General features: G+C 36.1%; 7 protein-coding genes, 1 long non-coding RNA gene and 1 pseudogene across 18 annotated transcripts; 5 read left to right on the top strand and 4 right to left on the bottom strand.

Annotated features, from left to right (window-relative positions):
* The first annotated feature begins 2,226 nt into the window (after positions 1 to 2,226).
* On the top strand, positions 2,227 to 8,728 carry LOC147499353 (eukaryotic translation initiation factor 3 subunit B-like; annotated as a pseudogene). Its single transcript, XR_015195824.1, has 11 exons — positions 2,227 to 2,488; positions 2,575 to 2,815; positions 3,350 to 3,493; positions 4,488 to 4,612; positions 5,468 to 5,596; positions 5,719 to 5,801; positions 5,883 to 6,000; positions 6,152 to 6,348; positions 6,450 to 6,982; positions 7,083 to 7,191; positions 8,241 to 8,728. The product of XR_015195824.1 is annotated as a eukaryotic translation initiation factor 3 subunit B-like (transcript).
* A 740-nt stretch (positions 8,729 to 9,468) lies between these two features.
* On the top strand, positions 9,469 to 11,740 carry LOC147499354 (GDSL esterase/lipase At1g54790-like). Its single transcript, XM_086561176.1, has 5 exons — positions 9,469 to 9,812; positions 9,918 to 10,118; positions 10,793 to 10,959; positions 11,073 to 11,343; positions 11,437 to 11,740. Exons 1-5 carry the CDS (start codon positions 9,578 to 9,580, stop codon positions 11,703 to 11,705), a joined length of 1,143 nt encoding a protein of 380 aa, XP_086417302.1. The 5' UTR covers positions 9,469 to 9,577; the 3' UTR covers positions 11,706 to 11,740.
* Positions 11,741 to 17,381: 5,641 nt separating this feature from the next.
* On the bottom strand, positions 17,382 to 19,225 carry TLP18.3 (thylakoid lumen 18.3 kDa protein). Its single transcript, XM_086561178.1, has 3 exons — positions 18,713 to 19,225; positions 18,051 to 18,243; positions 17,382 to 17,775 (listed from the first exon to the last, which is right to left on the bottom strand). The coding sequence occupies exons 1-3, from the start codon at positions 19,151 to 19,153 to the stop codon at positions 17,528 to 17,530; spliced, it is 882 nt and encodes a 293-aa protein (XP_086417304.1). The 5' UTR covers positions 19,154 to 19,225; the 3' UTR covers positions 17,382 to 17,527.
* A 139-nt stretch (positions 19,226 to 19,364) lies between these two features.
* LOC147499356 (tagatose-6-phosphate ketose/aldose isomerase, putative (Mog1/PsbP/DUF1795-like photosystem II reaction center PsbP family protein)) lies at positions 19,365 to 24,548 on the top strand. Of its 2 annotated transcripts, none has more exons than XR_015195825.1 (8): positions 19,365 to 19,775; positions 20,858 to 20,937; positions 21,237 to 21,297; positions 22,358 to 22,415; positions 22,598 to 22,659; positions 23,666 to 23,738; positions 23,941 to 24,046; positions 24,213 to 24,548. XR_015195825.1 is itself a non-coding variant. In XM_086561177.1 (8 exons), exons 1-7 carry the CDS (start codon positions 19,461 to 19,463, stop codon positions 24,031 to 24,033), a joined length of 738 nt encoding a protein of 245 aa, XP_086417303.1. In that variant the 5' UTR covers positions 19,397 to 19,460; the 3' UTR covers positions 24,034 to 24,046; positions 24,213 to 24,548. The 2 variants fall into 2 exon arrangements, 1 of the variants encoding a protein (XP_086417303.1); XM_086561177.1 differs by having other exon boundaries at positions 19,397 to 19,775; positions 22,602 to 22,659.
* Positions 24,549 to 28,852: 4,304 nt separating this feature from the next.
* On the top strand, positions 28,853 to 30,837 carry LOC147499357 (1-aminocyclopropane-1-carboxylate oxidase homolog 4-like). The gene is made up of 2 exons (XM_086561180.1): positions 28,853 to 29,703; positions 30,280 to 30,837. The coding sequence occupies exons 1-2, from the start codon at positions 28,885 to 28,887 to the stop codon at positions 30,553 to 30,555; spliced, it is 1,095 nt and encodes a 364-aa protein (XP_086417306.1). The 5' UTR covers positions 28,853 to 28,884; the 3' UTR covers positions 30,556 to 30,837.
* Positions 30,838 to 31,064: 227 nt separating this feature from the next.
* On the top strand, positions 31,065 to 36,042 carry LOC147499358 (uncharacterized). 9 transcript variants are annotated; one of them, XR_015195827.1, is made up of 8 exons: positions 31,227 to 31,365; positions 31,512 to 31,530; positions 32,026 to 32,085; positions 32,231 to 32,341; positions 32,417 to 32,470; positions 32,875 to 32,944; positions 34,712 to 34,989; positions 35,825 to 36,042. It is a non-coding gene; the product is annotated as an uncharacterized LOC147499358 (long non-coding RNA). The 9 variants fall into 9 exon arrangements; XR_015195829.1 differs by having other exon boundaries at positions 31,235 to 31,365; positions 32,017 to 32,085; XR_015195833.1 differs by having other exon boundaries at positions 31,266 to 31,323.
* A 9,426-nt stretch (positions 36,043 to 45,468) lies between these two features.
* LOC147499359 (uncharacterized) lies at positions 45,469 to 45,780 on the bottom strand. Its single transcript, XM_086563465.1, has one exon. It carries the CDS (start codon positions 45,778 to 45,780, stop codon positions 45,469 to 45,471), a length of 312 nt encoding a protein of 103 aa, XP_086419591.1.
* Positions 45,781 to 47,790: 2,010 nt separating this feature from the next.
* Positions 47,791 to 57,706, bottom strand: LOC147499360 (3-phosphoshikimate 1-carboxyvinyltransferase, chloroplastic-like). Its single transcript, XM_086563466.1, has 12 exons — positions 57,057 to 57,706; positions 56,600 to 56,882; positions 56,451 to 56,521; positions 55,802 to 56,071; positions 55,088 to 55,094; positions 53,727 to 54,982; positions 53,172 to 53,221; positions 52,435 to 52,554; positions 51,317 to 51,420; positions 50,651 to 50,879; positions 50,336 to 50,391; positions 47,791 to 50,090 (listed from the first exon to the last, which is right to left on the bottom strand). The coding sequence occupies exons 2-6, from the start codon at positions 56,708 to 56,710 to the stop codon at positions 54,764 to 54,766; spliced, it is 678 nt and encodes a 225-aa protein (XP_086419592.1). The 5' UTR covers positions 56,711 to 56,882; positions 57,057 to 57,706; the 3' UTR covers positions 47,791 to 50,090; positions 50,336 to 50,391; positions 50,651 to 50,879; positions 51,317 to 51,420; positions 52,435 to 52,554; positions 53,172 to 53,221; positions 53,727 to 54,763.
* A 344-nt stretch (positions 57,707 to 58,050) lies between these two features.
* LOC147499361 (P-loop containing nucleoside triphosphate hydrolases superfamily protein) lies at positions 58,051 to 59,471 on the bottom strand. Its single transcript, XM_086559126.1, is given in 1 exon segment — positions 58,051 to 59,471. A coding segment is annotated over 1 exon segment (261 nt). The 5' UTR covers positions 58,750 to 59,471; the 3' UTR covers positions 58,051 to 58,488.
* Between the last annotated feature and the right edge of the window lie 11,106 nt (positions 59,472 to 70,577).

Raw genomic sequence — 70,577 nt, forward strand, 5'->3', positions numbered from 1 at the left:
CTGGGATTAGTAAGTGCCCCAATCCTTTTGCTCTTAGATCATCAGCCTCTCTCTTAGCTTTCTTTGAGTGTTGTAGAGCCAATCTCTCGCTATGTCTGCGCCATCTATCATCATCCATTGTTGCTTTGTTACTCTTAACCCCACTAACTGCCTTCCGTTTTCTTCCTACTTGGAGCTCCTGTGAACCATGTAGCCCCCTTTTTATCCTTCCCTTTCTGGAACTTTTTGAAACCAAAACTTTATGTCCTCTCCCTCGATTTGGTAGCCCAAGAAATCGAAACTTTGGATTTCCCAATTCCACCGAAGCCTTCGCGTGTTCTTCTTCCCCATTTCTAGCCCGATAAACTAGATTTGTAATGATGTTTTGGGGAAGAGGCGCACCAAAATTCGGCGAGGCGTGATACTGTCTCTGACCATCTCGATCTCCAACACACCCACTCTTAGCCTCTATAGTTTCTAGGTCTCCAGATAGCCTACTCCTATCGCCCCAGTCCTTAGCCTTGCCCTCTTCCATTCCTTTTTTAGTATTTGGGTCTAGGTCTGTATCATGGGCTTGCAAGCCTATTTCATGTTCCATGTTTAACTGGTTTTCTGCTGGAGTCCAACTCACAATCATCCAATTATGGGCTTCTATCTCGGGCCCTGGTAACGGCCCACTCATATGCTCCATGATACCACCTCTCTTTTCTAGCCCTGGGCCAGCTTGGGCTCTTTCACTGATGCCTGGGCCTCCATCTACGCTTTTTGAATTTGAGCAATCGTCTGTCAGAGCTTCACCAACGGTCACTGACATCCTTATCACCTCCTCTGATCTTTCCGTTCTGACTTCTGTCTCTCTGACCACCCTATCCTCCGTGTCTCCTCCACTACCATCAGCCACCCTTTTTTCCGGCCATATTTTGGAATGTGAGGCTACCACACCTCTATTCAGCCAAGGCCGCCTCACCTGTGTAGTTCTATTTCGAGCTGGGATTTGATCTGGCCCGGGTTTCTGCGGGGATCCAGAGATCAATATGCTTGTTGGTTCATCATTGGCCACCCCATTGAAGAAAACGTTTGCGCGGAGCATAAAGGAGAAATTATTTTTGATATCTTGAGTTGAACTACCCAGTTTGCGCATCTCCATTCCATATGCTGCTCTCTTGCTGCAAAAATGTATATCATGGCCTATGCAGCCGTAGAAATAGCAGAAGATTTCTAGCTTTTCATATTTGAAAGTAACTTGAAACACTTCCCCCTCCTCAGTGCATAGATCCATGCCTTTCAGCAGTCTTTCCTTTATATCCAAGCAGACTCTCACTCTAGCCACCGGGTGTTTGAATTCAGATCTGCATGTCATATCAACCATTTTCACCTTACCCATGTTTTCTCCCACTAACCTGATATTTTCGTCGTTAATCCGGTCACTTGTTAACCCCGATATCTGGACCCAAAAGTCCACCCAATCAAAGCTCTGTGAAGTGGTGGCAGAATCTGTTGTGACATCTTTCTTAACTGAGAATATAAATCCTTGAACCACCCAAGGACCATTACTCAGGACATGTTCAAACTCTTCCTCTTTGTCAAATTTCAACTTGTAATATCCTTTGGATATCATATCCAACTTTGTAGTTCCCACTGTTTGCCAGCTTTAGTGCAAGTCAGTTGCCATATCTTGAAGTGTGATCGACCGCCCACCTCCATACCACTTTCCTATCAAGATTTTGTTTTCCTGATGGCCTTCCTTTGTATTTTTTCTTGCTATTTTGATCGTCCTCTTTTCTTTGGTGGTCGATAACTAAAAGACTAAGAGGTAATGGGAAAGGATGATAAGAGCAAAATGAAAAGATAAATCAAAGAGATCATGAAAAGAAAGACCAAGAAACCAAACAGCACAACCCGATCTAAAAACCGGACCTGACTCCCTAGGTTTCGACAGCAAACTCGACTATACTTTTGAAAACAAAGGCTGGTAGAGAAGGAGCCAAAGGGGGGAGAAAGAAAGCACTACTTTGAGCCGCAGGAGAGCCGCAGAAAACGTTCATTTTATAACATGGCAAAAGGTTATGGTTTATTAGCGGAATGATTGGGCCCAGGCAAAATAAAATTTTTATGACAGATTACTGAAATAGACTAAATATCGCCACATATCCACGATATGTGTCGTGATTTCAGAGGGTCGATATATTCCCGTAAACTCTACGCAATTGAATCCAGCTCCTATATAACCCGGTTGACGGATCAAACCAGGCCCTATAAAAAGGAAAGAAGTCAAAATTGGCAATTACAAAATCTAACTGCAAAATAAATTCCATACCTCAAAATCTCTCTTTCTCCAATTTTCTGCTTCAGTCAAATTAAGGTTTTGAAAAAAGTGATATACAATGGCAGTAGATGTAATTCCAATGTCAGAAATCGAAACAAAAGCTAATCAACTTGGAATTGATTTGTCTCAAATTGATTTCAATTCCATAACTCTTCCTCCTGATGAGGATATGGGAATATTAAGGTACAAAGTTTTAAACCTTTATAATTTTTGTACCTATTGTTTCTTTTATATTGAATTTTGAATTTTGAATTGATGGTTATGTGTAGTGATGATGAAGAGGAGTTGAGGAAAGAAGAGAGTGTTGGATTTGAAACTGGGTTTGGGAATGGTATTGTTGTTGATCATCTACCTATTGTTGGTTCTGACAAGTTTGGAAGGCTTGAAGAGGTTATACGGCGTATTTTTAGTAAACATGGGGATATTAAAGAAGATGGTGTATGGATGCCTGTTGATCCGTACACGGAGAAAACCCGTGGGTACTGCTTCATTGAGTACAATACAACTCAGGTTGGTATTCATATGTGTTTGTCTTTGAATTAACGTGAATCAGCAACTAATTTCAGTTTTGTTTTTTCAAAAGAATTGGTATTTTTTATAATATACTCTGTGTTTATATTTCTATGGGAAATTTTAGATGGTGAAGATGTTATATCAAGTTTTTAATAGTGATACGATTGATTCATGTTTTTTGAGCAGAATATTTTCTACAAAGGATATATATATATATATATATATATATATATTCTGATGATAAGGATGGTTATGTTATGTTCATCTTTTCTAATTAAAAGATGATCAAACATACCATTATGGTATTTAGTGATGCTGACTTTCCTGTCGTAAACTATCACGTTATGATGTTAGATATGCAACCAAGCATTTGCCTTTGTCTTCCCACCTAATTGACCTGTTTTGAAGATTTATGTAGTTTACTTGTGTGGAATTGATTTAAATTACAATTTTATGGTCTTACAGTATTGATAGTAATCACTTTGTTATAATTGTCCCACTGAATTTTCGTTTTTTAAATATGGGTTTCAGGAGGCTGAGCTTGCGAAAGAAAAGTCACATGGCTACAAACTTGGCAAGGAATATATTGCCGTGAACTTATTGGATGACTTTGACAGGTTCATGAAAGTTCCAGATGAATGGGACCCTCCTGAAACCAAGACATACACACCTGGGGTAATCTTTATAATCTGGCTCATGTGCATTATGTAATAAGCATTTCTCTTTGGGTTGGCCATTTCTCTTTTGGAAGAGAAAATCTTGTATTAGGTCCCGTGTTTGATATGAGCGCATTGATATGAAGATTTACATGTATAGTTATATGGTGCTCAAAGGTTTAATCTCTGGTTCATTTTGGGAACCTCAAAACGTTCCCTTTTCCTCTTTGTTTGATACTAGAGATTACCTGTGCTTGTAAGCGTTGTCACACTGTAGATATAGTTATCTCAATTTATAGACACAGAAGTCTATGGGCTAGAAACTCTGTGTATGCATTATAAATTCTACAATTGATTTTAGTTAAACTTATTCAGTATAACAAAAATAAAAATCCCTGTAGTAGACTCGGTGACTGCTAGGATCATTTCCAAGACGTAGAAATATTGACTATGATCTACATGTTAAGCTAATAACGTCAAAACTCAAAAGTGTAAACACATCTTGAGAAATGAGAATGCATTAAAACTATTGTGTGTCTAAAGCTAATTTTTATGTATATCTTTTAGTGCTATAAGGCTTCACCCTTTTTATATATGTGGGCTAATTATGGGGCGTGTCTTTGATATCTAAATGACTAAATAAGATAATATTCATGATATTTGCGTAGTTGGGCATCCTGTCACCTGTCAGATGGTGTTTATTTAGAATTTTTAAAGAACAATGATAAATGGGCTTACTCTATGTGGATATGAATACATGATTTTTACATGAAGATATTCTTATCTTTTACTTGGAATGCGAGTGACTATTAGCATCAAGATTGGTTTCTTAAATGTTACTTGTGAATTATCACCTTTTTTTGGTGGATTTATAGAGGAGTTGCACTATTTTGTATATAGTTCTTTATCATTTAGGAATAATCATAGACATGGCATATAAAGCTTATTGTTAAATACTCTTTTAATGTTTAAGATACATTTGTTCTGAGTATTGCATGCTATACTTCTTATAGGAAAACTTGCAACAATGGCTTACTGACAAAAACGCGATCATTTTGTTATTCATGCCGTTTCTGACACCAAGGTGCTATGGAATGATCCCAGGCAATTGAAACCTGAGCTTGTATCTCGTCTTTCTGTAAGTCCAGATTCTATCTATCAAATTTTGGTTTGTACTTCCTTATCATATATCATATTTGCTAAGATCGTTATAAGAATGTATATTGTGTTAACTATCTGATTATATGGTATTTCGAGTAATTGAAACAAGATCTTAATTGTAAAGTTGCAAATATATGTCAAATTAAGAATTTTAGATGAAATGAAGCTGCTGATAGAGAAGAAGTTGTATTACTAGGAGATTTGTTCGTGCACCTTCCAGAAGCGTGTGCATGCCCCCTTAGATAAATCTGGTCTGGGAAGATGTTTATGCTCTATGTGAATCAGCTTAGACCTTTTAAGACCTAAGAGAGTCAGGAGAAAAATAATAAACCATATTGAATCTGAACTAGGTTGTTGTTTGTCCCAATAAAGACAGTAGAAAAAAAAAGTTGCATTGATAAAGATACAATGCAGTGAAAGCATCAATGCTTCATGGATGAATGCCTCCTCATCACCCCTTTGGCATCTATCTAGCCATTCATCTCCAGAGCAATCCACAATCTGACCTTACACCAGGCCCTTGGATTATCATTTGGGAGTAAATTTGGTGTTCCCTTGTCCTGAACTCTCCATCTTTGGCATTACCCTGTGTTGGTAGACCGTGTTTGAAATGATCACCCTTTGATGTTAGACGCTAGAAAATAGTTTCGGGATCTCATTGAATGTGATCTCTCGAGGGAAAAACATAATTTTCAATTAGTATTAGCTATACCCCGCCATTTTTTATTGCACTATCATACTGTTATTATAGTACTACAAATTTTGGATTTACGTGAATCACATTTATTTTTCTTAGATGTATAGAGTGATCATTCTTAGCTTTATTTGGCAGTTTTGGACCGATAGTTTGGTACAGTGGTCCCGTCATGGGACATACTTGGCCACAGTTATCAGGCAGGGTGCTGTTGTTTGGGGTGGTGCAACTACCTTTAAACGTCTCATGCGTTATCCCCATCCTCAGGTTAGAAAAATTTGGTATCCCCCCAACACCGCTACTACACACACACACACACACACACACACACCTTCTTTAATTCTTTGAGTTTTCTTTTGCTCACATCAATTCTGATGGGAATAATACAGGTTAAGCTCATTGATTTCTCTCCGGAGAGAAATTCTTGGTCACATATAGCAGTCACAAACCAAGCAATTCTTGCGATTCACATGTGAGCATACACCACTTTCATTCCGTCCTATATTGATTGGCATATCGAGTTCTTTCTCATTTGATATCTTTCTTGATGTAGAGGTTTGTGTTGAACATTTTTGACGTGAGAACTGGAAAAATGATGAGGAAGTTTGAAGGAAGTGCTGATGATATTGCGACTGGAGGCCAGTCTGGGGTTTCATGGCCTGTTATGCGGTAATTGTGTCTCAAGTGTCATATGTTTTGAAGCTGAATACAAATTCACCCATAGCTTTTATATATTTTATTATAGCTTAAATTGTCCCAATGAGTGTCTGTAATGGTGTCATTGTAATTAGTAATTAGACTATTGTTATTATTTTTCAGATGGGACTGGTGGAAACAATGACAAGTATTTTGCCAGAATGGGGAAAAATGTGATATCTGTGTATGAAACAGAGACTTTCACTCTTATTGACAAGAAGTCTTTGAAGGTGCAAAATGTTATAGACTTCAGTTGGTCTCCTACTGATCCAATTATTGCTCTCTTCATCCCAGAGCTTGGTGGTGGAAACCAACCTGCCAAGGTGAGTGGTAGATTTATTTGTTTATTTTTTTTTAATTTCTGAAGCTAGATTTGCTTTTGAAGTAATAGTATATTAATATCAATAGTTCTCCTTGTTTATAGGTGAGCCTTGTTCAAATACCTGGCAAAGAGGAGTTGAGGCAAAAGAATCTATTCAGTGTCAGCGACTGCAGAATGTATTGGCAAAGCAGTGGGGACTACCTTGCTGTTATGGTTGCTAGATACACAAAAACAAAGAAGAGCACACACACTAGTTTTGAGCTTTTCCGTATTAAAGAAAGGGACATTCCTATCGAGGTTTTGGAGCTTGAGAACAAGAATGACAAGATCATTGCCTTTGCTTGGGAGCCAAAAGGTCACAGGTTTGCAGTCATTCATGGGGATAGCCCTAGGCCTGATATCAGTTTCTACTCAATGTGTACATCCAGCAACACTGACCATGTCTCAAAGCTTACAACAATCAAAGGGAAACAAGCAAATGCTTTATTTTGGTCCCCAGCTGGCCGCTTCATTCTCCTTGCAGGGTTGAAGGAGTTTAATGGGCAGTTGGAATTCTTTGATGTTGATGAGCTAGAGACCATGCAAACTGGTGAGCACTTCAGGGCAACAGATGTTGAATGGGATCCCACAGGAAGGTACATGTTAAATCATCTCTCTGCTGCTCTTTGACATGGATATCTAATGAGCTTTTGAATGAAATTTATATGTTTGTGATATTTTTCCTTGCATTTGTAGATATGTTGCAACTTCTGTTACTGCAGTGCATGAGATGGAAAATGGGTTTTACATCTGGTCCTTTACTGGGAAATTACTGTATCGGATCCCTAGGGATCATCTCTATCAGGTAAACATAATTGCAGTTATGTCTGTGTTAATACTTTTTAAGTAGTCCTGTACTTGTGCCATGACAAAAGTGCTTTTTTAACTACAGCTTTCATTGTTATCTTAAGAACTTGGGTAGGTGTCGTAAATTTCCGGTCCTAGGGCTTTGTGGTTGCTATTGCAGGAAAGGAGTTGGGTGGTTGATTCTTGCTTTTGCAAGAGGTCCCAACCTCGGAATGCCCCACCATGCATTTACTTTTCCGAAAGCAAAAAAAAAAAAAAAAATTGCAGGAAAGGAGTTGGGTTTGGTTGGTCCAAATCCCGTATTAGGTTGGTCGAAGCTAAGTGTATAAGACCGAATCCTTTCGATTTCTAAAAAGGATTACCTGTCTCAGCTTACAAACTTTGTAATGGACCCAAATTTGATAATCCAATTTCTATCCGAGTCTGACTATCATGTGACTTTGGAAATTAACCCATGCAACAAAATACAGAAGGAATTATAGCAGTCATGAATGTAACCTATATACATCCCAGTAGCTCTGAAGCTAGCAGTACTCTAGAAACAATCAGACAACAGGGGCAATTTTCAAGGCGATTGAACTCATTTTGAAACTCTATCCACCAAAATTCCATTCTTATCATTCTTCTTTAGTTTTTTTTAGTTCTAACTTCTTAGACTTCACCTTTCATTTCATCTTCTGTCACTAAATTCTATGTGTAGTGTGGAGGGGGGAGAAGGGAAAAACAATCTGAATCATGGTGAATGTATCATTTTCTATCATCAATGCCAACTTTCGAGTGATGCACTTTAGGACTTAAGAAAAGGGTCTCCTCTGCAATTAATTTGCAATGTGTTATTAATTGTCTTGGAAGCAATATCCTTTGACTGTAAAAAATATGCGTGTCCAACCTCTACTTACATACTTGAGTTTACTTGGATATATTCAGCCAATGTCCTTTGATCGTTATGAAATAGTTTGCGTATGTTAGGAAGATGAACAAGTCTACATTTGCCTTTTCTTGTTTTTATGTGGTTCTAATGACGTGGATTCTTGTCAATGATAACAGCTTTTGTGGCGTCCAAGGCCACCTTCCCACTTGACTGCAGAGAAGGAGGAAGAGATTGCAAAGAATCTGAAGAGGTACAGTAAGAAGTATAAGAATGAGGATGAAGATTTTGCGAACTGTTTGGTGAGCTTGATCGTGAGAAACGTAAGAAGTTGCAGGAGGAATGGGAAGGATGGGTCAAGAAGTGGAAGCAGTTGCATGAGGAAGAGGAGTTGGCTAGCCTGATGTTGCAGAACGGGGAAGCGAACGATGAGGAAGAGCAGTATGAGGCCAGGGAAATTGAAGTTGAAGAAGTCTTAGACGTCACTGAAGAAATTGTTAATGATGTGGGAGCAAGGAGATGATTAATTTGAACCATCACATAGTAGCAGATTTGTAATGTGCTTTTTGTTTTAGCAGATTTGTCTTTTGCTTTTGGTTTTAGATCCCTTAGGGGTACGTTGGTTTTGAAATGAAGAACATATACTAAATCGTTTAATGTATTTATATTTCAACATAAATTCAGTGTTGTTCACTTGTTCTGCAACATCAGTTTTTCAGGCAAACTGGCCAACCAGTTCAGGCATCGGTTTTCAGGCAAACAGCTATAACTTGATTAATTGGTAGTCGAAGCTGCAAATTTGTTGAGCTACATAAGGTACGTACTATAAAATTTAAAAATGATCTTAACATGGTGTTGAGCTGTATGTCATTGATTAATTGTTTAGCTTAGAATCGAACTTTGGGGCGGATTCATGGTCAGATCTTCAATAGAGGCCTGTGTTTCCTTTTTTCTTATAAAATGATTTAACATGGAGGACCTTTTTTCAAAAAAAAGCCACTTCAAAAAAAAAGAAGCGCAACAAAAAAATTTTTGCCACACTTAAAAGCAAGATCCATATTTGTACGAAGAAAATAGTTTCAGTCCCCACTTTTACATATATCATAGTCGACCAAAATCTCCTGTTTTGATTACCCGATATCGTTACCTATTTTAAACCAGAATTTATGCCGATCAGTTCAAATTACAATGTATCTTGCCATTTTGAGTGATGACCGATTGCATTGTTACGAGGGGCTGGCTAGGACAATCTTTTCTAGTTTCCAATTTTATGCCACATCTAGAAAACTGAAATTAAATAACAAGTACTCCATTTTCACAAGAGAAATTGAGAGGATTAAAAGGTCATTCCAGGAGATTGGTTATCTTAGGCTTAAAAAAATATACAGCAAACTTACAAGATACACAAAAATCTAACATCACCAAACTCTTTTTGAATTTTTCATAAAGGTGTTGGTAACTAACGTCCAACATAGGACATATCCAACAACAACCTGCCTTTGTAGCAGTATTATCCATGTCTTTCAGGCTATCCCTCCTCCATGTCCTCTCCCTAGTTTTCATGTTTTTCTCCTTATCTGAAACTGTTGAGTTCAATTATCCAGCAGTATTCAACTTTGGAGACTCAAACTCTGATACTGGAGGCCTTGTTGCCGGAACAGCTGAACCTCTAGACCCACCTAATGGACAGATATATTTCCATAAGCCGTCTGGGAGGTTCTGTGACGGTCGCCTCATCATTGATTTTCTCAGTAAGTTTCCTCAAGTTGTATTCATACAGAATATAGAATACTAGAAGTGTAATGATATCTCCACTTACTTATTTTCTTGTATGAGATGTGTGTGTTTTGGTGCAGTGGACGCAATGGATTTACCATTTTTGAATGCCTACTTAGAATCTATTGGTGCACCAACTTTTCAAAGAGGGTGCAACTTTGCTGCAGCAGGGTCTACTATCCTTCCAGCAACTGCATCATCGGTTTGCCCATTTTCTTATGGGATTCAGGTTGCTCAATTTATTCGATTCAAGGCTCGAGTTCTGGATTTGCTATCCAAAGGTATTAGATAGAAACCATGAAGGTATTGGTGAATAGTGAACTGGGAACACAAACATTTAGGACTTGATCTCTCGTCACACTTTCGTTAACACTCACATTTTACAGATGCTTATACTGGGAAATGATTTGTGTTTCTATTTCACTCATTTACAGTTACGTAGGTTGCTCTTAGAGAAGTACAATTTTCTTACACACTCTTCTCTTAATGGATAAATCTTCAACGATATTTATGAAATAGAGAAGTACAATTTTCTTACATGCTCTTCTCTTAATGGATAAATCTTCAACGATATTTATGAAAAAGTAGATGACTCCAATAGTTTGAGAAACCGACGACAGACCTCGCCATCCAAGGTAAACCAAGGCAGGAGCAGATGAAGCCTAGTGGAGGTTCAGATTTTAAAGGATTCAATTCATAATACTGAAACCTCCAGTCTTTAGTATACATAAGCGAACATTTAAGATCTTGAACTTAATAATTGATCCTTTAAATACTTAAAGTGATACTATATATCTTGTTATACACCACATGAACCAACTGGCTGGCTTTAGTTCTGCTTATCCAGTAACTGGATACTTTTATCTTGAAGTATACAGCATTATTGACTTTGGCAAGTGCAAGTTACATACTTGAAACAATTTTATTTCCTCGCGCTTATCAAAATTTCTTGTAGGTAGGAAACTAGATAAATTCATCCCCCAAGAGGAGTATTTCAAGCAGGGACTCTACATGTTTGATATAGGCCAGAACGACCTTGCTGGTGCATTTTATTCCAAGTCAGAAGATCAAGTGGTTGCTTCAATTCCTTACATTTTGTTTGAATTTGAAACTGGCATTAAGGTCAGGCAAACACACCCCCTGCAGTTAGAATCATTTCATGATATTTCTTTTGTATGCTTTCCTGAGTACTTGGATCAACTTCCATAATGTTCCTTTTCATATTAATTCTTCAGAAATTATATGATCAAGGTGCGAGGAGATTTTGGATTCACAATACCGGTCCCCTAGGATGCTTACCACAAAATATAGCCACATTCGGAAAAGACACGTCTAAGCTTGATGAGCTTGGATGTTTGAGTTCACACAATCGAGCGGCAAAGCTTTTCAACCTGCAACTTCATGCTCTTTGTAGAAAATTGCAAGGCCAGTTCTCGGATGCAAATGTTACTTACACTGACATATTCACAGTAAAACTCAACCTCATTTCAAACTACTCCAGATATGGTATGTGACTTCCCCTTCTGGAAAATCTAAATAAACCTTACTGTTACCTCAAGCTAATCATATTCATAATAAGTTTGATTTTGCAATGTTCAGGATTTGAACAACCGAGAATGGCTTGCTGTGGGTATGGAGGACCACCATTAAACTATGACAACCGCATCTCCTGTGGGCGAACTAAGATATTGAATGGGACCTCAGTTACAGCCAAAGGGTGTGACGATAGTACTGAATACATAAGTTGGGATGGAATCCACTATACAGAGGCAGCAAATGAACATGTTTCATCACAAATACTGACCGGAAAATATTCCGATCCACCTTTCGCGGATAAGATGCCATTTCTTTTAAAGCTCAAGTTCTAGAGACTCATTATGTTTAAATATTGTTGACATTCTTTTCTATTGCCTAAAATCTGTAAGTTCTTCTTGAGGAACTAATGCCATTACCTTGGTATAAGAAAGATGATTTCATATTCAAAAAACGACTAAGAAGGGTATCGAATTTTACAAGTTTTTACAATATGGGGACTAATTTTTTTATTTATTTTTCGGTCAAATTGGTGACCACCTTTTAAAATTTTCAAAGTATGTAGCGCTAAGGATAAAAATCAATGGACTACTGTGAAGCCAAAAAGAAACAAGCTGATCGAAGAGCGTGCTTCAGGAGAAGTAGAGCCTACGCTGGCAATGATGAAGAAAGTAAAGTCGTTACTGAAAAACAAAAAGATGAGAAATCTTGAGGACTACAAAAAAAATTTGGATGATACTGTGGGACTCACTTATGTGTATTGTGCTTGCGAATGTTTCTTTTGCAACTATGAGAAAGTGCAGACTCATCTTAGGAAGGATCATCCTAAGATTGTTAAAGAAATCATGACTAGGAAGTAGGACTACTATCTCCACTTTCTTAGATTCGATTGCAGGACAACTAGTATGTTATTATGCATGTTAGGCTTGAAGCTTGTCGGTATAGAATCTTTGTGTTCCTCATTTTAATGATCTAACTCTTAGGGAGGCTTGTAAGGTTTAACATTTTGCAATAATAACAGGTGGGGGTCTGCCTTAATCCCAGCTTAATCTTTAAAAAAAAAAACTTTTTAATTTTTGTAATGTGGGAACATGTGTAATATGACATCTAAATTTCTCACACGGTGTTTCACAATTTGAATTAATTTCTATGGTCATGAGGTTGTAGCATGGATATATATACTTATATAAGAAAGTGTATAACAATGTATGTAACTTGTGAATTATGAAACATTGTGTGAGAAATTTAGACTACATGTGTAACTAGTCTCCACATTGCAAAAATTAAAAAGTTTGGTCCCCAATTTGACTAAAAAAAAGTTTAGTCCCTATATTGTCAAAACTTGTAAAGTTGGATACCCTTTTTAATCTTTTTTCGTTTCATATTTCCTAATTGCAGTATACTTTTACAGCTCTATAAGTCTTTTACACTCCGATCCTTTGTTTCGTTATATTCTATGTTAGGTTTAGTGATCAACGAAACAAAAGATCCAATGGCTCCCAAGTCAGACCATCATATATGTGTATATCTATTTATTGTGCTTACTGTTTGATGAAAACATACTGGATACGATGGCTCTCTTCTGTGATGAAACATGTGCTTGAAGTAATGTTGAAATTGTTTAGAATGCAACTGTTACATGTCTCATTATTATGAAACCTTTTTTGGTAAGATCATTTTGGAGTAGTTTCTGATGTCAAGTTTCTCTTTTAAGCTTAAGCTCTTGGAAGTTTCTAGAAATAAAAGTCTACTACCACTTGCTCCCTATCCCTCTTGCTTGTAAATAGGATCAACCAAAGCATTTGTGAATATTGCAGAAGTTGTCATAAATGATATGAAAAAGAAGTACATATCAACATATATAGTGCAAAAATTTGGTTGTCTCCTTCAGTTATAACAGGTTCTCACTATTTGGGTAAGTACTCACCTGAACACACTAACGATCTTGTTAGGGAGATTGTTGTAGAATTGTTAAGATTGAACCTTCAATGGCTTGTCCAAATCCATCTAGGTTGTGAACGTTTACTTATACTTTATAAGGTACTGATGATATGATCTTCTGTGTGTCACCACACACCATATCATCTACAACATAAAGTATTAGACGCATGCATATAACTATTAACATATATAATATGCATAACATTTGCCCATATGATTCTCATTCAAAATATAAAGAATAAGAGTCATTAAAAAAGTAATGCTTTTAGTATATGACCTTATCAGCGTGGAGTAAGGTGTCGTAAATGCAAACTCCACGACTTTTGATGCGTGGAGTAAGGTGTCACAAACGCAAACTCCATGACTTTTGATTCGTAGAGTAAGGTGTCGCAAACGCAAACTCCATGACTTTTGATGCATGGAGTAAAGTGTCGCAAACATAAACTCCACGACTTTTAATTCGAGCCAACATAAATTTTTTTTGTTTGTGTAGATGGAAAAAGTTTACATAAGAGAGGATCATCTCTATACCAGAGAACTAGCTTGCTTTTAAACTCCATGATATGGTTGTTCGGGTCGCTCCTTACTTCATCAAACTTTGGTAGATCTGAATGTTTGAATCCTTCTTGATACTCTATATTCTGTATCATCAAAGGAAATTGCCCAACGACATCTTCGTTTACAACTAGGTCTTTCGAACGAGTTTTGGCTGCACCAGAGGAACTTCTTGGCATTATGTTTCATTTAGTGGTCGCCTCCAGTTATTACTTAGTTTTAGAGTCCGCTAGTTTCTTGAATTGCGAGACCTGAGTCTATAGTACAGACTATACTGTCGAAGTTGAGAGTAGTTTCTTTGATACGGTCGCATTCTGAGCTAGTAAGTATTTTGTATCAGTTGTTTGTATTCAAACCATTGTGTTTAACTTTGTCGCCCCCAAGTTTTGAGTTGTACATAAAGTAGTGGTGAAACTTGAACTTTATTGTAATACCAACTTCTCGATATGTCTCCAGTTTTATTTAAAAATGACTTTTTGACCATATCTTTTGTTTTGCTAGTCAGTGTAGGTAAGCTGGGGTTCTCTAATGTTTTACACCATATTATACGACCTTGACGTCGATTTCTTGCGGTCGCCCCCAGTTCTGCATTTTGTATCATCAAAGAAAATCGCCCAACGACATCTTCGTTTACTGCAAGATCCTTCTATTGAGTTTCAACCATACCCGCACTGTTCATTATTTTCTTGATAATGTCTTTGATTGTTGTACTGTGAATGTTGCTCCTGCGGCATCTTGATTTTAAACTTAAAGAGTAACTTCACTATGTTGCATCTCACGCGGTGTGGTCGCCCCCAGTTATTGCGTACTTCTAGATTTCATTGGTTCTTTGGATTGCGAGACCTATGCCGATAATAGGGCTAAACTGTCAAATTGGGTAGTAGTTTCTTCGTGTGGCCACATTCTAGGCTGATCTTTGTTAAGCCTTCTATAGCGGTTTGCTGCATTTAAACCATGTCTTAGGTCGTGTTGCAATTCGTGCCTGAGGTCATGACCTTGTCGTCCGGCATCGCCTCTTATGGTTGATATTGTCTATCTTTCTGATCTTTTTGACATGTTGCGATTAACGCGTGATGATTTTGGAATCTCATGGGAGGTATGATGTCTTCTTGACAACGTGTTTTGTTGTTCTTTATGCCTTGTGTTATGACCCTTGCTACGCCCATCGTCCTTGTTATTTTGAGATCTGGATCGCCTCCTCAAATGGGGTGAACGTATGTTTAACTTTGAGTGATTTGGATGATTTTCAGGGATAAGTTCTAATGGACGAAATCTGCCATTATTATCCTGTATTCGGTTGAATACATTTCGATTTTCACTCTATTTGGGGGCTCTTGCCATTGTGGAAGAAGCAGTATCAGTGTCATCCATTTGTATTTGCTTCCCTTTGTCCAGTTGCTTATGCAAATAGTTGTTGTGTTCATTTTCTCTTCTGAACCTTTGACACATCATTTCTAATGTAATGTCTTCATCTTCTGTCTCCATATTTTCTGGATCTACTTCATTTGCATTTGTAGTATCTAGATTTTGAGGATGAGTTGTTGGAGCCTTCGGTCGTGTACATCTAGATCTGGGTTGTCGTGGAACTTGGAGATGTGAAGGTCGAGCTTGTAGAACTATTACAGCTAGTTGATCCATCGCGGCCTGATTAATCGGAACTTCAGGATTTGGTAAGTTATTTTTTTCTTCTTGTCGTGTTCTTGCATTCTAGCTCCTGTAAACCCGTGTAAAAGGGTGTCTTTAGTTAGACCTTGTGTACTTTTGAGATAGTGGGCAAGTCGTGAGCCTGGAGCTCTATGTGAACCCTTAGGGCACAGGAGTTGAGTAGTTGTCTGTGGTTAGACCCTCAGTGCTTCGACAACATAAGTGAACACCATGTTAGCCTAGTGCGTAGATGGTGTCATTGATTTCCCTTCTGATGCTATCCACTAGTGTTTCCCCACTTTTGTTGCTCACTAGTACTGCCCACTTTTGGTGCCCAAAAGTATTGCTCACTATTGCTTCCCACTTTTGGTTAGAACAAGAAGTGTTGCTCGTTGGTGCTGCCCACTTTTAGTGCCTACGAGATGGTGTCGTCTTCCTCCGTTCTTGTTATTTGTTGTCTTGTATTCAGTCCATACGTTATATTTTACATTAAATCTGATTGTGTTGTACAAGTGGCAGCGTTATTGTCGTTGTCTATCTTGTGGTTGTTTTCTTTTGTTTTACGCTAACAATATTGTAGCGTCTCCTCTATAACGATGGTATTGTCTTGTGTGTAGTTATGTTTTCCATTGCTGAAGCCTACGGACAAAAATAAATAGTAACAAAAATTTAAAGGAAGAAAAAGTGAAAAGCAAAAATTAAAACTTTAGACTGTAAAAGTCTGGATCTACATTGTGGTGGCCTTTAATTAAGGTGGTAGAGGATGCAAATTAATATTGAGCCTTTTGGCTTATAGAGTCTCTTAATCCAGCGAGTTGTTATGTTATACTGATGAACTCTTGTTTGCCTGCTTGTCTGATATCGAGTAACAACCGTTGATGGAACTTGAAAGTAGTAGATCTATTTCGGCTGATAGTTGAAATTTGAATGTTTGTTTAACTTCTTCATTCCACTTTCTGCCACGGTTGACTTCGGTGTTCTTTTCTGTAAGGGTATGAGATCTGATAACATCTTGGAGCACTTGTAAAAATTCTCTTGCATTTTCGCCATTGTTGATAGTTGTACTGACCTCCTTTTGTTTAGTTGCTTCTACAAGTTGTTGTTAAGTTTATTTGTTTTTCTGAACTTTTGATGCAACACTTCCAGGGTCAGGCTTTTATCATCTGTCTCCATATTTTTTAAATCTGCATCTCGCGAAATTGTGCCATTATGAGGAGAAGATACTGGCTAGTGAGACCGTAGAAGTTTAGATCTGGGCTTTTGTGGTATTTGAAGCTGCAAAGGTAAAGCCTTTTGGTATGGTGGAACTTGATTGACTGGATCTTCAAGATTTGCTAAGTTGTTTCCATCAGACTGTTGTGTTCTTGCCTGGTTGTTTACTTGAGATCTTGTAGTTGTCGCCATTAATGGAGCTTGAAGAAAAAACGTGGAAGAGAGCCCGTTGATAAGAACTGCAGACGACGCCAATTATGTTTGGGCAATGATTCACCTAAACACACTAATGAAGTTGTAAGGGGTGTTGATTGTGGTAGAGAAAAGACTGAACCAGGTGGTTGCCTACATATCCAGAGTGTTCTCCAGAATCAAGTCTCCATGTGCGTAGTTCTTTGTTGAAATGAAATGAGGTATTTATAGGTAAACAATAAGTGAGGTTTCTTCTTAGATCGAAAACTGCTATATTAAGCTGAGTGGGCCGATTATGCTGGCCACACAAGAGGGCAATATATGTCGGCCAATTTATTGAGTAATAAAAATAGGCCCGCTTAGTGGGCAATAAAAATAGGCCAGTCAGTTTAGTGGGCAATAAAAGTAAGCCAGCTTACTGGGAAAGAAAAGTAGGCCGCACTAGTGGGCAATGCCAGTATGCAATATTTGGTACCCAACGATAGTTGCTTGTGGGGTTACGAATATAGTGGTACATATAGTGGTACACACACTCACCAATAAATTTATCTATGTAAATTTTCACAACAAACTTGCACACTAGATAAATTTTTCACAACAACTTACACACTACTTATTTTTTCGAGACGTAGGCATAGTATTGGGCCATAGGAACCACGAAGGCAATCACTAACAAACCTCCAACCACAAGGGTAAACTGCCCACGCTTCTCCTGAGTCTCTTCCTTGCTTTTGAAGTTAGATTCTCGTTTGTTGTCCTGGAACTTCGGCCCGCCAGGATCAGGCAACCCATCTATGGCTGCAATAAGCCTTTTGGCACTGCTAAGCATTGCCTCATTGTATTTCTCTTCAGTAGCCAAAACTACAAACATGGAACAAGTATTTCAATCATCCTACTGAGAAATCACTCATAGAAATTTACAAAAAAACCAAAGATGAGAACTTGGATTTCCAACATGATGATATGCCTAATGAAAGGAATTATGCTGTTTTTACTGTAGTAAACCTAAAATCCCTGTAAAACCACTGCTGATTTGCATCTGTGGTTACTGCTAAAATTTGTACACTTGAATAACAACTGGCTAGGCTAGTTGCAAGAGCTGATTTAGCCGCGAAAACAAGAAATGTTCTTCTTACCAGGAAGGTTCTCTGAGACAGTTGAATCAAGAACAGTGTCACCAATGGCCTTGACAAAGGCAGGTCCACCAGTGATCGCTCCTTCCTTTTGACTGGTAACAAGGACAACTATCCCTTTGTTGTTGCCTTCTTCAACAGTGGGATACCAGCGTTCTAGAACTTGGTCGGCATACTCAAAAGCATCAGCTTTGCTCTGCATCAAAAGTTCTTCAGCATTTTCTAAATTACAAACAATCCCAAAAGTTTAGATTACCATATGTTCCAAAGTTAGTCCCAAAAACCAAAGATTCTTATATTCCATAGACAACTCCCATTGCTGCATTATAGAACATTATGATTGTTGGTCTCTTTCATTCATATTGTAGAGCGACAATTTTGAGTCATGATAAATTTCCCTTTATTCTGCCACCAGTATTAAACATCCGTCGGCAATTTTGACATTCTTAAAGTCCACATTTCCTATGATCGTATTGAAGTCCAAAAGTCTGTGCACTAAGCAACCATATAAGTAGCACTGCCAAAATTTTCCACAAATTTTCTGTACATATTGCATCACAAATTTTTGTACATCAGGCGTTATCATGGTTTGCATTTCTAAGTTGATAGCAAAATACACTAGAGGCAAAAATATCAATAGGAAAGTCTCAAGTCTATGAACTTACAGTAAGTTTGCGGACGGTAACAGCATTAATGTGGAAGTTCTTTCTTGACTCTAAATCTGAAAACATCTGTTTTAAATCAGATTTTGTCAATTTACTAAGAACACCAGCATCATCAATAACATAGGAGTCAGTTGGTGGGCTTTCATTCAAGATATCAAACTCACTAGCCATTGCTAGATCACTAGGCAAGATTGGACAAAAGTTTATAGCAAGTGACAGTGCTAGTGCAGCTAGTCCATGATGAAGATGAGATACCCAAGTCTTTGGTACTGACAATGGTGCTCGTTCTGAAAGTTGTCCTTTGACGTTTAAACTTACGGGCTTGTTTAAAAAACATGAAGTTGGTTTACGTAGTAGAGATGGTGACAAAAGTGTTCTTGAGGAGCAAGTTTTGGGATTAAAGAGTGGGCAGAAAGAGTGAGGAGAGAAGATGGTTTCCATGGAAGAAAAAATGGTGGATAATGAGAGTGGGAGAAATGTTTTTGTTTAAATTTCTTTGACATTTTTGGATTTTGGATTTTGGATGGTTGAGTGTGAATCAAGTAAGGATAAGGCACAAGATTTTTCAGCCAGGAACATACTCCAAGGGTAAAATTGGCATTTTGGTCATTTTGTTAGTTAAAAACTCTGACGTAACAGAACAAAAACCATATAACAGACAGTTGAAATGACGAAATCTACCCCTCATTCTTTTAGTATTACCACTGTAATATTTCACTATAAAGATGGACACTCTGAAAACTCATTCATGGCATTTTTTCTGTCACTCTCTTCTCACTTAACAAAACCTCTTCAGAACACAAAAACAAGACCCATCCTTAATCCAAACAAACCTATTTGTCTCTCTAACTTATCCAAGAGACATTTTGTTGTTCTCAAAACTGCTGCAATCTCCATTTTAGTATTAAGACTCTTTCCAAATGCAGTTTCTATAGCTGAAGGTAATGCACCTTCTAAGTCATTATTATCTGGCATTGTGAATACTAAAACTTGGTTTCAGTTCTATGGAGATGGGTTTTCGATTCGTGTTCCACCTCAATTTGAAGATATAATGGAGCCTGAGGTATGGTTGTTTTAGTTTAGTTTGTCAAAAGTTTTTAACTTTGAAGTAATTTGATGTGTTGTTATATTGGGAAACTATTTTTTGTTTACACATTAGTTAATTGAAGTTGCGCACAATGACATTGAAGTCTTGTATGAATTTACATTTGCTTGTAATGGAAGAGAAGCCCCAATAATCATCTCAATAGGACAAGTAGTAGTATTTGGTCATGAATACAACAACAACAGCAATGCACTATGTAGACGCTCTGACTAGTGCAAAGGAGTGAGTGTATACCCAATGGACCGTCTATATCAATTTCCATCTACTGGAATGAGATGTCATCCTTTTTAAGGTAGACTATGAATACAATGTGATAAAACGAGCTGTGAGCTAAGGGGAAAATGCCTTTCTGAATTCCTAGGGGATACCCATACCTAAGAAATGGATTGAGAGTATGTCCTTGACTCCTTGTACACTTCACTTTGTACAACCAGGCCATCCAATGAGGTCTGTATGAATCAATTTGTATTGGACTTCTACTCGCTAGGTGGAGCTTAGCTTATTGGAGTAATGCAAGTAGCATGGATCCCTGGAAAACAAAATGGAGAGGTTTTTGGATTCTTCTTTAAGATGTACTCTAGAAAATCCTCCCATCCACTACATGTCTTGTTTCATATCATGGTAGGACAACACTTCAAAACATGAAAATATCAACCCAAGCCTAGCAAAGTTTGATATATCATATATGCTTTCCAAAGAATGATATTTTTTGCCTAAACCTAATAGGGTTAGGCCATTAGTGACTGCTCATACTATAACTCAAACTAGAGACTGAAAGTACTATGTAATTTGATATCTATTTTTGGGTGATTTTCTGAAGCTCATCGTTCTATTGAATGTGCACTACTTTATAACACATCACCCTTAAAAATCTTGCCAGACAAACTCTAGTGAGATGTATATCGAGATCTGTTCTTTAGGTTTTACACTATTTGTCGTGTTTTTTATAAAGATGAATGTTAGCTTTTATAAATTTTTCTACACTTCACTGTTTTGATTTATTATTTGAGTGACAAGTGTTAATTTGGTGAGTTGTGCAGGACTACAATGCTGGATTGTCTCTATATGGAGACAAGGCAAAGACTAAGACTTTTGCAGCCCGTTTTGCTACTCCTGATGGGTATGTGTACTGATTTTAGCTGGTATCCTCCCTTTGCTTCATTAGCATACAATTTGTTTTTCTTTTCCTGTAAAATGCACCCTTAAACATAAGTTCGGCCTTAATGAGAAGATATTTGCAGGTTAGCACCAATTTTTTTTTTCTAGAGATAACGCTCACTTAGTTACTTTCACTTATTTTTTTCTTGTACATCATAATTTGGGATATTTACTTTCTCCTACTCCATAGGCTGAATTGAAGATTGAGTTCTTGTTATTTTATTTTTTGTTTGAAGTAACCCTTTGTTCATGTTCATACAGCTCAGAAGTTCTAAGTGTTGTAACTCGTCCATCTACATCACTCAAGATTACTTTCTTGGAGGTTTGTGGATTCATATGAATATGAATTTTGAAAGTTCATACAAATTTGTATGTATACAGATCTTCCATTGCCTCTTAATGGAGCCCTTTTTTCTTTTGATCCTTTAAGCATTCTTTGTTTTATTTGTTTGTGAAGATGAGTGTCTACTCTTTCCAGTTGCTAACAAGTTTTTATTTTTCGTCTTTCTCTCTCTAGGTTTCTTATTATTAGAATTTATTAACTTATCATAAATCATGCGATAGATTCATTTTTCATGTCTTTCCCTTGGTTAATTAATTTTTTTTATTAGAAATTAGTTTTGCTCTATTCGTAGTTCCATGCTGTATTTTCTGAAGTTTAATGTATCATTTCCAAAAAACTTCTAAGCTCAAAACTGCAGATATTCACAAGAAGTTGAGATTGTTTGGATACAAATAGACATTTCGTTTTAAAAGCTCAATAATAGCCTTATGGAGGTCTGATACCCTGTTTGAATGTGAAACTGAGAATAAAGGTATCTATCACACTTCAATGATGGGGACTTGGAGAATCTCCACTTTGGGTGATACCCTTTGTCAAGCACACACAAGCACAGACACATGGACACACCCTGCCATAATAGCCTTCTTGAGGTCTGAGACTCCGTTTGGGTGTGAAACTGAGAATAGAGGTCTCTATCACTCTTCAGTGATGGGGACTATGATAATCTTAACTTTTGGGCCAATACCGTTTGTCAGGCACAAACAGGGGCACAGTCACATAAACACACCCTGCCATAGTACGATGATGGCGTGGCCATACTTCAAGAATTTCGGAACATGAACAACTTTCATCCCTTGTTTTTGTAAGCAACAGTAGTTTCATACTCAAACACTACTTTTTATTTAGGTGTTTGGTATACACCATAGAAATGAGTTCTTATAGTCTTTGTATATTACTTAACTCATTGTTGAATTCCTTAATTAAGCATTTGAATCAAATATAGATATTATATATTTATCTCACTCTGTTGGAGAAAAGACTTGTTCTTCATCTCCAATAATCGTAATCCCGGTCTTTATATCTGTTTATTCCTTAACAGGCTAATGACATAACCGAGTTAGGTTCGTTGAAAGGAGCTTCAAAATTTTTTGTTCCAGGTATGATAATTTAAAGGCTGTAATTTTGGTGAGATGATCCAATTAATCATTTCTTTTTAAACTGGTTAAAATAGTAATTTCCTGAATAGAAGTGAATTATTTTCGATACCTAGCACAAGTCAAGGTTTTCTGAACTTGTCTTCTCATCTTCTTTGGCTTGCTCATTTGGCATTTCTTTCAAGTAAGGTGGAGCAACTTTGTATTCTGCCCGCACGATAAAAATCAAGGAAGCTGAGAGTCTTAGGTAATTTGTTCTTTCAAGTTAGAGCCCCTTTCTTATTCAGGTTGTTGAATTATCTTTATCCTGCATTAGGTATGTTTTGTTATAAAGTGCATCATAGACTTGCGTTGTTCTCTTACCAAGATTTTACCTAGGTTACATTGACACGGGCATGCGTGTCAGTGTCCGACACGGATACGGGGTGTCGGATACGGCGAGCAGTTGAAGATCGACACGGGGACACGGATATGAATAATTAATTAATTTTTTTAATAATTATAAATTTATTAAATTAGATGGTAAATCAGAAATTCGAGGTAAATTAAATACAATATGTGTCCGACACGGACACGTAGATACGAATCCGACACAGAATTTTTTCAAAATAAGGTGTGTCCATGTAACCTAGGATTTTACAGTTGGCTTTTGGTGCAATATATGCATTGGGTTCAGGACAAAATTCTCATGTAGCTGGTTACATTAAGAAACTTTACCATTTATTTCTTGAAACTGTTGCGGCAACATCTGTGAAGAACAGACCTGCTGCAAATAAGGAACCTACACACTGATGACACGTTTCTTTCAGTGGGATTCCGGGGACTCCACGGAATCTGAATCAATTTTGCACTCACACTTGTTTGACATACCTGCGTATGTCAAACAAGCAGAAGCCAAACTCGAGTTGAATTTTCTCAAGGCTCTGGAACACCTCCTTTCTTTTTTTAGTGTGATAGTTTATCTGCGTTAGATATGAGAGGTGGCTTACTGGCTATACAAGTTTTTTTAAATTTTTTAGTTTTTTTATGATGGAAAACATGTGGTCTTGGTAGAGAATATAAAATATATAGGAAATGGTGCTGACATCCAAAAGACTACAAGGTTCAATTGCTCAGACTTGGAATAACTGGTAACCTTGACTCAATTTGTTCTTCAATAGGACAATTACGTGACCGCGTATTCAGTGAAGCAGTATGTTCACTTGCTATTATGTCATCTGTAATCACTATTTCCAATTTTTGTCTGCTTTCAGGACTTTTTATTACTATGAGTTTGGGATACAGGAACAGCATATTGCAATAGTAGCTGCTGTAAACAGAGGGAAGGTATAACATCTTCATTTGGTCTTGGGTAATTGAACATATAACATACAAACTAACTTGGCTGGGCTTGACTATGGGTTTTATGTCTAGCATATGGAATAGCTTACTTGAAAAGTTCCTTATAAATATTTCGGTCTTTATTCCCAATTCCGTGTCCCTTTTAAGTACTTTCTTGTTAAGTGATTTGAGCAGCTCTCTTTTGTAGGCATATATTGCTGGAGCAACAGCGCCACAGTCCAACTGGGATGAAGATGGCGTGAAGCTTCGCTCTGCTGCCATATCACTATCGATTTTGTAGCCATTATAAGCAGGTTTATTATTCTTTACTATTTAACCATATTAGCTGTGAATTGCCATCGTTATTTACTATGTGGTTAAGTGAGAATGAAATATACTTACTGGGATACATACATCTACTAATGGTCCAGCATAATGTATTCGCCATTTGATTAACAAGATGAATATTGTATATTGCAGTTTCAGTTTCAGTTGAGGAAAACACTATGGGCGCTAGTATGAAAAGTCTGATTGCATGAAGAATTGCAGCAGATTTGAGTACAACGTACAAGTTTGATTTCATCAAGTATGTGGAAATGCTGGAGTCTGACCATAGAGTGGGGAATGATTTTGATTTTAGAGCTTTGGCCGCAGCACTCATATGAAGACTCTAATATGAAGATATGATGCTGAAGACTTGGTGCCCATTCCCTTTCTATAAGCAAATTATGTATCATGATTCAACCATTATTATTAAGTTTACTAATTGAACATATCATCATCAAATCTAATGTTCTTCAAAGCACCACAAACAAATACTAGTTCCAAAGGGTTCTTGCTTATCTTTAAAAATCCTCGTCATATTCCTCTCCAACCAAATCCCAGGATGGCAGCATATGGCATCCGTGAAAGAGAACTCCCCCATATCAAACGATCAACAGATATTGAAAAGTGTAACATTTCCAACCTTTGAGGACATCCACAAAAGTATAATGTATCACTTGTGAGTAGCGATCGATCACTTCATAAATTTATTTAAAAATGGATGGCTCAAATCAGCTACATTAATTTTTTAATGCACTTAGAAAGTTAGAAAACTGTCATTTTTCCTTTATCGTTTTTGAACATTAAAACGAAAATCTTGCCCAGTTGCCCCTATGAGACTAGTAGTCCTAACCTCGTCGAGAATGTAGTCAAGCAAGCCAAAGCAATAATCGATGGGAAGGCTTGTACGCAAATTGTTACTATTAAGTATTAACCACATCAACCATTTTTTCTCTTCTTTTTTGTAAATCAATCTCAGATAGAACTGGACTATATCGTAAAATTAAGGGTCATCTATAAATACGGCTGGTCGTCTACAGTCTACTCCTACAGTCCTACACTTTGTCCATTTGTTCTTTAATATTTTCTCCATCTTATTAGCTGGTTGCTTATGTTATGTTCCTGCTGTAATTGATAGAGCAGTGCAATAATGGAAACGACTAAATGAGTCACGTTCATATGAATGATATGATCTCACAGCAGACCATGCCATACAATCTCAACAACCTATTTCAATATGTTCCAAGATTTACAGTAGTATTATTATTATTATTATTATTATTATTATTATTTTTAAATAAGCTAGAGGTTATGGCTGACCTCAACCTGTATTAGATGAAAAACGGGGATACATAGTGCCTATTCTATCTTCCTCTATTATATGATGTAATTTTGCATTTAGAGGAAGAGAAAATAAAACAACACCTTCTTCTGGCAATCTATACAATTTGAAAGGTAGTCGGCTGCCCGATTTCCTTCTCTAAAGATATGACTGAAAAGCATTTTACAAATGAGCTAGTAAAGACATCTAATATAGGCGACCATATTAGAACAATACCATGGACATCGCTCATTACCATTTAAGATGTTTATGGCCCCCAGAGAGTCATAATTGACTTCCAGATTTTCAATACCTAATTCTTGGGCCTGTTTAAGCGCAACTGCAATGGCTTGAATCTCCTGATATATGGTAGAGTTCTTTGACGAGCAACCTGCATAAGCTCGAACAACAAACCCCAAGCCATCATGTATAGTCCCTCCATATCCATTTCCATTTTGCTGGACCGATCCATCAGTGTTAAGCATGAAAGTTTCCTGTTCCGCTGGCTTCCATTTGCACCAATGTACTTCCTGAGGTTTAAAGTTAATTTGCAGCCCCAGCCTGGTAACAAGAGCTCGAAGGGAGTAAGAATCTTTGACATCTGACAAATTTTTCTGGATGTAAAGCTTCATTGAAGCCATAATCCTTGAGCTTAGCTATTGGGACGTCATTAAGATGTTCTTCTTCTTCCGTCTGTTTCTTTCACACCAGAATTCGTGAACAGTGGCTCCAACAAAGATTTTAAAGATATCGACACATGTGGAGCTTTGTCTGACATATCCTGAAAATGTTATACCATTCCGAAGTAGAATCTTTTACAAGCTCCCCTAGTCCAAGATTGTTTTTTCACACTTGCCCAGACCTATTTAGAGTAGTGACAATCGAAAAATAAATACTCTGAGTGCTCAAAAGATATACCGCAGAGACTGCATTCAAAGAATTGCTAGGTCTTCTTCTGTATCAATCTATCTTGGGTAGGAAGACAATTTGAAAGCAATTATTAATTATGATTCGAATGAACAAATGATTAAGGACGGGTCATTCTGTTTAATAGTTTAATCTAATACGTTAAAAGGGCAACCTCACACATAATAAGGACGCCACATCACGAAAACAAATTAACTCACAAAACCTAGCATGCAGCCATATCCTGTTAATTGAACGGAATAATATATGATACTGAAGTTGGGATAAAGAATTTGGTTGTTAGCACTATACACACCACCAAAGCCTCGAATAACCTTATTAGTTTGACTTATTTTGACCAACATTTTTTCGTGTAGTTAAATTAGTTACTAGTGCACAAGAATACAAGATACCTACTGAAAACTAGATCTGATGCACAATAAACGTAATAGCTACCGTCCGGCTGCTTTGAAACCATGAGCGCAATCTTATAAAACCGCATGTGGAACTAGCTGCAAATTAGCAGAAGATATCAGGTTGTGTCAGCCAATTTGTCTCTACAACTACAATACAGTTTTATTGATTAAGACGAATTGACAAAATTATGATAAAAACATTAAATGTGCATTTTAGCTCTCAGGTGTAAAGTTCGAATTAGTTCCAAACCAACTTTCTCCATCTCCTAAATATTAAATATTCATAATTAAGCGTTTAAGCCAACAAATCATTTTGCATCCTCGGAATATATTGTTTAAAGAAATGAATAGTTGGAGAGAAAAAAAATAATGCAATGTAGCCAACCAGATCTGACCAATTGGTTGGTATGAACTATGAACTATGGATTGTAGAGGAAATTTTTTAAACGGAGGTTGAGAAGAATATCACTAATGAATCTGACATAGCATGTGAATTTATTATTGAATTCTATGTTAGTGGTGATGCTAGGAGAGTTGAGATATAGATGTATTAGATAAACCAAGAATAAGAACTGAGAAGACTAGAAATTGATTAGGGTTGGAATATAGAGTTTCAGAGTTCTCTCCTTAGAATTACATACTTATACTAAACTAAAACATGATAATATAAATTACTAGATATATCGTCCACACTTATAGAAACATGAGACTTTCCATATTAAATATATTTTAATACTGACATATTCTAATACTTATCGTGAACGGGTATGAATAACATAACTTTTCTATACAATAATATGAATTAATTTGAAAAGAAATTGGTGTTTCTTTCCAATAATTCCAAGAACTTTTGTATTATCGGTAGAAGAAAGAGAAAAATAAGAACAATCACACATGCTGGATAAAATATGGGGTTAACTAGTATTACCCCCCACTAGATGAGCCAATTATGATTTTCCCCATATTAGATGGGGAAATTAGGGTCTCCCCCCTAAGTGCACACACAAAAAAAGTCAACTTGGGTTGACCGTGTTTTTTTTGTGTGTATTGGGGATCCTAATTTCCCATTTAGTAGGGTGGAAATCCTCATCTAGGGGAAATGTGTGCAAAAGAAGTGTTTCTATCAATCATTTCAAGTGTATTGATGATGGGTACGGTGGTGGGAAATGAATAGAACTTTTTTTTGCTGGTTAAAAAAGAATTGTATTAATGAAACTAGAAAATAAAGTTAAAAGGAGTTAGGGATAGTTGTATGCCCTAGATCACTCAAATCTATAGTTTGCTGCCAAGTCTTCATTGTCAAGACTCGCACCAAATTTTGCCGCCAAGTCTACTGCAAAATTCCTACCTCTCCAAGTGTGAGAGATCAAGTAGTAATTATTTATTCTAGTTTTGCATTGATGCCATTTTGCAATAAGGTTCCATGGAATGTTGCCCGATGTAAAGGCCTTCACCGCAGGCATTGAGTCCGATTCAATCCATAGAGAGCACCAATTTTGAGCAATAGCCACCTCCACTGATTCAACTATAGCATGACATTTTGCTGTATAGTTCGTTGTTGCCAGGGAAATAAATAGAATACTTGGTTCCTATGCATTTAAGCTAATTAACATCAACTGTGTCGGAAATGATTCACGTCTCAGTAGCTTAATTAGACCCTCCGAAGTCCTGATTGTTACTGCCCCCAATAACATTATCTCTTGATTTAAAATTAGGGTTAACAAGTATTACCAACCCCCCCCCCCCCCCACACACACAAAAAAGATTAGCCAATTAGGATTCCTCCCCCCCTCCCCAAAATGGGAAATTAGGGTCTTTCTTTCCCCAAATACACATAAAAAAAACACGGTCAATCCAAATTGATTTTTTTTATGTGTACTTGGAGAGACCCTAATTTCTCTATATAGTGAGGGAAAAATCTTGATTAGCTCATCTAGTGGGGGTAATACTAGTTAACCCTTAAAATTACTCATTATTATTCCAACAAATATTCATTATTTCTTTATACAGTCTGTCTTTAATGTGGTCCTAATCTAATTTCGTCTTGGTCTAGAGATTGTGATTATGAGTGCACAACAAAACACCCCTGCTGAACATTGTGTGTGTATATATATATACCATTGACCAAGCAAATAAGCTGAACACCTTATTAGAATAGAGCTGTAGTTAATTTGCTATAGGAAAAATGGAAATTGTTAGTGCCATTGAAATGGAACGTGACTGGGTCAAGGAAGTGAAGGAATTTGATGAGTCCAAAATGGGAGTTCAAGGTCTATTAGCCTCTGGTGTCACAACCATCCCTCGTATCTTTATTCACCCACCTGAAAACCTCTCCGATCTCAAACCATCTTCTATGCATTTTGAAATCCCCGTGATCGATCTTTCTATTGCTAACCGCTCCAAAGTCATCGATCAAATTAAAGAGTCATTTTCTACATGGGGATTTTTCCAAGTCATCAATCATGGAATTCCCATGCAAGACATAGAAGATACCATCAAAGCCTTTAAGTCATTCCATGAACAACCAAAGGAGATTAAAAGTGAGTATGTTTGGGACCAAAAGGTCTCATATTATAGTAACTTCAACATAATGTGGTCTAAAGCTGTAAACTGGAAAGATAGTCTAAGGGTGTTCACTTCACCAAATCCACCAAAATTAGAAACCATTCCTAGTGCATGCAGGAAAGAGGTCATGCAATGGGATGAATACATGAAGGGGCTGTGTGGGACATTAATGGAGTTGATGTGTGAAGGCTTAGGCATGAATACAAATAGATTGAAAGAACTAAGCTGTTTGGACATGAGGAAATTTGTGTGTCATTACTATCCATATTGTCCTCAACCCGATCTAACTTTGGGTCTTCCCGCACACACCTATAGAGGTGTGTTAACTTTGTTGCTGCAGAATGAAGTAAGTGGATTGCAGATCAAGTATGGTGATGAATGGGTGGAAGTCAAACCTATTCATGGTGCTATCATTGTTAATGTTGGAGATCTTCTCCAGGTAATTATTCTAGCTAGCTAAGAGCTAGCATATATTTATGGATTTTTGTTGTTTGTTATGATTCGATGCCAAAACAAGTCACTCAACTTCTTTAGTTGATTTAGCAAAAGAAAAGACATCACACATGATAATTTTTGTGTTTTTATAGTAGTTGTTGGTCCGCCGGAACATCTTTCTGTTGATGTGGAGGCTAAGTCGATGCTCAGATGCATGGCAACAACTAATGATATTGATATGTATAGCACTATAGCTTATGGGTCCAGGTTTCACTTGAGCCAATAATGGCATATATCCTGTTTAGGTCGATGATGACATTGCTCAGGCCTAGTTGTATTCTGTGTTAATAGCAGCTTTTCCACATTCTCAAATACAATATCATTCAGTCAACACTACTTAGACACCAGAAAAAAAAAACAAAGGAATAAGAAAAAACACCTACAAATCCTGCAATGTCCGGGATGCTTGCTTCTTATACATGGGCGGAAGTGAGTTTGGGGTTGCAAGACAACTAGACTGATATTTTCGTTGCTGATGTCGAAAATTTCTCTCATTTCATTTGATTGTGCTTGGTGTCAGATATTCACAAACGACCAATTTAAGAGTGTAGAACATCGGGTGTTGGCCAATGCTTGCAAAGAATCACGGGTATCGGCTGCAGTTATCTTTAATCCAGGCAAAAGAGGCGAATCAGATATCTATGGACCATTGACTGAGCTGTTGTCAACAGAAAATCCAACTCTCTACCGCAATTTCACCATTCCAGAAATACTTAAACAAGGACTAACGGATGATTCCAGCAGCAAGGCTATTGTAGATTTATTCAGATTAAACTGTAATGATAATGCAAAATGAACTAGCCAGCATAATTAGTACATTGTTCGATGGACTACTGATGCAATAATATAGGCGGACGCCTAGCTATGGTTTGTGGTCATTTGACTGGCGGTCGCCCTATGAGTTAATTTTGATACATGTTATTTTCTTTCGGTAGTTTTCAGTCTAGTCTTCTGCAATGGGTAGTTTCTATTAGTAGTTAAACTGTAGCCCATAAAAAGCATAGAGAGATAATGAGAGAAGTTAAGTTTTTTTGGTGAATAAAAAATTGATTAGAGAGTTGTGAGCTCTTTTTATTGTGTTATTGTTTGTGAGCTATTTTGAATCTAAACACCGCGCGTTATGTACTACATTAACTACTCTCCTTACTTTTTTTAGTCCATAAACATTGAATCCATCCTTATACCTTTTACTTTTAATATAATTCTTAACTTATCGATGGACTACACCAGAATTGCTGAAAAACGACACTAGCTTAGGACTATCCAGACCGTCCTAAATTTAGGGCTGCAAAAACCGTCGTATATGGTATAAAATCGTCGTGTACTGACCTGAGCTAGAATAGAGGACGGGTATTTGTGTAGTAAATACACGACGGTGGAGATAGTTCTGGAACTCGTCGCTTATGTGGTGGGGCTAGTTTTTAATTGTGGCCCTCACTGCTTTTCCATTCTCGCGCTGATTATCAACACGGACAAATCCATAAACACTAGTGGAGAGAGAGGTAAAAAAAATGGGCCAAAAAAAAACAAGCCGTTCAGTGCTTCTGCAAGGAACACAACGCAAGTAAGATCACTGAACACAAAGCTTGTGAGCTTCTCTGAAATTGTAACCTCTCTCTCTCTCTCAAAACATAATATTTATTTAATGATTTTAAAGCTTCAAGTTTGTGTTTTTTCGTCTGATTTTTGTTTGTAAATTGTTGTGTTGTTCACTAAACTGATATGGGTATTTGAAACTTTGATCAAATCAAGGTCCCTTCTTCAAACTGAGGTAAAGTTCTTTCCTTTTTTCATTCTTTTGCATTCCTTATTGTTTAATTACTATGGATTCAATGGGGTTCGCTGAATCTATCATGGGTATTTGTTATTTCGATTTTTCATTGATGGGTATGAAATATTCGTCTCTTTTTTGGTATTTGGGTTATGTTAACTTGATTGATATTGAATTATTTGGTGCTGGTTGTTTTAGAGTTGCTAGATCTTGGTTGTTACAGGTGACAAATGTTGTTAATCTTGTTAAGTTGTGAGTTGTAAACTAGTTTTGCTGTAAAAATTATTTTCTTTTGTCAAAATTTGGTTTTGTTATTTGCTAAGAAAGCTATCTTTTTGTGATTCTTGTGTTGTTAATGTTTTTGTATATGTTGAAACATACAAGAAGTGGTCATTACATTCCATTTCAATTCATTTGATTTTATTAATTGGGGTTTTAGATTAAGAGGTTAAATATGTATATGATTGTCGCTATGAACATGCTAAGCATTGACAGCTCGCCGTGTCTACCGTCAATGGAGGGAATGGAACTAATGATCTTGAGGCTCTCAAACAGGTATTGTATCTTCTTCAAATCCTATTGTTGTGCTTTAAAACTAAATATGTGGTCTTCTAGTTAATTAGACTTAGCTGAATATTTTCAGCAGTGTCCTTTGTGTTTTTTTCTTTGATTCTAATCTTTGCTTTGTGAATGCTATTAGGTATCTCAGTCATAAGTGATCTTGTACAACAGTTGCAGTTTCATTCAGACGAACCAAAGCATACTCTTCTTGGAGTTAGTCCAGTTTAGTGTGTGGACTAGAGTTGCATAGGTAATGCTTCTGCCATGTTGTTTGCATAGATAATGTGTCTGCCGTATTAAGTATTCTAACTTGCATGCCTTGCAGATCTTTTGCAGGAAGGCCACATTTGTTTCTTCCTCTGGGGTCTTTACATTTCTGGTATGCCTAAATCTCCTTTTTTTTTACTGAAACTATATTAGGGGAATTCATTACCGAAAGTTTTTTTTTAACCGTATACATCTCCTACTTTATGTAATGCCTTGTTCAAGTATACATTTTATTGCCGTAATAAGCTCGACACGGGTTTCAAATAGGTTTTGGTTTTGGGAATCGTCAAATAGGTTTTGGTTTTCTCCGAAATAAATTCTTGACATGTATTCACTCTTTTTTCTCCTAATTAGCTTTTGAAATCAACTACAAACTAATAAGAACTAATAAGTACTAATAAGAATTAATAAGAACTAGCAGACCCTCTTGGGTTTTGCATTTTTTTTGTGTTAAAACAATGGACTAATGTTCCTGACCATAGTACCACTACTTAGAGTTTTTGTATATGAATGTAGGTGCTTTTAACATCCTCAACTTGGATATCATATTCATTTTGCAGCTCAAACTCGACTCTTTATGAAAAAGGTTAGTCTTATTCTTCAGTCTCACTTTCAGATATATTTTAGCGTGATGAATTTGAATGAATGGTACCCCTTTTTGGATAGCATGAAGATATATCTATACACCCTTTGTTACTGTGCATGCATAATTCTTTTTTTCGCTCTCAACTTTACATTTTGTATTCAGGAATGACTATGCAATTGAAATTTGAGGGGAGAAACTCCTTGTTCTTCACCTACCCACACATTAGTTCACATTCCTTTTATTTGTGTTGTGACTTGGGTTGACATGGTATGCTGAAATTCATTATAAGAAGTATGTTACTCAATAATTGACTAGATTGCTAGTACCTGACTCCTTTGTTTTTTCATCTTGACACATTATTTTATTTTTGTTTATATATTGTGTATTATTCAGTGACGTGAATCTTAAATTGTAGCAGCAGAGAGCCAATTTACTAGATCATCGCGTTGCGGGGACTCGGGTAGTGGTTTAGAGGTTAACTTAAGTGAAAAAATGGTACTAAGTTCACGTACTTTATCTTCTCATGGGGGTTCTTCCTTTGAAAAAGCAAGTGATTTTTTTTGTATGTTTAGCTCTTATTATGCTCGTGGGTTTGGGATGTTTCTCTTATTTTTCAAAATTAAACCTCTCATTACCTTACCTTACTGGGTGTCTTGAGCAGTAATGAGGATATTCGCGGGTACGTTTTACTTGGCAGTATGGAGTATGAATTGTTGGTGAAGGCACGTAATCTTTAAAATTCACTTAATCTGTCGAAAACACCAAATGTTTCAATTTTTATTGGTTCCTACTATCTACTTCCTACAATTAGCATACATTCTCTCTATTTTGATTCAAAATGTTTATGTGCCAAATTATTCATTGTTTTTAGTACTTCAATTGGTTTAAATATAGAATACACAAAATCTTGTGTTTAAAACTTTTTTTTCCCTCTCTTTTCGTGGGCAAATGTGCAAACATCTTTTCTGCTTATAATTTCAGAAAACTGTCACATGAATTCCAAAAAAAATTCGTGGCAAGTACGACAAGAGGTGATATAGGGGACCATGTGGGAGGGGAGGGGGTATGTATGGTGCTATGTGTTTCTTGGCCAATCAGATACTGAAATGTGGCAGTTGGCTTGTCTGGTTTATTGAATATTATAATGGTGCTAACAAGATGCTCCATTGAGTTCTTACGCTCATTGGTACGGGTCTCACTTCTGTGTGGCTTAAATCTAATTTCCCTTATTTGAGTGTTGGTAAATCTAACTCTTAAAATTTTGACATCGATGAACTTTAGGTTTTTGATTTCGTGAATTTAAAGAAATCATCATAAGTCCATGATACTGGCGTTTCCTGCCCTTAGTCACACCTATAGGGGTTACCACTCCCACTCATAAACCCCAAACCATCAGAAGTATGAAGTTGTAGGCTCTAAAGGCTTTCTTTGGATGATGGGGGTTCTCAACTTAGGTGTGTAAGTAAGTTCCACCCGACTAATAGTATACTTTAATGGCGTAATATGGTTGCTCTCATTAAAGATGACGTAAACTATTTCTAAGTTTTAACCTGGGAAGAAAGGCATAAACATAAGGCGTTAGGGCCATGCACAAGTGTAGATGGTTATAGTCTGATACTAGTCTACAAACTAGTACCATATGAGCTTGTTTAATTGGTGATCTTTTCTCGGTTTGTGTTTTAATTCACTTCATATGGTAAGGGTTTCTCGTTTCCAAGTTCATATTTGTTTTTTCTTTTTAATTCTCTATATCTCTTAATTACTCAGGTCTGTCTCGCGAAAAATGGAGTGACAATTGATTTTTAATTATGATTCTAATGAAGGAATGGGGGATGATAATAATAAGGTGGGCGAGAATTGTAAGAATGGTAGTGGGAATAATTCAAATGCGATCCAAATAGTACTATAACTGATGGTGGAGATCAGAAAGGGAAGAAAACGGAGCCTCCTCCTAAGAATCTGATGGCTGAAAGACACCGTAGGAAGAAGCTTAATGATAGACTTTACATGATGAGGTCTGTTGTGCCCAAGATCAGGAAGCTAAGGTGACATTTCTTTACGATTTTTACTATTATGGTTGTTAATTTTGGCGTTCGACATATACCAGTATAGCTTACCTTCTGAATTGTATGTTATTTGTATTATGTTTTAAGTTTGATGATTAAAACAGTTTTCGTTTTTCAAAACCAAATGGTTTATTAGCATACCTGATTATAAGTGTATACATTGAGCAAAGATTGTTTAATCAAGCCTATATAGGAAGGAGTAATAGACGAGGTATACTGAGTGTTGTTAAGAGCTCAATTTCTCGAAGTGAGTGATTCAAAATTGTGTCTTCACTCAATTACTATTCGACTTGAATATGATAAAGGCGGACATGTATTTTGTATATTGTCTTAACTCAGTTACTATTCAACAAATCAACAATTGATTTGATTGACAATCTTTTACACAAAATGGAAATTTGAGTTGTTCTTTGAAAGCGGAAGCCCTTTGTTTTGGTTGCTTTGCAAGACCATTTTATTTGTTTTTTGCTTAGACAATATAGTTAAGATGGCTGGTGATACTACTTTAGTTATTCCAAGTAGTATAAAGAAGACCCTTGTTGGGATTATTAGAGAGATTGATGATTATTTTTCGAGAGCTTTGGTGTCGGGGCGGAATATTCTGCTTTTGGATATCAATAGGAATGGTGACTCTCTTCACCAGAATTTCAGGGAAAGCATGAGTAAGAACTGATCTTGCCCACCTTCACTAGTTGCATTTTGTTGTGTAATATGTTTGTTACCTGATTAGTATTGCTAGCGCATTCACTGTTTTTTAATGTAGCTGCGCTGTTGAGGTTAATTATAAAGGTCATGACTATGGTTCGTTTTACAGGGAAGCCATGTCTTCTAAGGTTTTTAGTTCACCTTCTTGGAGTTGGTCTTCTAGAGCGAAAATGCGCAAAGCTGATGAAGATAGGAATTTCAAATAGTTTTTTCATTATGTTTTTGTTCTGTTTTGTATATTTTGAAAGCCTAGTTGTTGGCAATCAAAAACTTGAAAACACTGTAAATTTTGGAAATTATCAATCTATTATATATCAATTTTGGAAATATGTTATTTTAGTATGTTGCTTGTGTAATTGATTTTATGATATGAGAAATCTCAAATCAGGTAGCATTGGAAAAATAGATTGTACCAAAAAAAATATATATTAAAAAAAAATTACTTTAAACTAATGCGACGGGGAATAGTGTTGTTAATTGGCTCCCAAAAATGAAATGGCGACGGAAATGCTTGTCCTAAGCTTAGGACACAGATTTACGACGGTTGGTTGAGTTCTAGTTTTGAAAACATAGAGTAAGAATGTGAAGGAAATATACGACGGTTTTGAGTGTTCTACATTTAACGACGACATAAACCGTCTCACACCCGTCGCAATTCTAATTCAGCTTACCACGTTTTTTTCCGTCGTTAATATTAACGATAGTGCTATTTGCGATGGAGTATGGGACACTATTTTCCGTCGTAAATCTCGATTTAGGACAGATTTAACGGTCGTTTTTGGCCATTTCTGATGTACGTAGTCGAGAAAAAAAAAAAACAAAGTGAGTTGAATTTGAGTAAAGGACCCACAGTTTTTAGTAGGGCAATTGGGTCAGATCACATAACAAGTCGGGGAAGTGTTAAAAGCAGGTGGAAAATTGCATTATCTTTAGAGTCCGGTTCCTCTATAACCGGGTACAGAGATTGATCTCTGTACCACACACACACATCTCGTATCTCGGCGCACACACACACATCTTAGAGCACACACACATCTCGGAGCACACACACATTTCAAATTCGGATCAACGGCGAGATAACAAGGTTACATAGATGATCTCTGTACCTGGTTGTAGAGATCTCGAGTCCTTCTCTTTATTTATGAGTCTGTCAAAATAACGAACCCGAATGATGATGATTCTTTAGCTGTCTATAAGAGCATTCTTTAGCTGTCTTTATTTATGAGTCAGTGGCAATCTCGATAGCAGCTGCTACTCTCATTGTGACTTAGTTACAAGTCACCGTCATTGCCATCTTTGTATTAGGCAAATGTTTCCTGGTTCACAAAAGTGAAAACTCTCAATTTCTCCTCACAGTGATTTGCATTGGGAATGCTCTAACATTCCACGATCTCCCTCCTGCAAATGGTGATTATTTGCTAGCAATGACCAAAATATCAAATTCGGTAAATATCTCGATGTCTCAAAAACCGAAATATATCAGAAATATCGGAAATATCCATTTTTTTGTTGACCAGTCAAAATTTTGTTTTGTATATCGATATATCAAAAATATCATTGATTATATCGAAAATATCATCAATATATTAATAAAAATCGATCAAAGTCAACAATTTATATCGGACATATCGTATATATTGGTCAATATATATCGTTATATTGGAAATTGTGATATATATCAGAAAAAACATATTCAATATTTAGTTGAGATATATAAGATATTTCTATCTTGGTGTACCCAAAAAAACGAGATATATCGGAATTATCTCAGCTATCTAGGCGATATTTTAGGCCTTGTTTGCTAGTAGGAAATAGAGGCCCATGCCCGTGTAGGGTGGGAACTGGGAAGTGGCAAAAAAGATAATAAAAGCGTGGTCGGTGGTTTGACTGGACTTTTTTTTTGGTGAAGATAAAATCACTAGTGGAGACTTGGAAACCGAGTAAAAGACAAAAAAGAGAGTGAGCGAACCATGGTGACACATCCGCTGGCTGAGGTGTGAATTGGCATATTCGAGCATCTGAGTCAGACTGTCGGGACTCTTTGTTCTGTTTTTACTAAATGCACTGCAACTGCACTTAGGCTGTACTTTGAGTCCAATGGCTCCCTATCCCTTTAAAAGTAGTGTTAAAGTCAATAAAATAGAGCTAAAGTCAACAAAATAGAGCTAAAATCAACATATTTTACTCTCTATCATTATTTTTTTATGTATATATACAAAGGATTCTACTCTCTATCTCTATTTTACTCTATATATATATAAAGAGGAAATGAATGATAGAGAGTAAAATCTGTTGACTTTAGCTCTACTTTTAAAGGGATAGAGAGCCATTGGACTCAGTCTTAGAAAAACCCAAATGTCTTCCTATTAGCAACCAAAACGAAATTATTGGTTGCAACTTGCAAATCAGCGAACATAATTAGCAACCCTGTCACTCTGTAAGTGTATATATGTATATATATAATAAATCTTTGCTCGATCATCTTGTTGCACAACACATTATATTATTCCTACTCCCTAACCGAAACACAAACTTGTACATGGCTGTTGTCAGTTACATTAAAACAGTCACTTTTCTATTTGTTTGTGGGCTCATTGATTTCTTCAATTTCCTAGAGAAATGTCTAAGCTCAAAAGAAGCAGCACCAAACCTATCTGTTTCCGAAGAAGAAATGCAGTCCCCAAGCCCACACACCTACTCTCACCCAGAAGAAGACTGGGCAAAGATTGTTGTCAGCTACTCATTGCCAACTGTAGTTACGCTTCTGGCTCTATACTTCCAAATTAAGCCCCATGAAATTCCTCTCTATTTCTACTTCTTGTCTTTGGCCCTTTTGTTAGCCTTCTCGTTTTCACTGATTACGCTTGTTCTCCGTTTCAAATTCCCCAATACAGCAAAAGCTCTTGAACGAATGGGAGCTGGATTTGCCGTGTTTTCCTTCTTCACTGCCATAGCGATGACACTTCCAAGCAACATCAAATGGGTGGCATGGCTCATTGGCGCCATTTATCTGTTTTTGCTTTCCATTATATTATCAACTCACAGCACCCGAGTGTCCATTTGATTCCAATAGTTGTCGGCCCACAAAGGTGGTTCCGATCCTTCTTCTGGTGATGCCAGATGTCATTTTCAAATTTTATCTAGTTTCTATATTTTATTAGCTTTTGGAAGTAACTTTTTTCCTTTCGTTGGGGGATCTTGTTTGATATGCCCTTTTTATTGTATATATGTATGGCCTTTTTATCATATATATATATATATATACTTGTTTGCGTGCACCCCCGATTGTTTTTGGTTTGTGTTAATTTTTATCTTCTACCCGGCTATAATGTAATTCCATTTGGTGATTTTGTAACTATTTCACCATAATGTTGGATAAAAATTCAATAGATTTTGTAATTATATTAGTTTTTCTTCACCTAACAAATAAGTGAAATGATGCATCAATTTTGATGGGCTTGTTCATACACCCAGTTGCAATGTAAACGGATTAACTAGGATTTTGTTGACATGATCACAAGACTTGACTTCTTAGTCCTTTCTGTTGACGTGGAAGCTTCTTTCTCCTTTCTAAAACGTAGGGAGAGAGAGAAGGGGCTTGGTTACAACCGAACCCTATTTTACTCCCTCTTTTCTATTCTTGCGGGTTTTTCAAAAAGAAGATGAAAGGAAAAAAAAAATAGAGACGTGTGTGAGAAAAAAAAATGGAGAGTACAAAAAAAGAGAGAGAACTTACTTTAAGGTTCCGGAATGAACCAGGGAATAGCACCACCGAAAGTGACATCTCCTTCTCAAAGCATACAAGTTAGCAAGTATCATTCTCTTATATTGGATAGCATAGCATGAGAAACAATACATTTGGTGTGTCGGTACGTCATCAAGGGATAGCTATTATTTTATGGAATCAACACCTCCTGCTAGTTGGAAAACGGAGGGGCGAATTCAGGTAAGTATGCTTTCATTAAATGAATTTATTAATCATCTCATTATAAACAGGAAGTTAGAATAACAAAGTGTAAAAGGGAGGAAAACAGAGATGTGGGTAGTAATCATCTCTTTCTATTCATTTTGTTGTCTTTCTTAATTAGAATGATTTGGTATATTTCTTGTCTTATACTAGACCTCCTCTCTAGCTAGTTAGTATATGTGCATGGGAATTGTTTTTCTTCATGACCGTGAAGGGTGACTACTATTTGGTATTTGTTTAGTTTAGAGGTTTGTTACTAACTAATTATTCATTTGATGTGGTGAAGTGTATGATTAAATATTTAAATCTTAAATTGGGGTCTGTTACTATGCATATTAGGTATTTTAGGTACTTGTATTAGAATTTAATTCTTTATCACGGGATTCACGGGTAGTTTCAGTTCAATTACAAGAATTCCATTTAATTAAAGTATGTTATTGGACTGATTTCATTGTTGAATATGAGGAACTTATTTTCTAGTTATAATAATCCTTCTTGATCCTAAAAAAAAAAAGTTATTATAGTTACTGTTGACGTGGTCAATTCGATGTATTCAACTAAACAGGTTCGCTATGTGTGTTATGATCCATCTCTAGAGCCTGAAATGTAAAATTTAGGGTAATTTAGGGTGTGAAAACCATGTGGTAGCCCCATATTAAGAAAGAATAATTTTGGAGCTTTTGGACCAGATATTTGGATGCTTTGATATGCTACCTTTGTCTTGCTGTAAATCTCAGGGAATTATATGCACCAGAAATTCTATTCATCAGAAAACAGTTTTCTGTGTAGAGTTTGATCACAAATTGCATAAAGTTAGGGGGAGAGTTCGAGTTTTTGTAAAACATGAAAATGTGATTTTTATGAGTCTTCTTTCTAACTCAATTGGCCTCGTTACATTCTGAGTTCCATGGAATTAATTATGATGTCTAGAAGTTTGACTGGCAAAAAACAGTGCGTTAGAAATCAGTTTCTGTGCACTATGTTCGAGCCTAGTTTTCGCACATTTAGAATGAGATTGAGTATTTTTGTAAAACATAAGAAAGTAAGTTATGTGTGTTAGCTTTTCAACGCAAAAAGCTTCGATGCATTTGGATACCTGTGGAAAGAATTGTGTCATTCGGAAGATAGTCTGTCAGAAATCTAGTTTGCTGAAAATTAGGATTTTTACCATTTTCGACCTAAGTTTTCTTTTAGTTGGGCTTGGGCCTAGTTATAAGACTTGTGGGCTTAAGTTTTGTTTAAGTTAGTTTGGGACAACTAAAGGTTTTGGGCTTTAGACTCTCGGTTTTGGTTAGATGGGTTAGAACTTGTTAACTGTTGTTGACCCCTTGGCAGGTTGACTGCTGTTGACCGTCGACTTTGACTGTTGACCGTTGACTTTTTATTATTGACTTTTTAGACTTTTGACATATTGAACTTTGTGGACAAATCCAATAATAGGATGTTGTCAAAACTTGTATAAACATGTTTGTCACTATCTAATAAAGATTTGACGTGGTATCATGCAATAATATACATTGGCACTGATGGACTTTGACTTTGACAATGTGGCTGATAAGAACTACGAAAACTTGATTCCAATTTTAAAAGATTTGGATACGTAGGCAGCTTTGAGCAAAAGTGCAGCCACTATACTATACTATATTATATATGTTATATATTAGTTATTGTGATAACTATATGTGAACAATGTTAGTACTTAATTGTGGTTGTTTAAAAGGTATTCATGAGGCATTTAATTAACGTGTTACTCATAATTGAGAATTTTGATATTTATGATTTATATAATTGATAATGAGGTGAGTTGATTGGTTATTGTGTTTGAAATATTTAGTAATAATTTTATTGCTTGAGACGATGTTTAGTTTATGACAAAAATATTATAATAAATGAGAACTCTTGAGTGTTAAAATCTGGTGTAAAAGTGTTTGGTAAAAATTTAATGTGTCGCCCACATCTTTAGATCTCTCCACGCCTATTTGATGAAAAGAAATGAAATAAAATGTTTATGACTAATGATGTCATGTGAAAAGCCGCCTTAGAGAGAAACTAAGGTATTCACTTTGCGGGTTGGTTGTATTCCTTGAATGTACGGGAATATAGGTCTGTATTCCTTGAATGTGGAGAGAATGACCTAAGGTATTCATTAAATGTGTCATGAATGATCTGTTAGTGTTATGATGGGTATTCCTTGAATGTGGCAGGAATGACCTAAGGTATTCATTGAATGTGCCATGAATGACCTGTTAGTATTATGATGGGTATTTCTTGAATGTGGCAGGAATGACTCAAAGTATTCATTGAATGTGTCATGAATGACCTAATATTTTGTTATGCCCAAAAGAGGCTTTGTGATTATGTGTATGGAAAGCCCAGAGATGGCTGTGACTCACAAGTTATGAGTTTACAAGATGGAAATATGTTTCCTGGAGGCGATATCCCCGCTTGGGATATATGTCTTGTAGTGGTACTCGGTGTGAGTGAGGCACACGGATATATGTGATTTGGCAAATGTGTAAAGTGCAAATCGTGGAGTAGGAACTAAAGGTTGGGCTGTGTCTTTTAATAAATGAGTCAATGAGATAATTAATAAGCAAAGTAAAATATTGATTTTACGTGTGATGGAGTTATTGCATATGAATATTTATGTATTATGATGTACATGATTTCTTACAAGAAAATGTTTATGTGGTTTGTGTGAGTTAATACTCACGAGGGATGAATGTACTCTCTGATTATGTTTTTCCTCGTTCTCATAAGTAGACGAGTGATATTAAAGTAAAATATTGATTTTTACATGTGAGTGAGTTATTGCATATGAATATTTATGTATTATAATGTATATGATTTCTTATGAGAAATATATACGTGGTTTGTGTGAGTTGATACTCACAAGGGATGAATGTACTAATTGGTTGTGATATTTTTCCCGTTCTCATAAGTAGACGAGTTGTTTAAGTAAAATATTGACTTTATGTATGAGTGAGTTGTTGGATATGATTGGTTGTGTATTATTATATGATACATATAATTTCTTACGAAGGAATGTGAATATGGTTAGCGTGATATGATGGATATGGTGGTGTGATATGAATGTTAGTTAATATTGGCGATATATTATGTCTGATTATATACCCATGATGGTTGCAGTGAGAGTGAAATAGATGTATACTATAACTGTTTATGTTTGAGAAACCTAACTCTATTTTGCATGAGGGTATGACTTATTAACATCTTATGCATGGACGTTATCCTACCCTATCACGTAAGCGGATATAGGTAAGATATTAATTAAATTAATTTACTAGATAATGGAATTGAAATCTTACTTGGGAAGAAACTATACGCTGTTTTGAAAAACGGAACTATCTTGTCTTCCAAGTTGAAATGGTTGGTTAGTAATTCTTGAATTCGTAGATGAAGAGTTATATTTTTTTATCTAATTTGATCTAAGATTTTTATTGTCATGTTTGATAATGGGTTATTAGAGTTTCGTTTCATTATGAGTTTTTAGATTATTAAATAAGGTGACGATTAAGATAATTACATCTTAGTTAATTATCTATTTTAAATTTTTTAGAAATTTGGAGGGTGACATTTCTGTTGACGGATTAACTAGGTTGACGTGGAAGCTATGTCGATGCTAAGATGGCAATGACTAAATGATATGTAGCTTATGGGTCCAGGTTTCACTAGAGCCAAATAGCCAATAATGGCTTCCTGTTTAGGCCGATGAGGACATTCTTCATGCCTAGTAGTATTTTCTGTTTTAAGCAGCTTTTGCAAATTCTCAAATGCAATATCTTTCTTTTTTTGTAATTCGATAATGATATCTTTCAGCTAACACTAAGACAGGGGACATTCTAGGCAATTGGGACGGTATGTTTAGGAGCTTGTAAAGGTTCTGTGTATGGGTGGTGTTTGTTTGTCATGGTCATGTACTTGTGTCGTTTCAACTGTATTATATATCTAAAATACTTTAAAGAACGTGGCTGTTATCTACAGTCCCGCAACAGTATTTTAATATTTTTTATATATTAGTTAATTTTATTTGGGATGGTGATTAAAACTCCCAATCAAAATATTGAAGTAAATTTGTAATAATAATAAAGACAATTATGTCATTTAAACTCAACACACTTTTTCCACACCAAATAACAACTACTAGACATCATGTGCAGAGCACATGCATCATGCAAAGCCCGATTAAATCCAAACTAATAAGACATAGGCTTAGATTTTAAATATTGTCTAATAAGACTATTGGGCGAATTTTGGATACCTTGTCCGGTCTGATAATGGCCCAGTCTGAAAACTAAAGTAATTTTATTAGTTTTTTCAATTAAATACTAATACATTGTCAACTATTAGCTTACATAAAAAATTTGAGACTTAGTGATGTAGTGTCACACATAAAACATGCCGAACCTAGGCCAGGCCCGAATCCGATTGTGTCCAACGGGACCTAGGCCAGGCTTGGACCTTTTAAATGTGAATATGATTTGGGTAAGGACTAAAAAAAAAAAAAAACAGTCAAATACCCCTGTGCTGAATGCTGAAAACATAGTTTTCAGCTGTAATGAATTCCTAAAAAGGAAAAAAAAAACAACCATCCCTAAGCATCTCTAGGTGGTGGTAGCATACTCTTCATATTTGAAGAAAAAGTATGAAGAAGTTGGTCGCAAATTTCGACCAACTCTAGGTGGTCGCAAATTTCGCCTGCAAAATCACTTGTAGAACCCACCTTGCGCGACATTAGTACTGGCGCGCGCCAGTACTAATGGCGCGTGCTATCGAATACAAAATCCAAACTTTTAAGAAATTGCTTCATTCTTACCCCAACACTCCAAAACTATCTCCACAACTATGGCTTCTTCTTCATCATTGCAAAAAACTAGCTAACATACCGAAGTTGCCAAATCAACTCAACAATCCTATTATTTTGATGTACTCGATCAAGAGAGGTGCCAAATTTGCACCTCAAGAAAACACCTTGCGTTATCATGCAAGTATCTGAACAAAAGGTGTCCTAAAGCACTACATTGTCAAGGTTATATGCTCATACATAGAAGTTGCAACGAAGATGGTGAAGAAGTAAGATTTTTGAAATGTCCAAATAGTATATATCCTGGTATGGAATATATATACAGTTTGTTGATATGCACGTGTTGTGGCGAGGATGATCATTGGTATAGGTATTGCCCCTATGCACAGATATCATGCCCAAATGGTTGTGATGGTGTTAGAGAGCTGAAAAAGTTTGTGAACCTTGAAGGAAAAGGTCTTGATCTATTGAAGTGTTTAGTGTGTGGAAAATGTGAGTGGTTAGGTGTTGTAATGGAAAAGGTTAAGAGTAGTTAGAGTGTTGTAATGTGAGTGATTAATGTTAATCATTTTATTTTCTATGACTATGTAACTTTTTTTTAATATGAATAAACTTTAATTTTATATAAATATATATTAGTTTAAATTAACATATATATATATATATATATATATATATATATATATATATATATATATATATATATATATATATATATATATATATATATATGGGGAAGGATATATATATATATATTAGTTTAATATGTAACTTTAATTCATTTGTATGCCAAAAATGTGGCTATAATGTGCGCATAATGAATGTGCCTCTATCCTTCCCATATATATATATATATATATAATAAAATAGAAATTGATTAACATTGTTTATTGATGATTAAAAATAAATATGCATCTACGAAATTAAATTACAACATTCAATGTCGGTCACCCCTAATGCTCTATAGATGCTCGACAAGGTCGCTTTTAAGTCTATCATGCATAGTCTTTGATTGAACTCGTAGAGTCCCCTCAATGTAGTGTTCCCGAGTAGGTGGGATCTGTGATTGCCCTTCTGGATCAGGAATGTACCTCCTCATTTCATAATTTTTATTCTTAGCTCCAATTATCATATTGTGCAATATGATACATGCTCTCATAACAGTACCCATTGTCTCCACATGCCATAATTTGCAAGCTTTTGCCAAAATCCCAAATTTAGCTTGCAAAACCCCAAAAGCTCTTTCAATATCTTTCCTTACAGCTTCTTGCATCGTTGTGAACCACTTCGTCTTTAGAGCATTAGGGCTTGAAATTGTTTGTATAAATGTAGCATAGTCAGGATAGATACCATCAGCTAAATAATAACCCATATTATAGCTATGCTGATTTACATCAAAATAAACAGGTGGAGAAGTACCATTGATCACGTGCTTAAATATCGGCGAGTTGTCCAACACGTTGATGTCATTGTGTGACCTTGCATCCCAAAGAAAGAATGCCATATCCACAGGTCTTCGGTTGCAACAGCTTCGAGAATAACAGATGGTTTTCCAGAACGACCACTGTAATAAGCACCTTGCCATCCAGTTGGACAATTATGTCATTCCCAATGCATACAATCAATGCTTCCCAACATACCCGGCCATCCACGTATGGCAAAATGTGCAAGCAAGCGTTCTGTATCTGCAATATTTGGCCTTGAAAGTAGTAGACTGAACCGTACAATTTGATAATTGCATCACAGAAATGCCTCAACGCCTGGTTTCCAGTTTGCTCGGAAATGTATAATTGATCGTCAAGTTGATCAGCCACCGTACCATAACCAAGAATACACAAAGCTGCAGCCACCTTGATCAGAGGATCTATACCAGGTTTACCAACATTGTTAAATTTAGGCTGAAAGTACATAAAATAAGTCTGAATATCGTTGAAGATGTGAAGAAATAAAGATTTTTTCATACGAAAGCGCCGTTTGAAATCCTCTTTCGGAAAGACAGGACGATCGACGAAGTAGTTGGCTTTCAAGATTTCCAAAGTCAGAGCATAGTTTCTATGTTTCACTTTTCGACCCTTCTTTGAACCACCATGTGGTGCCTTCGGAGCATGCACTTGTGCTTGTGCAAGTACAGCCAAATGATGCTTCGTAAGGGGAATGGCGTTAACAAATTCTTCATTAAGACTATCTACCGAGTCTTCCGCTGGAGAAGATGAAGATGAAGATTGAAGGGGAAACATCTCATACACTTCATGATCCATTTTTGGCAAATGTGTGTGTGTTGTTTGTTAAAGATTAATGTGAAATGGTTAAGTTGTTTGATAAAAATGTTTGAGTTGAGTGTATGTAAAATAAAGAAGGAGATGAGTGTAGATATAGTTGGTAGAAATCTGGCCATTTTTTGCTCGTTTTTTTTTCCCGTTGGAGCACGCGACAGTGGCAATGGCACGCGACAGTAGTAGTGGCGCACAGTAGTAGTGGTCAAAGTAAAAAAATAGTGGGGCGACATTTGTAATGGTGCGCGACATTACTATTGTCGCTCCGTATCCGCATCCAAATTACCAAATTTGCGAACAAGAATGCGAACAAGCAGGTGATGCGACCATGAATAAGGCCACCTAGAGATGGAATTCCGAGATATTCCGAACTTTTTCTTCAAATATGAAGAAAAAGACAGGTTATACTACCACCTAGAGATGCTCTAAGACAGCAGAAAAGGAAACAGACTAAAAAAAAACACCTAAAAGAATGCCCAGGATACCTGTTAGGCGGAATTGGGTTGCAAGACAACTAGACTGATCTTCTCATTATTGATGTTGAGATTTCTCCCATTTCATTTTATTGGGTTTGGTTGCAGATATTCAAAAACAACCAATTTAAGAGAGTACAACATCGGGTGTTGGCCAATGATTGCAAAGAACCATGGGCATTGGCTGCACTTATTTTTTTTTTTTTTTTTTTTTTTCGATAAACATTTGCACTTATCTTTAATCCAGGCAAAAGAGGGGAATCAGATATCTATAGACCATTGCCTGAGCTGTTGTCACCAAAAAATCTAGCTCTCTACCATAACTTCACCATTCCAGAAATCCTTAAACAAGGACTAAAAAATTATTCCAACAGCAATGCTATTGTAGATTTGTTCATATAAAACGGTAATGATAATGCAAAATAAACTAGCCAGCAACTTTAGTACATTGTTGCATGTTGATACCTATAGCATCTTGCAAGTTGAATTTGAGTTCAGGACCCTTCATTTTTTTTTTGTTTTTATGGTGAACCAGGACCCTTCATTTGTTCGATTATTATTCTTGCAACTGGAAAGGAGTCGCATTTTACAAGAAGCTTTATTTTAACTAGCAAGCAAAATGCACGTGCTATGCACACGATGTTAAACAAAACTTGCCGAAAAGTATAAACATGATTTGGGTTAGCACACTCTTTATTATGATGTATCTGATATAAGACAGAAAGGAGGAGAGTATTTAATTTGATATAAAATCACAAATCATTTGTACCAATGAAGAACTCGTTGTCGAAAGGAGAAGAACTTGCCACAACGGATAGTGAATTAGTAACGGCGACAATAGCAGGAATCTTGTCGGGAATTGGAGATAAGGAATTGAAAATATGGATTGGGGTTTGCAGGAAGGAAGAGAAGAGAAGAAGGAAGAGAAGAAAATCACAAAATCTGATTTGCGAGATTGTGAGAGTGAAACAAATTGAGGGAGGGAAAGGAAGATGAAGGGAAATAAAGAAAACAGACAATGAGACGACACCAAACATGACAATGTTGTTGTTCATCCCTAGCTCAAGGACACTCCTCGTTCGAATGAAAATCCTAATTACAAATAAGCTCCTGAATGAAGTGATGATAGCCATTTCAATCCATGAAAAGAAGTTGAAGAAGTACCATAATTATGAACATTGTCACCAAGTTCGGTGTTTTTTTGAAAAAAACGCATTTAAAACCCGAGATATTGGCAAGGCGTCTGGTTCTAGTTTAAAACTCGGGTTTTTTTAAAAAAACCCGTTTTAAACGTTTTAATTGCGTTTTAAACTTAAAAAACGTTTAAAACCCGAGATTTTGAAAATCTCCCGTTTAAACTTTTTTTTTTTTTTTTTTTTTTTTTTTTTCTAAAAGAAAACACGAAGAAGAAAAAGGGATTTTGGAGTTTACCTTTTTGAAGAGTGGGCGTTAGATTGACTTATTGAGACAGTTCTATTTTACTTTGGACTATTAATAATTAATTAGAAAATTTAAAGTTATTAACTTATTTGTAGAACTTGATTATGCTATTATGGTTGGTAATTAGTAGTATCTTATTTAGAGTCGTGTTTTGATACTGAATCTAAAACTTCTAGTATTTGGATGAATAATGATAATTTGATACTTTCGTGTATTTGAATTTTCTTTTATTTGTATTATTTTTATTTTTATTTTATGTATCAATTCTTTTTTCCACTCTTATAAAAAATCAAATTCTTTATCTATTATATTCTTTATCATCGGTTTTTACCGTTTCTTTTACGTATTATAAATATATACGTTTTAAACCCGTTTTACCATTTTAAACCCGTTTTTTATGCCCCACATTTTTTTTTTTTTTTCCCGAAACGTTCCGTTTAAAACACGAACTATGTTTTTTTTTCAAATACACCGTTTTAAACCCGTACCGTACAATGATTATGAACAATAAAATACCTCATCATAAACAGTTTACTATTTCAGGCTATACTACAATGGTTGTATGGTGTTAAAAAGTGAAACGACTTTTTCCAAAACTTGGTCTCAAACCTCTAAAGTTTTATAAGTTTCTATTTCTTGATTACTAAGCATACAACACATTGAAGTTCAGTTAGATGGGAGAGTAATCACATTACATTTTCATATTACATCATCTGTTATATAGCTAGGAAAAGAGGCAGGCAACTCCAATGTACTGCATACCAGAAATCAAAAGTTGCTGCTGATAAAATCATTACGGTGTACACAAATGGCCCAGCGATTGAATCAGCAAGCATTTGTATCGGTACTTCATGACCTTGAGCATCTTCAACCTGAAAGCAAAGGAATGGAAGCTCGCTGCCAAGTGTGCTCAAGCTTAAATACAAATTAAACCAAATGCATAAAACCAATCTTGTTATGCGCATGATAGTTCAAATTGAATGCTAGTCCTAAAATTCCCTCTACACCTCTTCTGTTCATAATTCACAAAGTCTAAGATCTAGCATGATGTTCTCTAAACCCTTAATTTAATAATTTTACTGCAGGGGAGAGACTCACTATCATCTGTCCCCACCCCCCACTTCCCCTCTGGAGGTTTCCACTTTGTAGATAAATATTTAATAATCATCCCATGCGTCTTGAAGTCGGGAAAGTGCTGAAACAAAGTATAGCATATCATGTGGTTTACCATGATATTATAAATCTGGATACACAAACATTTAAGCATTCTGAACTTAGTAAACAGGTAGTCCAAACTTCAGACATCAACGATTAAGAAGCGTACTTACCATGCGTACAATTTTCAAAATTGTTGACATTGAACCAGTTGTGGTGGCTTCAATCCGTAGAGGACCATCCTGACAAAAGAAACAATTGCATTTCTTTCAAACAACATCAAAATCCATCCTCTAGAAAGCAAGTTTAATAACAGACTACCAGAAAAGGTCTATAAAAGTAGTTTCTTGGTACGTTAATACTTAATAAGCACACTAGGTCTCTGATTCGGCATTAGGCCACTTCAGCATTACTGCATGAAAATGCATTAAACTTCAAAAAGGTAAAAGAATAACATTGTTATAAAGAGAAAATTCATATTTTTCACCTCGATTGAATTGATCGAATGGCTGGAATTTGTTGCAATGAACAACTATTGGTTTCCTTGCAATAACAAACAACAAAGTTTTCATCAATTATTTGAGCTCTACAATCAAATTGATAGTGTAAGAAAATTCCGTGCTTCCAAACCCATGATACAAACTGAGAGTTAGGAGATAGATCAATTTATCAAATAATCCATTTTGTTTGGGTGCAAAAAAATTGAGAAACAATCAACCAATCAATAAAAATTTGAGATGTGAAATTGAGAATGATTGGAAGTATGGAACAGAAAACAAACAAAACTATATATGGCACATACCAAGATAATTAGCATGAACATCGAAAAATCCAGCAAGAGCATACCAATCCCTTCATACGCAATTTCAAGCTCCGTAGTGCCCAGCCGCCTAGTTATCTCTGAAGAGCTCAAGTTTGATACCCACCTCACTATACTTGCCACTTGTGAATTATAAAATGTCTGCCCAATATTTCCATACTTCGTGTAGCACTCCTTTTCAAGTTAGGTAACAGATACCTCAAAATTGATTCTACAGAAGTAACAAAAGACATTAGGTGTTATACTCTGTAAGAACACGCTTAATGGTGAAATGATCAAACTTATTTTCTTAGTTTCCTCTCCATTTCCCCAGCTACGAACTCTCCCTTTCACGCCATACAACAAATATACACTCTTCCCACCACCAGAAAGTGATCTCTAAGTCGGCAATTGGGCTGATCAAAGATCTACGCATGTTATATATTCATGTGCTTCTCCTTCCAATTGCACTTTCCTTCCCTCTCTAAAAGCACTACTACAAAATATTTAGGATTACAATATTTAATATTTATGATGACTTTTTGAGATAATGGTTTCGTTGACAAATCAATAAAAAAAAAGGTGGTCCTTACATGCAAGCTTAGAAGAAAGATTTTAGAATAATAAAATCAAGATATATTAGTAATTAAAAAGAAAACATGTGCTTACTTTAAATCACCGAGCCGCTGCTGGGTTTGCTTTAGAGCGTTTAATAACCTTTGTTTGCATGTTTCTCTCAATGCCTTAGGTACACCCGGCTTGTCGAGGCTTTTCTGCTAAGTTCCAACGGGGATTAGTAGTTGCATATAGCCAAAAAACAAAAAATCACTACATATGGTCAAATGGTCAATGATTGATGGGATTCCACCATTTCCTTGATAGAAATTGCACACTGATTTGGAGTATCAAAGGGAGCCAAACAACTAAAGGTTCCAAGAGTCCAAAACATTTGCACTCCTATGAGTTTGTGGTATACCCCTCTTCTCAAAGTCAGAGTTGTGCTACAGAAAAGGGCTATGTTAGGTTGTGGAGATAATCTAGACTTGTACATCCAGAAATAACCCCTCACGTAGCATTGCAGGAAGTTAAGTTTTGATTGTCAAAAGTCAAGGTGTTTATAATTGGCATACTAATTGCATAGTGCTACTGCTAAGCATGGCAATGGCTATCTTAGACAGCGTTTGTTTGCCACTAAAAGGTATTCTATTTAATATCTTGTACCTTACTGGGCGATTAGAATCAGCTGATGACCAAGAGAAACTATTTACCAAGTAAAATGGTTTTATAATTTTATCAATACTGCAAATCCAGTGCTTTTAAAACTTAAATATGATGCTTTTAATAACCACCTCCGCTGCAAGATGGTCCTTAATTATCAATATAATTTACTGCTAACAACCTCAACTGCAAATCCGAAGCGAGTGCTTACTGCTTACACTGGTGACACACTAAATTGACTCTCTACTATACAAAAATTGTACAAAGGAAGAATGTAAAAAGAACCTGTCTGGAATCGACATAAGAATATCTGTTGCAAGGAACCTAGAAGTTCTCAGCTCATTTTAATGTTTGTTAGCTCATTCAAATGTATCCTGTTAGAATAATATAATAATGACAGAAAACTCAATCACCATTTTTCAAGGAACCTAGAAGTTCATATGCTTTACTCATTAGAATTTCAACGTGTTGATCTAAAGTGCTAAACCAATACGGTAAGCTAGGCTCCATAAACAATAATCTTGCATGCCATATATTCTAAAGAGAAAAGGAGTTAAAATGGGCATTACCTGCTGATGCTCACATTCTTAAGGTGATGACCATTACTCACGTAGAGGGAACTGCGAACATCAACCCAATCGATAAACATGTCCTTTAGGTAATGCCACCGATAACTCACTCACAGTTCCCTGTAAAATGTATATTTGATATCCTTACGATTAAAAGCATCAAATAGGAACCCCTTGAACAAAACTATCTGATGCTTTAAAAGTGATTGCTATTGCAAATTATTGAAATGGTTGCAATATCTAATGTGTACATGGGAACGGTGGGTCTAGTAGTCTCTTAATAACCCAATATACGACATGGCCATGGGAACATTTAATGTTTAAATAACCCCGTGTAAGACATTACCATAGAAACCATGTACTGGTTGCTAGTACAATGTATAATTTGTGTAAAACACTCAAGTTGCTAATACAAAGTAAGGCAGCCATATAACGCTTGAGGGCATTTTTTCTTTTTCAAAAGATATAGACCCGGAATGGTGCTATAGAAAGAAACTTTCACAAAGAGAATATTTGAATCGAAAGATATAGAAACAAAATGGAGCTATGGACTTTGCATTACAAATCAATCGGAATATATTTTTATGGCATACAACTAAACAACTAAACAAAATCCATACACAATAATCTGAGATATATGAGTTTATCCATTGAATTGCACTATGGAATTGCAACAGATATTACAAACTATCTAAAATTTAGTTGCTAAGTAGGGGCAAAAATGCAAGATAGAGTACCTCGAAGGACCCTTTGTCAAGATCCGGAAAACCAAACCTTAGAAAAACAGCTGACAAAAAAGAAAGAAAAAAACAATTATGAACCTCTTTGATGGCCCTTATGGAAAAAAAAAAGATCGACCAAAGTTTAAGAAGTAAGAACAAAATGCTTGCAACCAAGCAAAAAGGTTGAGCAAGTAACGCACAAAACACTTGACCCCAGACAGATCGAGATGCATGCATGAGAATAGATGAATTGGGATAAGAAGTTCCTTAACATGGAACCAAGTAAGTATGATAAAAAACAACAACAGTAGTGCTCAACTTAAAATATAGCAATGAAACCAAAGTGGCAGCAGTCTTTCAATTCACATCAATGATACATTATTTAATCAAATAGAAAAGAAGAACTGAAAACTTAGTGGTGTAGAAGTTACCAAGGTTTTCCATATAATGTGACTTTTTGGACTAACACCATAAACTCATAGCCAATCCATTAGATCCTAATTCATTAGTTGAATGGCTGAGTTTTATCCTCAAATTGTATCCTAAACTATGTAAACCAAAGAGATAGACCTTAATATGTATGAAATTGGCCCCAGCATCGTTTGCTATCTGCTTGGCAATAAGTGTTTTACCACAACCAGGAGGTTCATAAAGCAAAAATCTTGTTTCCAAATCCACTCCAAATTCCTAGATTGAAATATTCACAATGTAATAATGGTTAATCAACAAATTATCATTGATAAGTTTCAAAGAATATTTACAGATCTTTTTCAAGAATATTAATAAAAGTATACTAATCATGACCATCCAAATAATAATTGAAGTCTCACTGGGGCTACCTCCTATGCAAAAGAACCACCATTTTGAGCAACAATGCCACGCTCAAAGCTCTGAATAGCATAATCATAAAACTTTGAAACGGAATCGATATATCTAGATCTAGAAAATTTAGAAATTCCTTTCAAATATATTTCCAAAGTTCGTTAGAAGAGCATCCTTTCTGTGCTTTAGTAGATTTCAAAATAACCAGAACACGAAGTAACTGGCAGCAATAGCAAATTGAAACAAAGACAACCAATGGCATTTAAAAGTTAATGACAGGAAGCTAGTTGAAAATTTAATTTCCATTAACCAATATAGTATTGCCAACTTAAAACTGCGATTCATAATGAGTCAAAGTTTATAAAGATAGATACATGAATACAATTCAATTGGTGCTTTTGGAATAAAAACAATAAGAGTAAAAATGTAGAAGATTGATTAAGTTACTAAATAAACAACAAAGAACAATTTTTTTTTGTATAAGATATACCATAAAAAATTGAATTCCTGTACCTGAGTAGGATATTCGCGAGAGCAAGAAAATTTGAATGTATCCAAAAAGATGAAACCAAGTGTACTGAGACCAAATGTTTAGGTTGCAAAATATGTTTTAAAACATAACACAAACTAAGTCTGGGTATCAGTTTTCGGCAATGGAGAGTTCCCTTCGGACTCTCTCGTCTTTTCATTTTTCTAAACCATCAAATTAAATTGGTAATTAAATTCTTAATTAAATGTCATTTAAAGCTTGAATAAAATGCTACCACATCACAAATCTGAGAGACTTAATTGTACTTTTGACCACCTCGAACCAAGAAATGATCCCAGCTATCGCTATGCTCAACACTGACCCCAAACCTTTCCATCAATTTTAAAGTCATCTCAACATATGGAATTGAGATAAGTTTATCAATAATCTCAATCTCCACGTCTCCAAGAGCCAAAGGAGCTGCCATGAGCAACGAAGTTAAGTACTGACTACTGATTGTCCCAGAGAGTTTCACCTGAAAAACACATGTGTATTGAGTAACTTGAAAACGGGTATATCAACAACAACAACAATAACAAAAAGGGAAGAAGGAGACATTATTTGAGGTACAACTGCCAACTCTCTTCCTAAAGAATCAACAAAAATGAACCCAAACAAAAATCAGAAAGAAAGTAAAATGCATGAAGAAGAGAACAACTTATCGTTATGCAGTTTATCTTTATGAAAAACAAATTAGACTTTATACACAGGTCGCAACTTGTAAAGGGATTCTTGGGCATGAACAAAGATACTTGGCGAAATATAAGATTCTTTCTCATAAAAGCCCTTTGAACATATATGGGTTTATCGGAGGACCAACATAGAGGTACCCCACATATGAAGGTAATAATTCATCGGCTACCAAAAAAAAAACAGTACTCTTTTGACCCAATAAAGAGAAGTGGTTAATGAACGTAAGCAATTGACTATTTAGTAAATTTTATCAATGGGCAATTTTCATGCCCGACAAGCATTTTGACCAGGGGCCGGATGAGCAGTTTCGGATCACGATAGTGAATCTAAGAGTATTGACCAATACCTAAATAAACTAAAGGAACAATCGGTTGAAAAAATAGGGCCATTAAATTAGGTTCATGTGTTTCACCTAATCATAATGAAACCTAAGAAATAGTTTTTATTTTTTTCATTTATTTTTCTTTTCATTCTTCCGACAGTAAGAATAATTACATACACTAAAGAAGATAACTACAAATCGACAGCCCACTATGTTCTAAGAGATGATAAATCCTGCGGTTGATTTCCAAAAAAACCAAATTAATTAGGAAAAGTTCACCTTTCCCCAGGAAAGCCTCCATTTCCATTTACACGAATAGGAGGACAATTAGTGCCCAGAAAACAATCAACATCTGCACCAAGCTGCTTCAAACCCACAACCAAGTCGCCAATTGGTCTCTCTCTCATCCTTGGGACTCCATCCAGGACATATCTGAATGCAGTCACATAAAAAGAGGTGTCAGCTAAAAGAATGCCTGCAGAAGACACATAAGTGAACTTAAGAAGCCCAAAGCCGGTAAATTTATGGATCTCCTTTGTCAAGAAGCATCTATTTTCAATATATTACAAGCAAAAATGCATGTCTCCATACCGTAGATTACAAAACCAACAGTGTTTCAAAAATAAGTTTACAAAGTGAGAATTCTTTATCACAGTTCATAAAACACCGATTACCACTGGGATTTTAGGAGTCCCAACTTGAGGTTTGAGGGACTTTGTAAAAAATATTATTTCTTGTATTGAATTAGATATATAGACATAGTACACGGCATTTCCACTAAAGCAACAATAACTCGCGGCAGATAGCCAATGGACGATTGCGATCCCTGCGTTCGTAGAAAAAGTTGAACTTCCCTCATCGATTCTTTCCCAACAGAAACCGTCCACCACATCCTTCAACAACAACTCACTGTTATTAGCATGTCTACTTCCAAATTGTAGTCCGAGAGTCTTCAAGAATATCCTCACTGTTTAACAAATTGTCCAACACCGTGGTTCCCTGAGGGAAAAAGTAAATCAAGTCACCTCCCATCCAATTCTATCACAAGTATGCTACCCGAACTAATAAAATGATTACCTCAGAGAGAGCAGCGAGAAGAAGAATGCGATTGGACAAAGACTTAGAACCGGGTAACTTCACTACCCAAAGCATCTTGTGTTTTGTTGTTAATAATTCGAAACACACCATCTATCTCATCTATCTTTGTAAATTTTGAGGACACGCTTATCGACACCTTAGATAAAATATTAGGAGATTCACGTATAAAAATTGATTCTTGAGAAGGAAAATCTTCAGATCGATAATTGCAGCAAGATTAACAATTTCATTGCCAAATCACCGGCTCCTTGAACACAGGTTCCTTGGGCGAAATAAAAACCCGAAATAAAAAAATGGAAATCTAATATTTTCTTTTTGATAAACAAAACTCATACAGCAAAGCAATCGGCTTGCTAGAGACATCGATTCCATATTTGATATCATTGGTTTTTATAAAGAGAGAGATGAACACAGAATTATAGGATCAGAAACTTACTTTTGATTAGGAGATAAAGAGAGGGGTCTTCTTCCATGGCACTTTCTTCAATTCTCGAGCTCTTCTGTAATGGTTTCACTATTGGTTACTTTTTTTTTTCTTTGGTCTTACGAGGAGAAACCCAAAATTAAAATAATCAGAGTAGCAATTTCATTGTAATTGTAATGAAAAAAAAAAAATGAGAAACACAAGAGATGGGAGAGAAGGGAAAAGAATCTCTTCGTATTCTTAATAACCCAATTATTACTAGTATACTTGGCAGTGGGGAGTGAGCGGAACTGCAGGGGAGAGAGAGAGTTGGGTGATGCGGGGGAGAGAGATGGGTGAAGGAGAAAGGAATTTGGGCGAAAAAAAAAATGAGAGAGAAGATGAGGACAGACAGACAGAAACCAACCAAGTTGGTTTTTGTCCACACAGCCTCCTTTCTGCCAAAATCGTTTGCTCCGCTCACTCGACTAACTAGATAACTGCTAAGCAGTGGGGCGTGACCGGAGGGGAGGGTGGAGAAGAGAGAGGAAGAGATGGGGTTGTGGGTGGGGAGAGAGAGAGTGGGGGTTAGGGTTTGGTTGAGAGGGAGAGGGAGAGGGAAAGAAGAGGAAAAAGTGAGGACAGACAGACAGAAACCAACCAATTTGGTTTTTGTCCGCATAATACCCCTTTTTGCCAAAATTGTTCGCTCCGCTCACTCGATTAAATGCCATTTATAGTATAGTAAGGCGTACAATTGAGAATTGCGTGGAATTGGGTTTTTTAATATACTGCTACATGAAAAGACTGATTGGTCCTATTCAAAGTGTTAAACAATATTTTTATTTAAAGACAATATCGGTACTGAAAATTTATAAAGACATAAAAAGACAAAATAGCCCTCATTAATAAATATCTAGGCATCTGATTTGATTATTCATCCAGGGGTATTATGCGTAAGAAAAATACCCGGATGAATTTAAGAGACCACGATCATTATAGGTTATACTACTAAGTAGAGATTTCCTGCAACTATATCAACTTCTACTGCATATAACTAAGTACACACAAATAACCGCACAGATATACAGATACGGTCAGAGTGTATCAAATACCATGCGATACCATATATTTTGAGGTTGTTGCTTACCACCCAAGCGACTAGGTATTAAAAAATTGAAACATAAAGTACTTAGTCTCATCGCCTTAACATCACACAAAAGCCATTTCTATGAAGATTTGCTCTTCCGTTTCTCCACTTAATTACGCACAAAAGCCATTAACATTCTTCTTTCTCATTTTTTTCTTTCTTTTTCTTGATAGCCCTACATATACGAGGGAGACAAGTCTGTTAGACTATAAATGAAAACCAGGACTCAATGAAAATGAAAAAAGAGTACAAGAGTACAAAAGGAACACTTAGAAATTACCTATTGCATGACTACTTGATTCTCAAAAGAGATGGTCAAAGATGATTGAATGTCAAACCAGAGCCATGTAACTTTTGCTCCATAAGTTGGTCTAGTTGTGCCACCACAGAAGGTGTCAAGTGATTTTTCCAGTCTCCTACCTACCCTTTCTTAAAGAAATCTTTGTTTTCAACAAATGGAATGGATTTTTTCCCATTCTTGTTCACTTCTAAATTACTCAAATTCTCGAAACTACACAAATTCATTATTTGTTCAATCACCCCTTCATTCTCATCTACGAAAGAAAAGGGCATCATCCCAAGAATTCTGCTATTTTCTTTATCTGAGAAATAGTGCCTCCCTTCACATCTTCATACTTCAAAAACAGCACCTTATTAGGCATTCTGAACTCAAGTTCCAGTAACCCAAGGATTGCCCCTATTCAGTAAGACCTTTGCAAAACAACTCAAAAGCTTTTTCAAGTGGAATATGTTGCTCAACATTACTTTGTGGTATCAAATTGTACATGAAATGCCATAATGAGACAAGAGTATCTTTGGGATTTCAACATAGATAGATGATTTGACAATTAGACGTCCTGACAGATTCGGGCAACATACTATAATAAGCATTATGTGTCGAAAATAATCTAGGCGAATGAAGGTTTGAAAGATCTGACACATTGCTATCACCACACATAAATTCAAAGAAAGGGACTAGTGCATGAGAGTTAGTCATACACGGGGTGATTTGGATCAGAAAGTGCATGGCGGAGCGGTTAGTGATAGCAAAAACTAGGGACTTCAACCAAGTTGTACCAGATTTTGGTGTAGTGACTTAAATGACATTTGTGTCTTGTGCTTGAAAGTGCTTTTTCACGAACAATCTGGTTTCAAGTCCTGTGGGAAAATACCAAAAGCCTTGGAACTGGTAGAGATGATCTCTCCACACACTCTCTTTAGGAATAGATTGGAGTAGTTCTTGGAACTCATGGCTTAGGGGTACTTCTTCACCTTGTGAATTAGTTTGGAAAACTTGAGAGATATTCATTGGCATCGAATGGATAAGCACACATGTTTTTCGCTCTAGAAGCTTATTATAACAAGACAAAAGGCAGAGGAAGCAGAATTAAAACCCCATCAAATCCGGTCTCTTATTTTTCTTATTTTTTTTGGCTAAATCTACCGTGCGCGAGATGTACTAAAACTAATGGTGCGTGCGTTTTCTAGCCACACATTTGCGAGGGTAGAACCAGAACAAACCGGGTGAACAAGTCAATGCAACAAAAAAGTCACATAAACTACTATTCCGGGTTAACAAGTTAATCCAACCAAAAAGTAAAAAAATACATAACATTCGAGTATGATATATATAGAGTCATATCTATCGATTGATCGAAAAGTGCTAATATGACATATATAGTGTCATATATGAGATAACATTATCGGTCATATAAAAAGTGAGATAACATTCGAAATTAAGACATATATAGTGTCATATCTATCTGTGATTGTTGGTACCGAACGTATAAAACTCTAATTGACATATATTATAAAAAGTGACATAACATTTGAGTATGACATATATAGTGTCATATCTATCAGTGATTCTTATACTACCCAACGTATTTTATTGACATATGTTATAAAAAGTGACATAACATTCGAAAGTATGACATATATAGTGTCATATCTATCGTGATTCACATAACATTTGAGTATGACATATAGTATCATATATATATCGATTGATTGTAGCTTTTATGACATACTACTAATCAGATAAAACTCATACTAGCATATATTATAAAAAGTAACATAATATTCGAGTATGACATATATCTAATTGTGATTGCTAGACCCAACGTATAAAACTCTTATTGACATAGCTTATAAAAAGTGACATAACATTTGAGTATGACATATAATCATATATATCAGTGATTGTAGCGCTTATGACATATATACTACTACCAAACGTATAAAACTCTTATTGACATACTATTCTCTTAAATAATTGTTTTATTGTACCACCCATAAAGTATGATATACTTTCTGTTTATAGAACATGAGTACGATATACCATAAAGTATGATATACTGCTATATGACATTTTTTATAACATATATCCATGCTTTTTACAATGCAATACCGGGTAGTAGGTCAATGATTCTGTACTCTATGAAATATTAACTTATGAGTAATACTCGTCACACCCGATTGTCTCTCTACATACGGCAAATTTATTCCAAAAAAACTGGTCTTTGCTCTCCACACCCCATTTTTGTTAATATGACCATTATAACCTTAAATAACTCTCAACTCTCTCCACACCCCATTTTTTGTTAATATGACCATTATAACCTTAAATAACTCTCTCCACACCCCATTGTAATTCAAACGAGCTCTTCACCGTACTTAATACTCCACCTAACACTCCTACCACTCATGCTCTCAAATTTCTCCCCCCTCCCTCTGTTGTTCTCTTAGGTTAGTCTTGAGTTACCCACAAAATTGTTGTTATTCCCACCAAATTTTCACTTTAAGAATGGACTCATGTGATGGAAGCAACGTTCAAGATAAATTCTCCCGCCAAAATCAAAATGATAACTTTGATTAGTGTTAAAAGTGACATAGAGTCGACTTTAACACTACCGCAATCAAATTATTATTCGATGATGAACTTTACAACAATGTTGAAATTAGCTATCCCGATATGACCGAATCATTTACAACAATTGAGGTAATAATGTAATTTGAAAGCTTGTATTTTTTATTTATTTTATCAATAACTTAGCAAAAAACAATTTTCGTCAATAGTATCTAAGATCAAGGGTTTTTCAAGGGTCTTGAAGAAGATCGTCACTCGTTGATCCGATGGTGTTCGGCGGTTGGTATGACTTGTTGGAGTTGTGGTTGTGATATCAAGGTCCGATAATTCGGGACTTGGGCTAAGACCTAGAGCTTTCTTGAGTTCTAAAAGGAGTGGAAAATTTAGACCATCCGTAAAAGCCGAAAATATTGAACAAAAACCAAAGAATATAGGCAATCCGGTTCGAGAAGAAATGTGGCTATCCATTTGTGTTGAAAGGGGAATTACTTAAACGAAGGTGGATGGATCTTGAGTGTTATGTGTGGAACTCATAATCATACTATTGGGGAGCATCTTATAGGTGCGTGCATTCGGCCGGAAGGTTAAAAAGTGAAGAAAAATTGATTGTTCAGATTTGTCTTTGAGTGGTGTTAAACCGCGTGAAATTTTACCCCTCTTGAAACAGAGAGATGACAATAATTTGTCAAACAAAAGCACTTTATACAATTATCGTCACAAGAATCAGTTGGTTCGGTTGAGTGGAAGAAACCAAATGCAAGAATTTCTAAGAAATTTAGAAGAATTTGGGTACCACGAGTTTCATAAGGATAATCCAAAGAACGGTGAATGTAGAGATTTGTTGTTTGCACATCCCCAATCAATTCATTTGGCAAAGTGTTTTCCCGAGGTCATTGTCATGGATTGCACGTACAAGACGAATGTCTTCAAGATGCCATTGTTTGAAGTTGTTGGGTTCACATCCACGATGAAGACATTATGTATTGCTTTTGGGTATTTGGAGATTGAGAAAGAAGGTTCTTACCTATGGGTTTTGAAGAGGTTGCGTGATATTCTGGACTACAAAGCTACTTCTGTAAAGATAATTACGACTGATTGTGAGTTGGCACTTATGAATCGCGATAGCTATAGTGTTTCGAAGTCGCGCACACTTCTTGTGTCGAGTTCACATCGGGGAGGAACATCGAGACAAAGGCCAAAAAAACATTTGAGAAATTTGTTGAGTATGAACAATTTATGTTTATGTTCAAAACGATTGATAACAGCTAAATCATGAAGTTGAGTACTTGGAACACCTACGTTGTTTTAAACTTGAGTACGGAGATCATTATGGTGTTGTGGAATACATAGAAGACCAGTGGCTTTCGAAGTACAAAGAAAGGTTTGTCTCGGCTTGGATAGATCTCCATATGCATTTTGGTACTTCGAGCAGTAACCGAATTGAAAGTATGCATTCCTCTTTGAAGAGGCATTTGCGTTCTAGCAATAATGATAACTTCTGCCGAAACTTTAATTTGATTAATAATCTCCTGACAAACCAAGTGACGAAATTGAAAGTTCTTTAATAGGAGCTTGAATCTCTGGGATCATCGTTACAAACAAAACACATATGTGCAACTTAGAGGGTACATTTCTAGAGATGCATTGGATTTGATAGCAAAAGAGCTAATAAGGTCTGTTAGAGTTGGGATAGATGAAATTCGTTGTCGTTGTGTTTACAAGAGTATGTATGGGCTTCCTTGTGCGCATGAGTTATGTGAAATTGTTCTAATTGGTAGGGGAAGCATCCCCTTATCTTTGATACACCCTAGGTGGAGACAGCTTAGTAGCACTCCGATTGATCTTCCTAATGGGTCCTTTGATATTCAGCCCGAGCTTGCATAGATTCAGAAGAAGTTTCAGTCGCTCTCAGATGAACAAAAGGTTTTGATGCTGAAAAAGTGTGTAGAACTAGGTGATCCAAAGGCAACTTTCAGGCGAGAGCCTCGGGTCAACACCAATGTGAGGGGTAGGCCACCTAGAATAAAATTTGGTGTGAAGACTTGTAAAGATAAAAGGGACACAAAGAGAGCCTTCACTTTTCGAGTATGCACAAACAGGTTGAGGAACAAATTGTAACTCAAGAAAGCAAGAATAGTAAAGCCAAGAAGTTGGTACCATGCAAAAGAAAACCAAGAAGAACTCATATTCAAGTGTTTGTAGATTTAACTGAAATTGGGTCTAATTGGGATGATGGGCTACGTGACTTAAATCCATTGATACAAGACTTCATTGTGGATTGGCAAGATGTTGAACCGAATGGACATTGTGGATTTAGCGCGATTGCATGATGCTTAGGGTCTAATGGAGGTGATGCATGGATTACTGTGAGGGCTCTTATGTTGATAGAGTTGATTTTCCATAAGGCAGATTATACTTCAATGATGGGTGGAGAAGAACGAAAAGAAGCGATCAAGACAAATCTACGATTTATGTAGTTCCATATAACGATGAACCCCAAAGAATGGTTTGCACTTCCTTCAATGGGATTTTTAGCCGCTAATACTTTTCAGTGTGTCCTTGTCGCCATTGGAGAGAAAGAATGTATGTCATACTTTCCTTTGTGGAATGCTCCCCGATCCAACTCGTGTCGGATAAGCGGCAATATGCCACATTGGAGGAGGCACACATTTTGTGAAACTTCGTGCTTGAAGATGATAGTCCTATTCCGCCACTTGCTCCGGGGTGGGGAGTCATTTGCATGGACGAAGCTTGGGATTGGGCAACTATAATGGAACCAAGGATCGTGAAGTGGTATAAAAGGGTTCCAAAAATGTTATGGATTTAGACCTTTCGTAACTATCCTTGTCTTGTGTGGTTTTTTGGCTTTAATATCTATTTTGTGTATGTGTATATACTTGTCATAAATTGCAGAATGTATTAGAATATGTCGAAATGGTATTAACTAGTTTTTGTTAAGTGTTTTGTAAATAGCATTAAAATGCTAGAATATGGTAAGTGCTTTGTCGGTTTAAGGTAGGAACCAAAGGCGATCGAGCTTCAAAGTGAGCTTTATCACTTGTGTTGTGACAAAAGAACACCACTGCCTTTCTGACACAAACAAAGCGAGGGGACTGATGGGTTCTAGAACAAGCTATCTTAATTAAGTAATAAGAATTCGTGGATCGGCGAACTAGCAAGGATATTCTGTCATACAAGAAATGCAAAGAGATTTTTTTTCTCTTGTAAACATAAGTCGAGTATGTTTATGATGCTCTGCAGTGTACTCTAAATCTGTTTTTATAGCTAATTTTGGCACTTGTTTGAACTTGCATTAATTTAGTGAATTGGCAATGGAACGAAAGCAACCCGTGAGTCCAATACACATCTTAATCTCGACAAATTAAATGTTTCTTAATCACGTTTTGCACAAACTTTTGTTTTTCAAACATTCTCTTATAACATTTTTTATAAAGTTTGGGATATCATATGTAGCAATGACTTCATGGAGATTACAATTATCATAGCCTATCATTAAACCCTAACTATCAATGTTCTAAACCATCATTTTAAACATGCCTCCACGAACACGAGGAGGATCAAGCACCCAAACCCGAAAAAAGAAAATGTAGCGGTGCCACCAATTCCCATTGTTGACAACTCCTCCACTAGAAATTTTCATTGCCAACCATCGAGGCTTAGAGTAGGTTCATCTCTCTTTCATTTTGATTTAGTTATGACATTTTTCATGCTTGTCGAGTGAGCCGGAGTTTTAACGATCTCGCGTATGGAGGGGAGGGTATGAGACAAAACCAAGTTGGTTGGTTTCGTCTCGTCCTCAACTTCTCTCTCATTTTTCTAAGCCCCAATACCCCTTTCTCCTTCACCCAACTCTCTCTCTCTCCCGCAGCTCGGCTCACTCCCCACCTGCCATGCAAGATACTAGTTGAATGTTCTTAGAATTTGTTGTTCTCTGCCAAAATTTTATAACGGGTGAAATATATTTTATACCCTTTATCTTATCTTCACTCTCTTATCTTATCTTCAATGCTACTCTATTGTCCTCCATACTACATAGTGGACTTTAAGTGTTCATACTCCTAGTGGCTCAAAATAGGGGGTATCTCAAATTGACCCATGAACATTCAGTGTTCATACTCTACTACTATGAACCTTTGAATGTTCATACTCTTGTTGGACTATGAGCATTCAGGTGTTCATACCATTGAATTATGAACAGTGAATGTTCATACTCTTGTTGGACTATGAACAATGAATGTTCATACTCTTGTCGGACTATGAACAACGAATGTTCATACTCTTGTTGGACAGCTTATACATTGTCGTATATAAACTTTCTTTGTTATATGGCTCTTGTTATATAGTGTTGTGCATAGCTTATTCAGTGTCGTCCATATAATGTCGTATATAAGCTCTGCGAGTAGATATGACACTATAACTGTCATACTTATATGTTATGTCACTTCTTACAAAACTGACGGGTCGGTATGTCACTTAAAGACTTTCGCAAGGTAAAAACTCCAATCGTTGACATCTCACGGCATATGTCGGATGCTTCCACAATGCCATTTCTAGTTGCATATATTTGGCATAAAGTATGATATACTTTCTGTTTATAAAACTATCCTTAATTCTTATGTACCGGGTAGTAGACCACGTACTCTGTACTCTATGAAATTTTGCATAACATACTATACTATGTATGTTAATTAAAAGCAGATTTACAATTATTTTTACATAATACATTCGTATGACGGTATGCTATGATATTTTCCATGACATACTATACTATGTATGTTATTTATAATCATATACATCGTTATTTTTACATAGTACCTTCGTAAGGTGTTACTTATGGCATACTTTCTTGGCTATGGACTATTCGGATGACATACTATCATCAACATAATGATATAGACAATTATTTGTTTATACTAATTTTTAGTGAAGCGTTTTTAATGACATACTTTACTACGTATGAGCTAGGATTTTTGGTGAACACGGTTTACCTGTCGGTAAAGTTGCAGCTGTTTTTAGTGGGGAAGAAGTTGGGTTAGCATTACAAATAAGGATTGATGGAACCATCATTATGGTTTGACTAGAAAGATGCCTAAAGAAGGTGATGCAACTGCCGTGCTTAAATATTTTATGCGAGAGAGTGCGAGAATCCCCGTTTTACTCACGCTTATTGATCTAGATCAAAATGGGACTGCAGTAAACTTTTTCTGGGTTGATGGGAGGTCTCGAGTGTAGTATGAGTATTTCGGGGATGTTGTCTCTTTTGATACCACATAACGCATTTAATGCATACTTTATGCCTTTTGCCCCTTTTACTGGAGTCAATCAGCATGCAGTCGATTCAGTTATTTGGTTGCGCGTTGTTACTTGATGAGACATAAGATACATTCATATGGTTGTTTAAGGCCTGGCTTGCAGCCATGGGTGGTCGTGCGCCAACTGCAATCATCACTTACCAGGATAGATAGGCGACCGCAGCCATTGCAAAAGTGTTCCCTGATACTCGTCATCGTTACTGTCTTTGGCATATTATGCAGAAATTTCAAGAGAAGCTATCCTTTACTAAAATTGAGACACTGGTAACTGACCTGAATAACACTATTTCTCTCCTCGTATTTTTTTTTTTTTGCTAAAGGGTAATTGTATTAGATAGCAAAGAAAAAAGCAATTATACATTTTGTGAGGGGCCACGGGTAGACCACTCCAACATACATTTCCTAAATTTTTAAGAAATAAATCTGAAATAAGTAGAGTGTTGATTCTCTAACCTATAAACAAAATTGGGTCTATTCTCCCACCATTGCTTCTGGCCTTTTGCTAGGGTCTCTCCTCGTTATAAGATTGCTTTGGTTTTGAAAGAAGATGGTGTACAATAATAGAGAAGAATGAGTTGTCCGCAAATCCTTGGTTGATGTGAAATGTATAATATGCGGGAGAAATGGGTTCCTTGTTATCTCGGTGACATTTTTTTTTGGTATGCATATGATTGGGAGGAGTGAATCGATGAATTCTCATACGAACAATTCGTAAATTCGAGCACTATCTTTGATGGAGTTTGTAGATGGTAATGAGAGATCTTTGGCTTTGATTGCTAGGAATGAAAGAGATCCGATTACCGCGATTGAGCATAGTTCACTTAATTGTGGCTAAAGATGCTTTCCTCCTTATGCATGCTGCGAAGGTCTATACGATTAATGCATTCAATATATTTAAGGAGCAATTAGAGAAGGCAAAGATGGAGTACAAAATTGATGGGGACGAGATTGTCAACAATGGAACCGGAAGCTACATGGTGAAATTCAGAGACCCGCAGAAGAAGTCCGTTTGGAAAGTGAGTTTCAATAGAGGAACCTTAGAGGGAGACTGTGAATGTAAGTATTTTCAGTTTATGGGGTTACTTTGTGGTCACATGTTAAAGATTTTTCAGCGTTACGAAATCGAAGAGATTCCAAGGCATTTTCTTTTGAAGCGGTGGATGCAAAAGGCAAACACGTATAGAGCGGAGTTTCATACTGGATTAGTGGCCGGCCATGAAAACCATGAACTTTTGAGAGTGGCTCATTGTATCAAGGTTGCTTCTCAAGTGGCTTACTACGATCTGAGGGAGTAGTGTTGAGGCTTATTCATATTTTATAGAAAAGATGGATGAAATGGCTAAGCATGTCTCAACGTTGAATATAGCTTCAAACGAAGGAGACGAAGATAATGAAGTTGAAGAGTCTTTCTTTGATACCACACATGTTATGATTGTGATATTAATGTTTAATTTGATATAGGTTTAGTGTTTAATGTTATTTGATTTATTATAATGTTTAATTTGATAAAAATATATATAATATATATTTTGACTTCCAAATCTTTATTTCAGATATTGATTTTGAATCCCAACATTTCTCAAACAAAAGGGAGGAAGAAGAAAGCAGAGAGATGGAAATCCCCCAGAGAAATAGCCCTAAACAATCCAGGAAGAATGTGTAGAAACTGTGGAAAATAAGACTCGAGAAATTGTCCAAGAGAAAAAATAAGGCGTAATTTGTGAAATGTAAGTATTTTTGGTTGCTAGGTTGCTTGGTTTGTAGGTTAATACATAATCTATGATATGTTAGAAGGGTGCACATGCTTTGTGCATTTTGGTATTTTTCTGACCCTCTACTTGATATATGAAAGTGATTATCTTTGTGGTTGTTCATACCTATTTGGGGTATGAACAATCATTGTTCAAAACCCCAATATGAGCTATGAACACTCATTGTTCATATCTTAACATGACCTATGAACACTCATTGTTCATGTGAACAACCATTGATGATGCATTAGCCAATGCATATGTCATTGAATTTGGCATATGTGATGCGCGATAAAGTTGCCAATGCATATGTCAATGAACTTGGCATATGTCAATGAACTGGAAAAGCGGGCAACAAAGTCGGAAAGACATGGACGCGGCCATATTTGATCAGAAACGTCAAAATAAGCATAACCCACTGCTTTGCTGTGGGCACCACCCTCTCGGGCCTTAAATACATCATTTAGGCATTCAAAATTACGTTTTTGCCGTTTTAGGAAAGTTTTGTTTTTGCTATATCTTTTGATAGGAGAGTCCGTTTTTTATTTGGCCAGCTGTGTTAGTTATATTTTGATTAGTAGTTTCTTAATATGTGGTTATCCCAAAACTTTCCATTTTTGAAAATTTTCAAGTTTTGTGGTAATCAGGGTATTTCGCCTATATAAAGGCTGGTAGTCTGTATTAGAGTTTTCAGTTTTGGTTTTGAGTTAATCATATTAAGAGTTACCACAATTGGACTATGAACAGTGATATTAAGAGTTAATCATTTTGAGTTAATCATATTATGAGCTATGAACATTCTTTGTTCATATCACAATTGGACTATGAACAGTGATTGATCATAGTTCGGAGTGTGACGAGTATTACTCTTATTTATAAGCCCATATAAACTACAAACAATTAAGATCTAACAATTAATTATCCTCTTAATTATCGCTCCATTAATTATTTTTACATAATACATTCGTACCGCGTTGGGTATGTAGTTTGTTATGTATGACGGTACGCTATGATATTTTTCATGACATACTATACTATGTATGTTCTTTATAATCACATATAACGTTATGAAACATAGTACCTTCGAAAGGTGTTATTTATGACATACTTTCTTGGATGACTATTCGGATGACATACTATCATGTATGTCAAACAGAATGATATATATACATTTGTCTATACTAATTTTTAGTGAATTTTAATCACATACTTTTACGATTATAATGCTTTGTGAGTTTTGAGATTTTGCGGCTCCCTTGGGGTCTTGGAGGAATGAATGTTGCACGCGTCAATGAATGGTACGAGTTAGGAAAATTTTCTAGTAGGGTGGAGTCCAATACAATAGCTAACACAATAGCATTTTGGATAGTGATGGATAAATATGATGATCTATTTTGGATGATACTTAGGCACCTAGCTTTTCGGATAAGTGTGTAACTTCAGAACTTATAAATAACTATAAATAATTCCAAAATATAGTATTTTGTTGAATATGGATTTTGTTAGTTGGTTAAAATTTTCGTTTCATATGATTCTTAGGAAATTCGAAGAAAAGAGTGGAATCCGAAAAAGAGAAGCAATGAAATCTCATGTAATGGCATCTAATTTAAGAGAGAGAGAGAGAGAGAGAGAGTGAAAAAATGACTTTTTCGTTTTGAGAGAGTTAGATATGACATTTTCTTTCCTTTGTGAGAGAGTTAGAGAAAACTTTTAGATGGTTTCTTTGAGGTCTTTTGAGAGAGAACATAGCAACAAGAAGTACCAAATCCAAAATAAATTCTAACTTCATTAAGTCATGAGTATCTCCCAATAATTATATAGTCATAAAAACCAAAGCACCTAATGAGTAATGAAATCCTCATGAAATTATCCTTAACAAAATTGACATTTTCAGCAACATGGACAAAATGGATCATCACTCTTGTCCCCACATTCTAAAATCTAAAGTATTTGTTACTTACGGACCCCAATTTGTGTTAGGTAGACTCCCACAAAAAAAACTATTATTACAAGTGTGCCATTAGTCTCAAAAAATCTAAAAAAAAACAATTATTACAAGTATGCCTGTTAAAACGCTTTTTAGGGGCGTTTATTGGTTTCAGTTACTTATTTTCTTAAGTCCAAGGTCCACAGTCCAAAGTCCGAGGTCCACAGTCCAAGTCCAAAGTCCAAAGTCCAACGTCCGTATTGTCGTGACGTTTTTAGTCAAGTTACCTTACTCACGTGGGATTGGTAGGATAGGTCGAGTAAGGGATCGTCAAACCTTAGGGCACGGATAGGTTCACAACCTGGAGTTACAACTTTAGGTGAGTAGGATTTTTAGGTTTCTTTTAGTTGGTTTTGATTAAAATAACGGTAATGCAAATAATATAAATTACTACAGTGATTATATGTAGGTAAATAAAGTAGAGAAACAGGGAGAGAGTTAATCATGCTCATGCAAGAATCATT

This window comes from Coptis chinensis, chromosome 5, assembly GCF_015680905.1.
Source record: "Coptis chinensis isolate HL-2020 chromosome 5, ASM1568090v1, whole genome shotgun sequence".
Classification (NCBI taxonomy): domain Eukaryota; kingdom Viridiplantae; phylum Streptophyta; class Magnoliopsida; order Ranunculales; family Ranunculaceae; genus Coptis; species Coptis chinensis.

Coding starts and splice junctions, on each gene's coding strand:
- LOC147499354 (XM_086561176.1), top strand. CDS start 9,578: ATGTCTTTCAGGCTATCCCTCCTCCATGTCCTCTCCCTAGTTTTCATG. Junction 9,813..9,917: donor CCTCATCATTGATTTTCTCA/GTAAGTTTCCTC, acceptor GTTTTGGTGCAG/TGGACGCAATGGATTTACCA. Junction 10,960..11,072: donor AATTTGAAACTGGCATTAAG/GTCAGGCAAACA, acceptor TTAATTCTTCAG/AAATTATATGATCAAGGTGC.
- LOC147499356 (XM_086561177.1), top strand. CDS start 19,461: ATGGCATTTTTTCTGTCACTCTCTTCTCACTTAACAAAACCTCTTCAG. Junction 20,938..21,236: donor CGTTTTGCTACTCCTGATGG/GTATGTGTACTG, acceptor ATGTTCATACAG/CTCAGAAGTTCTAAGTGTTG. Junction 21,298..22,357: donor TCAAGATTACTTTCTTGGAG/GTTTGTGGATTC, acceptor ATTCCTTAACAG/GCTAATGACATAACCGAGTT.
- LOC147499359 (XM_086563465.1), bottom strand. CDS start 45,780: ATGCAAGAAGCTGTAAGGAAAGATATTGAAAGAGCTTTTGGGGTTTTG.
- LOC147499357 (XM_086561180.1), top strand. CDS start 28,885: ATGGAAATTGTTAGTGCCATTGAAATGGAACGTGACTGGGTCAAGGAA. Junction 29,704..30,279: donor ATGTTGGAGATCTTCTCCAG/GTAATTATTCTA, acceptor GCTTGGTGTCAG/ATATTCACAAACGACCAATT.
- TLP18.3 (XM_086561178.1), bottom strand. CDS start 19,153: ATGGAAACCATCTTCTCTCCTCACTCTTTCTGCCCACTCTTTAATCCC. Junction 18,244..18,712: donor TTACCGTCCGCAAACTTACT/GTAAGTTCATAG, acceptor CTTTTGATGCAG/AGCAAAGCTGATGCTTTTGA. Junction 17,776..18,050: donor TGTCTCAGAGAACCTTCCTG/GTAAGAAGAACA, acceptor CCATGTTTGTAG/TTTTGGCTACTGAAGAGAAA.
- LOC147499360 (XM_086563466.1), bottom strand. CDS start 56,710: ATGGTGTGTTTCGAATTATTAACAACAAAACACAAGATGCTTTGGGTA. Junction 56,522..56,599: donor TTCTCGCTGCTCTCTCTGAG/GTAATCATTTTA, acceptor TTTTTCCCTCAG/GGAACCACGGTGTTGGACAA. Junction 56,072..56,450: donor TCTCGGACTACAATTTGGAA/GTAGACATGCTA, acceptor TATTGAAAATAG/ATGCTTCTTGACAAAGGAGA.